This window comes from Dermacentor silvarum, chromosome 1, assembly GCF_013339745.2.
Source record: "Dermacentor silvarum isolate Dsil-2018 chromosome 1, BIME_Dsil_1.4, whole genome shotgun sequence".
Classification (NCBI taxonomy): domain Eukaryota; kingdom Metazoa; phylum Arthropoda; class Arachnida; order Ixodida; family Ixodidae; genus Dermacentor; species Dermacentor silvarum.
In genome coordinates, this window is record NC_051154.1 from 269,203,252 (window position 1) to 269,275,340 (window position 72,089).

At 46.8% G+C, this 72,089-nt stretch overlaps 1 protein-coding gene across 1 annotated transcript; it reads left to right on the forward strand.

The window, feature by feature from the left end:
• Positions 1 to 25,743: 25,743 nt before the first annotated feature.
• LOC119440247 (uncharacterized) lies at positions 25,744 to 26,532 on the forward strand. The gene has a single exon (XM_037705175.1). The coding sequence runs from the start codon at positions 25,744 to 25,746 to the stop codon at positions 26,530 to 26,532; it is 789 nt and encodes a 262-aa protein (XP_037561103.1).
• Positions 26,533 to 72,089: the final 45,557 nt, after the last annotated feature.

Below are 72,089 nucleotides of genomic sequence, written 5' to 3' on the forward strand. Positions count from 1 at the left end.
CTTGCACAAGTTCTACAATTCTACGCTCCAATATGCCATCACCAAGAGCTCGGCGCTTATCACGAATAAGCTAAAAAGCAACCTCGCCTTCAGAACGTATAGTCAGCGTCACAAGCTTTCGTACCCCGGAAGGTGAAAAAATATTTATACTTCTAAGCCTTAGTCACGCATCGTAGTATTCGGATTTACAGCGTATACTGGTCTAGAGTAAAGAAAACAAAAGTTTTGCATAGTTTTACTGGCTGCGGGGTAGCTGCGTTGAAAATGAACTTATTCGCAGAACCACGGCCACGTAAACTTTTGGCGGCGACTGTGCGATTGAACACCTGCATTTTCTTTATTCTGCACACAATTTTTTTAATGAATGGCCTTCCAACCAACGTCATGCAGTGCTTACACCTGGTTAATTTTCAGGACAGCAGACTCAGACATGACTTATTAAGTAGAAGAACTGAACTATTATGTAGCACGTCATTATTATCACCAATCAGGTGTAATAAATATGTAAACAAATAAAGGATAATAACATTGCCTATGAAATTTTACTAAAATCTCAGGACTACTTCAAAACTTCGCCTGTTCTTCTTGTGTACGTCCCTATACTTTCTAGCAAACTGAAAGGGAGAAATTCAAGGGTGAAATTGACATCTCTTGTGGCACCATGGCAGAAAAGGGAAGGTGTAGCTTAGTGGGCCCATATGAAAGGATCAGCTGCGATTGTGCTACTCACGCACAAGGAACGACACCTTTGTATTTTTTGTTACAGGCAGTAAAGTGATAAATGGTGTCCGTTGACGCTGGAGTGATCATGACAATACCACCGTACCGATATGGGTGATAAACGATTCTAATAAGGGAACATTTCTGCAAACCTCACGGTCCTTTCTCATGTTTCTTCAATTGTCCAAACACGTTAAATTTAGCGTAGGAGAAAATTCTTACAGAATTACTGAAGAATTGTACCAGTAATTATATCATGGTGCTGCGATCTGATTCAGCAATAGAGTTAGTTAAGAACAGAACAGCAGAATGCCATAGTAACTTTGGTGATTCTAGCCGAAAAAAATGTCTTCTTGCAACGCTTTGTGGGCATAACTCAAAAAGGGTGTGGTCTGTGATTGGAATAGTTCTCTATTTTTAGACGACAAACTACATTAACACGCCCTGGTGTCTTTTCGCATTATTTCCAATACTCCTCCGCGTACGTCGTGGTAAAAAGATATGAAGACCTTTAGTATTTCGGGAATTTCGTGAAGGTATATGGGCATGGTTCAAATGATAAGACACGTGCGCTGCATATTGAGGATAGAATGTTTATGTTTCGAGGTATTGGTTTGTACTAAGCAAAAAAGCTTGTGAAATAATTAGGAAAGCCTTCATTTGCACCGAAGATCCGGTACGCAAAAATTCTGCTTTGATATAATGCAAATATACTCAGTCAAATAGCTTCAACTGTATTCCTTTGTAAGAATACTACGTCTGGGGCTGCATCCAGCTGTTCTACTTCTGCGTCTTTTAATTGCACACACGGGAAGCTATTTATTTTTGTGGTACGTTTCAGGCTGAACAAAAGTCGCACAAACACGCCTTTCCATGACATAGCTGAATAGGCAAAAATATTTCTTAGTAATGTCTTCATAAATGTTTGCCTTAAGAAAGAAATCAACTTTGAAAACACAAAGTTGGGTTTATTGTCTAAAATACATTACACCTAAAGTGCAAAAGAAGTTTGGAAGCACGTTCGCATGTTCACGAAACCAGCCAGCTATTTTTTAGGAAGACGTTTGTACAGTAGAAAGAAACGAAACAAGAACCGCAACTAAATGACGATGATGATGATGATGTAGTAGCGGCCAGCCCCTTTGTAACGGGTGGACACACGCAATGTCCTGGCCTGGAGGGCTTAAACAAATAAATAGATAAATGAATAAAAAAAGGAGAAAGAAAAGAAAAGACAGAAAGGAAGGAAATGTGCACTTCGTAGGTCACTATGCAAACTAGAGTCACATCCGGCGCACACTGGTCCCCCACTCAGTCAATCGCTTTTTGGTGGCCACTACAGCGCAGGTCCGGCCGACGTTGCGTCCATTCGCGATGTGGTTTCCATCCTCTGCCTCGAGCAAGTGAAAACCGAGTGCCCGAGGGAGATCTGTGTCCTCTGCCGGAGCAGTCTGCAGGCCAGCGCATCGAAGGATACCTGCGTTTCGGAATACGCCATCTGGCGGGAAACCGCCAAACTAAGCAGCGACAAAGTGATAAAAAAAAATAGCGGCGCCGCTGGCTTCGAACCTGCGAGCTGCCAATCGTGGTATCAGCGATCCTAATCGGTGGTCGCGCAGAACGCTCGGCTATTGTTTTGAGTGTCGCCGGCGGCAAAAACTAGGTTTATATACGTACCACAATAAATTCTGCGACCTTGTTATGAAAACTGCGATTTTGGAACGACTTTTTTGCCATTTCAAGAGTTGCTGCTGCAACTAGCTGAAAGCCGAGTCACTGAAGCTGATAAATCCCCAATAATACGTCGATCGATACAATAGGCTCATCGCAAATTGCTTTTTACTGGCCAAAAAAGCCTCCAAAATTTGGCCTTTTCCATAGACTCCCATACTTCGAACTTCGCCCGCAATTTGGAACGGGTTTTCTGTCGTAAGTAATGGTACCGCTTGCATGAGATGTCGGGCTAAGCTCCTAGAGCCTATTTCCACGGTAATATTTTGAAACATGGCTTCTATGATTAGTTATTTGGGAAAAACGACGCTCTCCCATAGTAAATGCGCATGTTTTCATAGGCGGCCGCTAGAGGCGCTGCTCGGCGATGTCCCAGATTCCTGGTGACAGTGTCACCAGGAAGCTTTCTTTTGGGGTCCCGAGTCCAGTTATTGTGCGAAGAAATTGGTTGGTGTCCTGAATGTAAGATGGAATGGTCGGAACTATGTCCTTAATTATGAAGTCCAAGGCACTTGAAATTCCTTCGGTTACCGTGCCGTTGCTTGAGAAAATAGGGCGACCGGGGTGCTTAGTTTTGTGGATGTTAGGAAGCAAATAACAATGACCAGGGGCTGGCTGGATCGGCAGTATTGCTTTAAGCATATCTCTAGATAGTTTCCCCTCCTTATGCAGTGAATTTAATTCGCGGCATATTTCGGATTCGAACAATTTAGTGGGGTCCTCTGCGAGTTCCGTATGGAAGTCCTTATTTTCTAATTGTCGATATCCTCCTTTCACATGGTCGACCTTATCCAATATTACTATTGCACCATCCTTATCCGCAGGTTTATTTAGCGCATCTGATCGACGGCTCAGCGACTCCAACGACTTGCGCTCTTCGTACGACAAGTTTTGTCGCAAGGGTTTCACTTTTGAGCATGCCGTCATGATATCTTTTTGGACGGCGGATATATACATTTCCAAATATCTGTCCCTCTGATCTGGTGGCGACCAATTTGTTCCTGATGCTCCGGGGAATGCTCTTCGGCTGGGTTTATCATGAAAATATTCCCTTAAGCGAAGATTTCTTGCAAAATTATCCAAATCATGATAAAATTGAAACTCATTAAATTTACCGCTTGCCGGGCAGAATGTAAGGCCTTTAGCAAGAAGACTAATTTCGGAGGCCAAGGACAGGGCAGACGAAATGTTAACTACTGTCGTTTCTACGCCATTTTTTGTTAATACTTGTGATGGTCGCAGTTACATTCGCGCTGATGGAAATCGTCTGAGGTACGCCATCCCGCTCTAACTTCCTACGCTTGCGCTCTTTTGTCTCCTTTATTTTTTTATTTTCACACTCAACTAGGTCGTAGCCCTCTATTTCGCTGAGGTCTGACTGGCATTTTAGTGAGTGTTCAGCTTGTTCTAGTTCATGAGATTTGCGTTCACTGTGGTCAATAATGGTTTTCACGAGATTTAGCGACGCTTCATGAAGTGTTTTGTTCCACTGTAGCTGCTCATCCCGATCTAGTGGTGTCATTGCCGGATTTAGCTTGAGGCACAAGCCTTTTATTACCAAATTAGAGGCTGCATATGACTTAAGCGTCGTGCTGTGAAGATTTCTACCTCATGTATTCAAGCCGCATTGAACAAGTCCTGTGAGCACCAAATGAAAAATAGCCTCTTACAGCCGATAGAATGCCTTAATACAGCCCATGTTTCGTCATCACAGCTGTGTGTGAAACACACCTGTAAAAAAAATAATGCGCTCGAGAATAAAAATCGATAAGCAGGAAAAAGAGACCCTTTCACGTAATACCATATGTTCACAAGTTATGCCATAATCTTAAGAAAGTAGCCAACAGGCACCAAATCAACCTAGTGTTTTCCGCTCCTTGCAAACTCTCGAAGCTTTGTAATGCTATGAAAAATTGAAACATCCAGCAATGCACCACCAATCACGATAAAAAATTCACCAACTGCACCTCTGACGTCGTTTACGAGATACCGTTAAAATGCGGACGAGTACATAGGACAAACCGGGCAATGTTTTAATGAAGAGCTATAGGCAGCCTAGAAGCAATGTGAAAAACAGGTATGGTAGCAATTTATAGCAGCGCATCGCAACAAATGCACGTGTACCCCATTGTTCGGTGACAGTATACGTTTCTGAAGCGTACAAAGAGCAAAAAAGAAAGAGAAATAGTAGAAGCTTACTACATCACCAAAGCAGGAAATAAATGTGAAAGCGCAGCTTCACTCAGTCTAACAAAGACTGAGATAAGCACCTCCACTTGTAGGCAGTACGCATGCCTTTCAACCTTTTTTTGTTGGCGTTTATTTTTGACATTTTCTTTATCAAGCTGGTTGTTCCTTCAATAAAATTTCCTGTTGGCAGTACAGCGCTCGTCCTGTTGTGTTTGTTTTCGATTCTTGTCCTCTTTTTCGCGCTTCTTCAACTTTTACTCTGGCGTGACAGCGGACACGCATGACATTCTATTGAAAATCAGCGATGTATTCTTGAACCCATTGGTCGTAGAACCGAAGTACTCATGTACTGCTGGATTGTCGGAAGCGTGTAATTAGGCATGTTTCTGCTGCTTTGATTCACTGTTAGGCGCGGATAGATAGTCCGGCGTTTCGAGCGTGCGAGACAGCGGCCGGCGAAGTCGGATACGTCACGCTGGCCTCGCCAGGATTGCCGAAAATTTACTACCTGCTCAGTTAGACAGTTAAAGGTAGAACACCCGACTTCAAATCTGAAGGTCGTAAGTTCGAATCCTGCTCCATTCCACTACATTTTCAGGCATGGAGTGGTGCCTGACACCGGCAAAGAAAAAAATGCATATTGCCGAGAGCTAGTGGGGCTATACTAGTTCAGGTGCAACCAAACTAGGCAGGCCCACTAAGCTTCATCAAAGTCACTCCCTCACCAGAACAGGAATTGCCCTCCCTGGTGCAGTATTCGGCCACTACCTCCCTCATGACTCCGACAATTAACCCATGGCCCTCAGTTCCCAGTGGCTGCGGAGCACCTGACCAAGGCGGCGGTCAGACCTGCTACGTGGCAGAGGGTGCTAAGAATCTCTGGGTCAAGGCAGGCCGCCAATGGAAACTGAACCTGGCAACGTTCAACACGCGCACCCTCTCGAGTGAGGCTAGCTTAGCAGGACTATTTGAAGAATTATCAGGCATTTCCTGGGATATTATTGGCCTTAGTGAGGTTAGAAGAACTGGTGAGGCTTACACAGTACTGACTAACGGCCACGTCCTCAGCTACAGAGGTCTTCCAGATAAGAAAGAATCCGGGGTAGGATTTCTAGTGCATAACAACGTAGCGGGCAACATTGATGAATTCTACAGCATTAATGAAAGGGTAGCAGTCGTCGTAATAAAGCTGAATAGGAGGTACAAAATGAAGATAGTACAAGCCTATGCCCCAACCTCTAGTCACGATGATGAAGAAATAGAACAGTTTTATGAAGATGTTGAACTAGCAATGAGAAAGGTGCAAACTCAGTATACTTTAGTCATGGGCGACTTCAATGCAAAAGTGGGAAAAAAGCAGGTTGGTGAGCAAGCCATTGGCAACTACGGCATCGATTCTAGGAATGCAAGAGGAGAGATGTTAGTAGAATTCGCGGAAAGGAATAGGCTCCGAATAATGAATACCTTCTTCAGGAAGCGCAGCAACAGGAAGTGGACCTGGAAAAGCCCTAATGGAGAAACAAGGAATGAAATAGATTTCATACTCTCTGCCGATCCAAGCATAGTGCAGGATGTAGAAGTGTTAGGTAAGGTTAAGTGCAGTGACCATAGGTTAGTGAGGTCTAGGATTTCTCTCAATTTGAAGAGAGAGAGAGTGAAATTAGTCAAGAGGAAACAGGCCAACCTAGAGGCAGTAAGGGTAAAAGCAGACCAATTCAGGCTGGTGCTCGCAAACAAATATGCAGCTTTAGAACAGAAAGATGAAGATAACATAGAGCTAATGAATGAAACCGTAACTAGGTTGATCTCAGAAGCAGCAATTGAAGTGGGAGGTAGGGCACCAAGGCAACCAGTAGGTAAGCTCTCCCAAGAAACAAAGGACCTAATAAAGAAACGACAGAAGATGAAAGTGTCCAACTCAAGAGATCAGATAGAATTCGCTGAACTGTCAAAACTGATCCACAAGAAGAAAGTAAGGGATATTCGAAATTATAACGTGGGAAAAATTGAGGAAGCCGTAAAATATGGACGCAGCATGAAATCAGTAAGAAGAAAACTAGGCATAGGACAAGGCAAGATGTATGCACTGAAAGATAAGCATGGTAATATCATCAGCAATTTCGATGACATAGTAAAAGCAGTAGAAGAATTCTATACTGACCTATACAATAGCCTAAACAGCCAAGCTTCTTCCATCCGAAATAGTGATGAACCGGATACAGAAGCTCCTTCTATAACTAGCGATGAAGTTAGAAGGGCCTTGAAAGACATGACCAGGGGAAAAGCGCCTGGAGAAGATGGAATAACAGTAGATTTAATCAAAGATGGAGGAGATATCATGCTTGAAAAGCTTGCGGCCCTTTATACGCAATGCCTCACAACTTCAAGTGTACCAGAGAGCTGGAAGAACGCCAACATTATACTTATCCATAAGAAGGGAGACGTTAAAGAATTGAAGAATTACAGACCCATTAGCTTGCTTTCAGTATTGTATAAAATATTCACCAAGATAATTTCCAATAGAATCAGGACAACACTTGACTTCAGTCAACCAAGAGAACAGGCTGGCTTCAGGAAGGGATATTCTACGATGGACCATATCCATGCCATCAATCAGGTAATCGAGAAATCTGCGGAGTACAATCAACCTCTATATATGGCTTTCATAGATTATGAAAAGGCATTCGATTAAGTAGAGATATCAGCAGTCATAGAGGCATTGCGTAATCAAGGAGTGGAGGAGGCATACGTGAATATCTTGGCAAATATCTACAAGGATTCCACAGCTACCTTGGTTCTCCACAAGAAAAGTAGAAAGATACCTATCAAGAAAGGGGTCAGGCAAGGAGACACAATCTCTCCAATGCTATTCACTGCATGCTTAGAAGAAGTATTCAAGCTCTTAGACTGGGAAGGATTAGGAGTGAGGATCGATGGCGAATATCTCAGCAACCTTCGGTTTGCAGATGACATTGTCCTATTGAGCAACAATGGAGAGGAATTACAACAAATGATTGAGGACCTTCATCGAGAAAGTGCAAGAATTGGGTTGAAGATGAATATGCAGAAGACAAAGATAATGTTCAATAGCCTGGCAAGGGAACAAGAATTCAGGATCACCAGTCAGCCTCTAGAATCTGTTAAGGAATATGTTTATCTAGGTCAATTACTCACAGGGGACCCTGGTCATGAGAAAGAAATTTACAGAAGAATAAAATTGGGTTGGAGTGCATACGGCAGGCATTGCCAAATCCTGACTGGGAGCTTACCACTGTCGTTGAAAAGAAAAGTGTACAATCATTGCATTCTACCGGTGCTAACATACGGGGCAGAAACTTGGAGGTTAACGAAGAAGCTCGAGAACAAGTTAAGGACCGCACAAAGAGCAATGGAACGAAAAATCTTAGGAGTAACGTTAAGAGACAGGAAGAGAGCGGTGTGGATCAGAGAACAAACGGGGGTAGACGATATTCTAGTTGACATTAAGCGGAAGAAATGGAGCTGGGCAGGCCATGTAATGCGCAGGATGGATAACCGGTGGACCATTAGGGTTACAGAATGGATACCAAGAGAAGGGAAGCGCAGTCGAGGACGGCAGAAAGTCAGGTGGGATGATGAGGTTAGGAAATTCGCAGGCGCAAGTTGGAATACGCTAGCGCAAGACAGGGGTAATTGGAGATCGCAGGGAGAGGCCTTCGTCCTGCAGTGGACATAAATATAGGCTGATGATGAACGCGTTTAACATGGCCCGCACCAGCGCCAAGGTATATTTAAACCGGTAGCGTAGCTCACATAGAAGCCCACATGTCAAGAAAATAGCGGCTCGTTGCAACCGTCGCCTTCTACGTATCGGGGGACAACTAACAGCAAGCAAAAACTAAAAAGTAAAAGTGACGTCACACCTGGAAATGGTAGTGACGTCAAGATCTTAAGCTGCTTGTCGCGAATGTTTGAATTTCTTCAGCGTCCGGCAGTTCGACCGCTACGCCAGCAGTTCTTTTTATTTTTTAATTTTTTTGGCTGAGGCAAGCTTGCGACTCGCCTCAGCTGAAGCGCCAGCGTGTCATTAAACTATAGGAGTGACGTATGTCTTAATGTCATCATATTTAGGCTGTTATTGATGGCAATTGCTTCAGTAGGAGCCTTAGGAAGGTGAGCGAATAGGATGAAACTAAATGACAGTTCCACAGAGGTTACAAGAAAACTTCACTTTTATTCGTCTAGAATAATGCAACCAATATAACTGACCAATCAAAACTTGTTTCAATGGATGAGAAGTACTATGGCCAGCACACAGTCGTAATGTATAGCAACATATGTGAAACCTTTTCACAGAATCATTCGTGATTCCGTACGACACCATGTATTCATATACAACAGTTACCAGACAACACTGCCCCACATTATCATTTAGAAAACATATGACTTACTAATTTTGCTTCCCGTCGGAGCCTGTGTTACCGAAAGTGAACAACATTGTGCGACGTTTTTCGCGGAGCGTTCCGCATTTATTGTCACAACGAGACACAGCGCGTCGGATGCCGCAGCGTGAACTTGCAGGATAACAAAAAACCTGCACTCACACCTTTCACCAATGAATGCTGAGCGCTAGGTCACGCAAAATTTGAAGTAAAGCGTACGCCACACTTTGAACAAACGTGCAAGGAAATAAAATATATTGGATGAAACCGCCGCGTTCTAGTGAGCAACGCCATTCCGCACGACATAATAGTTGGTTTGCACAGTATTGCCAAGTCTTGCGCCAGAATCACTGGTTGCTAGGGGTCACCAAGAACGAACTAATAAATTGTGAAATAGAAACAAAATTAACATTTGTTGTTTTAGTACAGCAAACATATTTTAAACGGCATATTCTGATTAAAAATTTTCGAACATTTTTTTTCGCATAGGTTTCCTAGTTTCAGTGTGTGTCCCCCCCTCACCTAGTCGCACTTCAATCGTGCACCACTAACTGATATCTCTCCTAGGCAGCAGAACCAGGCTGGCCCCAGCACGGCAATATCACAGCAAACACAGAAACCGGCTGCGCTACCCGCGTCAGGAAGGGCCCAGTGCGGGCATGCCACTAAAGGGCCTATTACGGCCATCATGTGGCAGCGCCAATACAGGCAGATAGCCGGCGCTGCCGTTCATTCCCATTCTAGTGTCCCACCTTGCCCACTGACAGCGCCGGCTGTCAATAGCCGGCTGTGCCGCTTTTAGTCAATTTATTGTCCCGCATTACCCACTGGCATGACCATATTGGCAGATTGTGATGTATGTGGGCGATGTCGTTATTTCCTATGATTTTAAATTGCGCAAATATTGCACGGTAGCTCGATGGAACATGCCATGATCTACTATAAAGTCACCAAATAATGATACACAATTTCTTTATTGGTCTTAAAATAGGTTCATACAGATTGTCACTCGTATCCCCAATCCTGCGGGCCACCTACGAAAGCTTTGTTTATGACGCTACGGGGGGTTGAGGCTGGGTTCACAAAAGGGGCACTTGGAAGATGCTGAACGGGTTGAGCCGCTTCGACGTAACGCCGCCTTCTGCTATTAGCACATACGACGGCACCTGGCAGCCACATTCTTATCAAGCCTTGCGCTTGATTGATGTCGATCTCTGCATCTCTCAGGCACCATCTGCATACAATACATATACCTATATCATCCCAACACTGCCAGCAGGGCATAATATAAGCAAGATGCACAAAACTAAGAAATTAAATGCGTACCACCTGTTCCCACTCTGCATAGCCGCATGTTAAACATCTTGCTTTTCTTTCCATGCAGGCTGTATGGCAATTGAACTGCATGGCCCATGATGGCATTCATTATATTGAAGGCAACCTCCCACAGACATGATTCCTCCATTCAAAGAAGTTGTTGATGCTGAAATAAAGGAGCAGAAATACGCAGAAGTTAGGTAGGAAATTCCGCTGCATCAAAATATGCGATTTCTGTTTTAACTAGCCAATTATGATGAATTATGCCTTCATCACAAGACTTCTCGTAGGTGCTTGTGGGTAGCTGTACTTAGCCTTTGGCAATTCGTAAGCTTTTAGAACAGAGGCAGCATTATTTCATGATAAACACCTAAGCAAACTACAATACAACAGATTATAGTTTTGCAGGAAGTTCTGAACACCAGTCAGCTCGCAGAATGTACTTCCTGAGTAAGGAATTACGACAATCCAACTTTGGCCTTCTTGAGTGTACCAGCCGAAATGTGCCGTGCTGCGTGTTTTCAAACAGAGAGTGCGTTTCAGCTGACGCTGACGCGGTGCAGCACCGTCTACGTACGTAGTAAAAAGTGGCCGCACACTACCTCTGTAAAAAAAGAAACTACACGTATTAGAGAATGCACTTAGTTGCAACACTATACTTGAGAACAAAAATAAGAATATAAGACAATGGACCTTTTTCCAGTAAGCGACCCTCTAGCGGCCGCCACTTCAACTAACTTTGACTGGCCACGGCCGCCTGGATCGGCGCGCGCGGCGGGGTTGCTACGGCCGTCCCATTCGACGCGCGCCCCATTGAAAAAATTTAATTGAGGAAGTTGCCCCGCGCGCCGTAAGGCGGCGCTATGCTCCCACCCCTCTGTCATCCGCAATGTCATCCGCAATGTATGCGGATGACATTGTACTTATGGCTGACAGCAAGGAAGACTTGCAGAGATTAGTGGACATCTGTGGTAAAGAGGGAGATAGCTTAGGTTTGAAGTTTAGTAAAGAAAAATCGGCAGTCATGACTTTTAATGATAATCAGGACAGCGAGCATAGGATACAGGAGGTGACGCTGGAGGTGGTGGATAAGTACAAATATCTTGGAGTGTGGATAAACAATGGGGCTGAGTACCTAACGGAACATGAAAAATATGTGACGGCTAAAGGTAGCAGAAATGCAGCTGTGATGAAAAATAGGGCACTGTGGAATTACAATAGGTACGAAGTGGTGAGAGGGATTTGGAAAGGGGTGATGGTCCCTAGTTTGACTTTAGGCAATGCGGTCCTGTGCATGAGATCAGAGGTTCGAGCAAGGTTGGAAGCTAAGCAGCGAGGGGTAGGTAGACTGGCTCTGGGAGCACACGGAAATACACCAAATCAGGGGGTACAGGGTGACATGGGATGGACGTCATTCGAGGGCAGGGAAGCCAGCAGCAAGATAGAATTTGAGGAGCGATTGAGAGAAATGGCGGAAAAGCGGTGGGCAAGGAGAGTTTTCAGTTATTTGTACATGAGGAATGTTGATACAAAATGGAGGAAGCTGACCAGAAAACTGCCAATCAAATATTTGGACTGCAGGAGGGGTGCAAACCAGGAAACAGCGGTTAAGAAAAAGGTTAAGGAAACAGAGAGGGGTCTGTGGAAAACGGGGATGCAGACGAAATCAGCACTGGGAACATACCGACCTTTCATGCAAGAAATTGCCAAAGAAAATATCTACGATAATTCTAGGGGAAGCTCTTTGTTGTTTGAAGCCAGGACGGGAGTATTGCGGACTAAGATGTACCGAGTCAAGTACCAAGGTATAGACACGTTGTGCTGTGCGTGTGGAGAAGAAGAGGAAACGGCTGAACACCTCATACTTTTCTGTAAAGGGCTTAACCCTACAGTGCAAGACAACGTACGGGGCTGATTTTTTCAAAGCATTGGGGTTTAAGGACAGTGAAGGCAAAATAGACTTTAAGCGGGTATAAATAACCAAACAGAGGTTATCTGATTGGTGGATAAAATCAAGGCAGGGGTGAAATTTCACCCACCACAAAGTACAAATTATGTTAATAGTCATGGCTAGGTGGCGTATGCCACCGCCCGATTTAAAGGGTTCAGCCTCATCCATCCATCCATCCATCTGCTGACGGCGTCGCGGCCGTGGAGATGTTTGGAGAGATGCGCATTTGACATTGGCACGTGTTGAAGATGGGTTGATTGTTTGCCCAAAGTGGACTGACAGCTGCAAGAAACTGCACGATAATCAAGACACGTGGTGATAGATTCTTAAGCCGGCTTTACACAGCGAGGGTATTTCTTTGTAGCATAATACGATAGAAATGCAGCTAACGCATAGGCAGGGTGTTTACGCGACTTTGTGTGGCGCATTGTATGCGCCTTGAGACATGTATTCTGGCGAGTGAGTTGCCGCTGTGCCTAAGCGCTTCCCTTGACCACGCTTGTCATTCTTTTCTTGCGCTCGCTTTTCCCTTCAAAATGAAACGTATTTCATCATCGTGGTCACTGTATGGCTACGTAAGTTCTCGGGTCGAGCGCTGTGTTAACAGAAGTCTTCATATACAGACATCACGGTGGTAATAATAATTTTGCAGTACATTTTCTCCAGCCTGATGTACCGGCCGAATTAATTATTCGGGGCTCTTGCATGCGCGTCGCATTTACATTGTGAAGTTCCCGCGATACATCAGTGGTGCTGAAGCGGCTTTTCCTTCAAGCCTCGAACTACTATATGTTACTTGGAAGTGTTGCTGCTGAAGGCCCTGTGTAACTAGCATATATGCTTTCATATGCATTTCATATTGTTGTACCACATTGAATTGAGGCAAGTGATTTGTTTTTATAATCTCGCCTGAAATTATGCGTGTAATTTACTGTATTTCTCAGAAACATGCCGTACTGCTGAGTGCCGTGCTGCAAGTCGAGCACCAAGAAAAAGTTTGGTCTAAGCTTTCACGAATTTCCAGTGGAGGAAACTGGAGCAGTGGAACGTTAATTTGTCCTCACTTAGAGAGCTGCCCTCATTTTGCTTGCCAGGCAAACGAAGAGCATGCATCAGCGATTTCTTCATTAATTGCAAGCAAATTTATAAAGCCCCTACTCTCAAATATTGGCGCAGTCGTTACGGGCACAGTGGCTTACCGCAAAAAACTAATGAGTAAGCCACTGAGCCGAAAAGTTCTCCGGGTTTGAAGGAGTACTGCGAGTGCACATGCAAGCACTGTGTGTTTGCTATCGTAAACAAATTGTAGGTATATATTGTGAATGTGTTATGCTGGTAATTTCGCCATGAATACAAACATGGCATTCAATTATTTACTGATGGCTCAGAAAGTTGCTGAAAAATGTCTGTCCGTGGCTGTTGACTCAGGTAAGCAGCTTGATACTTCGTGCAGGAAGACGCGCGACGAGTTCGCTTATTTAAAACAATAAACAGCGCATTCGCATGTACAGATGCAAGACTGTCGCGACTTCAGCTCTCCATTTAAAAGTTCCGAGTCATATCTCTCGCGTTCCAAAGCGTATTTTGACAGTCAATTGGTCAAGCTGGGGAAAATGCAAGTCATACACAAAAGTTTGCGGGCTGCGGATTCGCAAAAAAAAAAAAAAAAAAAATCCTGGTTGCCTCGTCAGTCAGCTGGCATTCCTTCTAGCAGATAGAGCTCGAATGCCTTCTCTCGCGTGCAGGCTTTCCATTGGCATGCTGCGCTTGAGCACGCGGAAATAATTTTCCCGCAAAATTTTGCTTACGAGTGTACGCGTTTCGGGCAGCATCATCATATGACAGAGGCTGGAGTGCAAAGAAGAAAAAAAAATAGCGTCAAGGGACATCGGTGCTTTTGTGTGCCTTTTTGTTCGGCACAACTTCTCGCGGTTTCTTCTAAAGCAATATTTTCAATTTAGCGCGAATTTGTAGCGCAAATCGTCTCGCGCGCAGCCGTAGCAAGGGAGTTGAGGGGTGGGAGGTGCGCGCCGCGGTGCGGCGAAAGCAGCATCCACGCCCCTTTCCGCAATTACACCCTCTCCGTCCGAATGAGACGGCCGTAGCAACCCTGCCGCGCGCGTCGATCCAGGCGGCCGTTGACTGGCAAGACACATGCGCTCCCGCCGCTTGCCTCTACGCAGAGCATCGTAGCGTTTGACCAAGCATTCTCTCGCAATGGCCGTCCCAGCTTTTTATTATTTTTTTTTTTATTTTTGTCGCTTGTGTTGAAGTAGCTTCTCATCGTCCTGCTCTAGCACGCGCGTATTTGCTCGTGTGTAGTGATAACACAGTTTACATTTTCCGACGCGACGGCAACAGGCTGATGCGACGTGCAGGCCGTTTGTAACCAAGATTGGAGAGATGCACCAGCCTTTATTCTTCAACAGCTTGGTCAGTACTTTGATTCAACTGGCGAAGGCATGTGTGAGCGTCAAACGCGCTGCGGCAGGACTTTCTTCAGGATAAACTCGACCGTCGTTTGGAGTGGCTCGACTTGAAGGAGGCGGTCAACATACGCATGCACGCACGTGCTTGCCCTCAAGAGCGGGCATGCAAACAGCCCACCATGATGAAAAAACAACATGCAAAACTTCTGCACACGTACTGCGAGTGTACTGCAGGGCAAGTGTTGTTTTATCTCGAGATATCCATCGTATATGGCATGGTACTGGGGAATAAGTGGACGCAACACAGTACGAGGGGGAGTAAGCGGAAGGTAGGTAGACGCAACACGTTGTTTTGTCGGGCGCGTAAAGCTTCATTTGCCAGCAAAAATTAAGACTCGCGAGTTTTGTATAATGCGGCACCGCGGGTGTGTCGCGATTCTTCTTTTCGTTTGGCCCCACGTAACCGTACAGCTATTTCCGCCTGCATGCGGTAACACGTTCTTAAGCCAATGGGAAAATCCGTGCGGTATACATACCAGTAGATTAAAAGAATCTCCGTGACTTCCGAGTCAGTCGTTAGGCGAGAAGTGAAATAATCACAGCGCTAGTGTCATACTGTTACCAGAACGCAGGCTTGCCTTACTCAGCAAGAATCGCGTGATAACTCACTGATAACATGGGGTACTTTTTTTTTTTAATTTGACCGCGCGCTCCAATACAATACGTTAACCATTCCACGCCGGTTTGTGCAATCGACAGTACAGTAAGTGCCCGGCATGAGATTCGTCGCAAACGCTGCGCCTATCGCTCGAGCATTAGTTCACGTAGTCGTTTTCATCGACAAAAGTGCTAGCAGTCTTTCCCACGAACTGCTAAGTATTTCCTTTAACCAATATTCTCGTCCAAGAACACCAGAAAAATTATTGTTCAGCCTCTCAAACTCGGGAAATTGCCGCGGATCATACAAGGGTTCACGCACTCACTTCGCACACCTGCCCTGCGATAATGGCGACGCGGCGTGGAATGCAGCTGGGGCGAGGGTACGCGCGTGCGCATAGCTGAATTGGAAAAAAGGACCATTGTACTTACCTTGCGGTAATTGGGTTTATTTCGCAGTAAATGCAGTTTTCCGACGTTAGGCTATTTGTTCATGTTTCGCCCGATAGCAGTGTGGAACCAAGCTTGTAGTGGCGAAGGTCAAGCCGCTGGTACTGAACACGTTGCTGGACACGTTGATGCATGCTTCGCAAGCAAAACATGGTGCAAGCAATGTGGGTAACGACAGCTCGCAGGCAGAAGCGGAATGTGTACGGGTCCCTCGTCCTCCCAGAGACCGACAGTGACCACGTTTTTTTTTTTTTTTTTGGCAGCGGGCGAGGTCCGCGCAGGGAGCAACAAATTTGACAGGACATCATTCACGCTTCTTTGTGCACCCATCCGGTTCTGAGTAGCAGCCCAGGCTCGGCTGTGCGCATAATAGGCAGTGCATACCTTCGACACTGCAAAGTGAGGGGACGGAGAGAAAAAAGTGGTGAGAGTAAAACGCATTCTTACTGTTTTGACGTCACTTCGCCTGATAGTAGTGAAGAACGACACGCGCACGTTTTTTTTTATATTCTTTTATTTATTTTTTATTTTTGCAGAAGCTGCTCTGGCTGAACGAGCAGTAGCACTTGTGCTGATTTTATTATATATTATTGCTGAAATGTAAAACATAACAAATGGACCTGTAGAACAACTCAAAGTGATCAATGAATGTTTTCATAGTTGTTTTTTGCGCTCCTTATCCCAGGAGAACGGTAGAGCAAGACAACGTGTGCGCAAAGGGGTAGTCCGGCGCATAGAATCACTTGCTAAAATTCCCCCATGAATTTCTTGCTTCTAGTTAAATAATACAACATCCCCCTTAGGAAAAAAAATGAATAGACACAAAGCAGCGCCAGTCGTATCTAAGAAACCTCGCGACAATACCTTACGCGGTGCATAACATATAAGTGAAGCCCAAAAAGCGAGTGCAAGGATCTCGTTCAAGTTCGCCATATTAATTTACTTAATTACGTTAGTATACTGTCAAAGCCCGAAGGCTTTAAACATATAAGTGAAGCCCAAAAAGCGAGTGCAAGGATCTCGTTCAAGTTCGCCATATTAATTTACTTAATTACGTTAGTATAGTGTCAAAGCCCGAAGGCTTTACATAAAAAAAGCGGGCAGTTTTTTTTTTCTTCTTCTTTTCATAAGCAAGAAAGCTTCAAACGTGGCCGCTGCGAGAAGAAACGTAGGTGGGAGGTAGAAAAATATGTCCTTTAAGTAACGGGAGTAATAAAATAAATCCTAATAAACAAACTCAAGCGAGATTGCATACGGCGACAAGGTAAACCAAGCGATGATTTTATAGAAGACGCAATGGCTACACGTGAGTAATTGTATGTAACAACACACGGACGGCAAGGTTTTGGACACTTTCGAGAGCTTGCGATAAGGTATAGCAGTTGCTGGATTCCAGACAGAACTGGTGCACTTGAAGATTGACCCCACCATGGATTTATAAAATAAAAGCTTCCCATGAAGAAAATTTCGGAGTAAGAAACCAAACATGCGGTTGGCATTGGTAAATTGAAAACTGAACATACATATTCCAAAAATGTTCTGTGTGATGTGTATACCGAGATATCTACAAGAGGAAGAAGTTACCAGAGGTGTGTCGTTGAGGGTGTAAGTGGGAGTCTGAATTTATTAAGGAATAAGGAAGCTTATGTATGCCTCTTTGCAAAGTCACAACAAGGATAGGTTTATTGATCAGCTGATATAAGATGCAAACTTCAGCGAACAATTTATTCAAATCTGTGTTGCTCTCAGAAAAAGAGTTCACCTACTTGAGAAATGCATATATATTTTAGTAGTTTTTTTTTTCTTTATGCTTGTTTCAGTTTTTAATCAGAAATTAATTTAATTCAGTAGCTTACATTTTTATCCAGTAGCGTTCATTTTCTTTTTTTTTCCATTCTATTTTCCTGTATTCTCCTTTATCTTAGCTTCACTCTTTGTTCTCAGTCCTAGGTCGGTAACTTCTACTCTTTCAGCCAACGGTCAAGGTTCGGAATGGCGCGGCGGGCCACGAACATTCCTGTTCTTTTTTTCTTTTTCTTTATTTTCTTTTCCTTTCCAAGAATAAAGGTCTTTGTCTGTCTGTTCCCTTCCAACGGAGAGCGCCTTGCGTAGTCCTCTTGGTCGTCTAACCAAACCTTTATTCTTCACTCCCCCCTCCCACACCCGTCTATCTGTTGTGGTGTTGTCTCTGTTCTCCACCTTCCCCTTTCTCTTCACTGTAGATATATTGGGCGTCGTGAAAAATAAGCATTCAATTGTAAGTTAGGGTTGGGCTTGTCTCCCATTCTTGTCCCTTCTGTTTGCTGTTTTTTTTTTTTTTTTTTTTTAGAAATATGCACCAATAGCCCAGCAAAAACCTCTTCTTCAACATGGGGTCACTTCGTTTTTTCCTCAGTTCTTTCTTCAAGGAGGAATTTATGCTTACTGTGCCAGTTGGTCTGAACAACTCATCGGGCATCAAAAAAAAAAAAAACACGCATGACAGAGCTTTCCGGGAAAGGCACCTGAGATTATAATGAAGCTGGCCTACTACACGGTTCGATATGCTCTTTATGCAGAAAAATAATATAGGGAGCAGTCATCCAAAATGACTTGTATTGTACTAGCAATAAAATTTACAGCCGCTACAGAAGTTCAGCTAGCAACGGCATTACTGGATAGTGACGTACAGATGATTGCACCATAAAGTTATGCAGTATTTTGAAATTCACTACCCGCAACACTATTTAAACGACGCACATGTAAGCGCACATAATTTTTAATTATATACCCCCTTGAATTTGTTATTTCGCCTATCGAGGATGCACACGACCGATTTTCGCTTATGTATCATACGCGGTAGTTCCACGTTGTGCGCCGTATCTGCCCGATATAACAGCTTTAATCAAGAAAATATTGAGTACCGCGGCGACATTCCCATCATAAACTACATTACCACGCTGGTTATCACATGAAACTGCATGCTGCAGCACGCATACGCTGAGCGTTATCACGATGGCAGTAACAACCTCAACGCAAACTCCCTGAAGTTCGCTGCAGCACTTTACTGCAAACGTAGTACAAGCAATAGGATCGCGTTCTCTTCTCACAAACAACAAACCGATCCTCGCCTGGAAATAAAAAGAAAAAAATATTTCTCGAGCAAGATGTCGAGAACACAACTATTGCCGCTGTCACAGCTTTGCTATGCGAAAATTCGCAATCCATGCGGCTCTTCGGCGCCGCAAAGCTGCAGAACACAGCAAAATTAATTGCTGCAGAACGCAGCAAATATTTTACGATCAAGGACTATTTTTCAATCTATCATCATCAGCCTATATTTATGTCCACTGCAGAACGAAGGCCTCTCCTTGTGATCTCCAATTACCCCTGTCTTGCGCTAGCTGATTCCAGCTTGCGCCTGCATATTTCCTAACTTCATCACCCCACCTAGTTTTCTGCCGTCCACGACTGCGCGTCCCTTCTCTTGGTATCCATTCTATAACTCCAATGGTCCACCGGTTATCCATCCTACGCATTACATGGCCTGCCCAGCTCTATTTTTTTTCGTTTAATGTCAACTAGAATATCGGTTATCCCAGTTTGTTGTCTGATTCACACCCCTCTCTTCCTGTCTCTTAACGTTAGGCCTAACATGTTTCCTTCCATCGCTCTTTGTGCGGTCCTTAACTTGTTCTCGAGCTTATTTGTTCACCTCCAAATTTCTGCCCCATATGTTAGTACCGGTAGAATGCAATGATTGTACACTTTTCTTTGCAACGACAGCGGTAAGCTCACAGTCAGGATTTGGCAATGCCTGTCGTATGCACTCCAACCCAATTTTATTATTCTGTAAATTTCTCATAATCAGGGTCCCCTGTGAGTAATTGACCTAGATAAACGTACTCCTTTACAGATTCTAGAGGCTGACTGGTGATCCTGAATTTTTGTTCTCTTGCCAGACTATTTAACATTATCTTTGTCTTCTGCATGTTAATCTTCATCCCCACTCTTACACTTTCTCGGCTAAGGTCCTCAATCATCAGCTGTAATTCGTACCCATTGTTGCTGAATAGAATAATGACATCTGCAAACCGAATGTTGTTGAGATATTCGCTGTTGATCCTCACTCCTAAGCCTTTCCAGTCTAAGAGCTTGAATACTTCTTCTAAGCATGCAGTGAATAGCATTGGAGAGATTGTGTCTCCTTGCCTGACCCCTTTCTTGATAGGCATCTTTCTACTTTTATGTGGAGAACCAAGGTTACTGTGCAAACTTTGTAGATATTTGCCAAGATGTTCACGTATGCCTCCTGTACTCCTTGATTTTGCAGTGCCTCTATGACTGCAGGTATCTCTACTGAATCAAATGCTCTTTCATAATCTATGAAAGCCATATAGAGAGGTTGATTGTATTCTGCAGATTTCCCTATTACCTGATTGATGACATGGATATCATCCATCGCAGAATATCCCTTCCTGAAGCCAGCCTGTTCTCTTGATTGGCTGAAGTCAAGTGTTGCCCTGGTTATATCCGAAATTATCTTGGTGAATATTTTATACAATACTGAAAGAAAGCTAATGGGTCTATAATTCTGCAATTCTTTAACGTCTCTCTTCTTATGGATGAGTATAATGTTGGCGTTCGTCCAGCTTTCTGGTACACTTGAAGTCGTGAGGCATTGCGTATAAATTGCCGCAAGCTTTTCTAGCATGATATCTCCTCCATCTTTGATTAAATCGACTAGTATTTCATCTTCCCCGGCAGCTTTTCCCCTGGTCATATGTCTTTCAAGGCCTGTCTAACTTCATCGCTTGTTATAGAAGGGGCATCTGTATCCTGTTCATCACTACTTCGAAAGAAAGTAGCTTGGCTGCTCTGGGAACTGCACAGGTCAGTATAGAATTCTTCCGCTGCTTTTACTCTGTCATCGAAATTGCTGATGATATTACCCTGCTTATCCTTCACTGCATACATTTTGCCTTCTCCTATGCCAAGTTTTCTTCTCACTGATTTCATGCTGCGTCCATATTTTACTGCTTCCTCAATCTTTTCCACGTTATAATTTCGGATATCCCTTACTTTCTTCTTGTTGATCAGTTTCGACAGTTCAGCGAATTCTTTCCGATTTCTCGTGTTTGACCCTTTCATGTTTTGCCGTTTCTTTATTAGGTCCTGTGTTACTTGGGAGAGCTTACTTACTGATTGCCTTGGTGCCTTACTTCCCACTTCAACTGCTGCTTCTGAGATCAGCCTAGTTACGGTTTCATTAATTACCTCTATGTTGTCTTCATCTTCCTGCTCTAAAGCTGCATATTTGTTTGCGAGCACCAGACTGAATTAGGCTGCTTCTACCCTTACTGCGTCTAGGTTGGCCTGTTTCTTCTTGACTAATTTTATTCTTTCACTTTTCAAATTGAGAGAAATCCTAGACCTCACTAACCTATGGTCACTACACTTTATCCTACCTAACACTTCTACATCCTGCACTTTGCTGGGATCGGCAGAGAGTATGAAATCTATTTCATTCCTTGTTTCTCCATTAGGGCGTTTCCAGGTCCACTTCCTGTTCCTGCGCTTCCTGAAGAAGGTATCCATTATTTGGAGCACATTCCTTTCCGCTAACTCTACCAAAATCTATCTTCTAGTGTTCCTAGAATCGAAGCCGTAGTTGCCAACTGCTTTCTCACCAGCCTGCTTTTCCTCACTTTTGCATTGAAGTCGCTCATTACTACATTATACTGAGGTTTGCACGTTCCTCATTGCTAATTCAACATCTTCATAAAACTGTTCTACTTCTCCATCATCGTGACTGGAGGTTGGGGCGTAGGCTTCTACAACCTTCATTCTATACCTCCTATTAAGTTTTATTACGACGACTGCTACCTTCTTATTAATGTTGTATAATTCATCAATGTTGCCCGCTATGTCCTTACGGACTAGAAATCCTACCCCGAATCCACCTTTTGCATGTCCCGAGTACGCATGCGCTGTACCCTAGCGGCGAGCGCCGAAAACGTTTTGTACGGCGTCGGTGTTCGTGCAGCTGACGACGCACGCGTATGCAGCGTAGCCGTCGAGCACGCGAACTCTTTATTGTCGGCGCTGTGCCGGTCGACGACGCGGTATTTGCGCTGTATTTCGGTAGAAACTTCAGCTGTTCACAGCGATGTTCCGTTAATGTCCGGTACATCACAATATTGCCGACACGACACCGATGTCACGCCGGCACCAATGCTCGGCCGGCTGTAGTTGTGATACTGTGCCAGTGGGACGTCTATATTGTCGTACAAGTATATGACAAAGAAGGGACCGACGACGCGACCGACGACAGTGAGTGATCGTAGTGTGAACCAATGTGCTGATCGCCGTGCGAGCGGCCGCCGAGTGAGAACGTCGCACCGACAACGTGAATATCGCCGCAAATGCGCTCATGTATGTATTTATTGACGCTCAAATTGAGTCGAAACGTACTTCCGACGCTGATATGCACGATTTCCTGCCCTGTACAGCCCAACACATCAAGTTTGAGGTGGTGTCGATCTCGTTCAGGCAGCTTCATTAGGGCTAACACAGCCTACGAGTTCATCCGCTACCGGCGGACCTGAACTATAGGATAAGCAAGTACGACGAAGGAAACTGCTTATGTAGTTCGGTACAGACCTTACCGACTTGAAGTGAACCACTCTTAGCATAGTGCGATGCACACACGGGTTGGAAGCGGCGACACGGCGCAGTGTTAATACCGCGGTACAGGCACCATTCTTGAACGAAGGCTGTCGGTCGCAGTCGCCGGCGCTTCCATGAACGGAGTGCAACTACGGAGAGTGTATTTTTATGCTGCCAGATTTAGTAGTTACCGAAAACACAGTTTGCCTCTTATGCTAAACAGGCAACAAGTGATGGCCCTTTCGATACTGCATCGTAAGCAACAACACCGCTCGTTGCCACGCGAGTATACGGCAGGCGTCGGCATTTTCGCGTGCCAGTGCGGCTAGGTGGTCGTTGTCGCCGTTTTCGATGTGCCCGGGACGGTCATGCCTTCTCGTCTCCACGTGATCGCTTCTGATATGTGTATGAAAAGTGATCATATATACTTTGAACATTTCCTCATTATTTCGTGTGAGCGGTGCACGGTTTCTGCTGTACTTGAAGCGAACAGCGAGCGGTGGCCGTACGCGTGCGATGTAAACAAATGCGCCGTTCTTGCGTTGCATAAATACTCTGGGCGCAGTGTCGCCCCTTCAAAGAGCTATGGCCACTGTGGTCAAGACTCAGCTATAAAAGCAGTTTTTATCGTACGTTCAGTGCAGGTCTAACAGTGGCAAATGCGTGAACTCGGCTGCTACATGCGATACGGCTAACCTCCGCTGAGCGGAATCGACTCCAGCTTAAACACGATGTGGGCGGCTGGCGAGTGCTCACATTCGTGCTTTTCAACTTCCGAAGCATGTTTGGACTCATATTCGGTACGAATAAATATGAATAACAAGAATACAAGCGTAGGCGCTGTGTCAATCGCGTTACGGTGCGATGTATTCGTTTAGAGGCACATCGCACGGTGACTGGTTTTGTCGGCGTAGCTGCACGAAATCCCGTCATTATATTTCGACGACTTGCGGTTGTAAGTCACACCAGAGTCATTGCCGGCCTAGGCATCCTGTCCAACAAGCGGCCACTCGCAGAAAACGAAAATTACAACGACTGACAAATGCACAAACCCATTTCAGCTCGCTTCTTGCAGCGTGCCTCTGCGTCCCGCGGGGCCCCGACGCCGTACATATTGTTTCTCGCGGAGCCCGCTAAGGTGGCGCCACAGCGCAATGCAAAAGGCGGATTCTCTCTTATCAGGGAGACCTCTGTAGCAGAGGACGTGGCCGTTACTCAGTACTGTATAAGCCTCACAAGTTCTTCTAACCTCACTAAGGTCAATAATATCCCAGGCAATACCTGATAATTCTTCAAATAGCCCTGCTAAGCAAGCCTCAGTCGATAGGGTGCGCTTGTTGAACGTTGCCAGGTTCAGTTTCCAGTGGCGGCCTGTCCGGACCCAGATATTCTTAGCACCCTCTGCCGCGTCGCGTGTCTGACCGCCGCCTTGGTCAGGTGCTCCACAGCCGCTAGGGACTGAGGGCCATAGGTAAATTGTAGGAGTCATGAGGGAGGTAGTGGCCTAATACTGCACCAGGGAGGCCAGTTGCTGTTCTGGTGAAGGAGTGACTTTGTTGAAGCTTAGTGGGCCTTCTTAATTTGGTAACACCTGGACTAGTATAGCCCCACTAGCTCTCGGTTATATATATATTTTTTGACGGTCCAGGCGCCACTCCATGCCTGCAAATGTAGTGTATGTTAAAAAAATCGAGCAGAACACTACACGTCTATGCATACAACACCAAAATCCCCCAACTGAACTGCAGAATGACCCTAAATCATTGAGAATGGAAATGTCATATGTTCGTACTTTACATCCGTTATTAACGCACGTAATAGTGCCCCTGAGAGCCTCTTTGACTTGACGGATGTACTATCAGACTCGGTTTCATTTAGCGGTCAAAACTCTTGCGTGCGACTCACGCATTAAAGAAACAAAAACAAAAAACTTCCGCAAATTACGCGCGTTCAAGACTACAAGAAGATTCGCGCTTATTTATAAGTACTTCCACGCACTAAATGAACCTCAAATGCTGCCTTCTTCTAGACACACGTGCGAGACACGCACATCCTTGGACATACCCTTACATAATACGTCGAAGAGAAAAGAAATTTGTATAGTATGTATACCATTACTAAAAGCGATCCGCGCAGCCCGTTTCTAAGGCGCGGTACTCTCTGCGTGCGTGCGGGAACAACCATCTGGCGATTTCTAAAATCAGCTGAAAATAACCAGTATCTAACCTGATACAGCATCATTTTCAGAACTCACGAAATCCGAAAAGAAAATCTTAGTTTAACGGAAATTCACGTGAACTATCTACATATCTCTGCGAAAAAACCACTGACGCTATCCTCTATCGAGCGTTCAGCTGTCACGTTTTCCTGAAAGCAAACATCAAATTAACTAGAAAATTTATCTGTCTCTACCACCATCAGAAGAGACCAACACTGCCCTCTGCCTAACAGAACGTTCCTAAAACTCAAAGTTGTTCCAAAGTATCCTTAGAGAAAGGAATAATAATGAATGCAACTTACCAAACGTGTCTTGAAAGAAAAGCACTGCTGTGATACAAAACACTACTTGTCATGAACTCGCGCAGAAGCGTCGCTCATCAACTGGCGCAACTTGCGGGTGACCTTCCAAACTACATGTCCTTTCAAACTATAAACACAGAAATTTAAAACATAGTTAGGACTGATATTTTTAATGCATAGAGAGCGTTTCAATCAGTCGTGAAATTATTATACAAAGCCCGCACGGACACAGCTCTGCGGAGGCCTGTTGCGAGGTGGTGATGCGCCGTCTTTCGGCAACATGGCGTCGCCCGAGTCGGTTGTGTCGCCAAACGCTGTCTCGCCTTTGTGCCGTTCATCAAATGTGGGCGGTTTCCCCAAGCTGGCGAAGCACTTGCTTTAAACGTTTTTAAAGCGCTTCGCGTCGAGTGCGGGGACAATTCAAGTGTGAGTTCGCTCATCACGAGGACGGCAAAACTCACTCAGGTGAGCGAGCGAATGCTCTACCGGTGGACAACACAGACGGAGAAGGCGGGCAGAGTGCTGTCACCGAGAAGCGTTCTTGTGGAAAAGGCCGTGAGCGGGCGAAGAAGCTGGACGATTTTGACAACTGAACGTGTTGCGAAGGGTGGTGCACAGATTTTTCCAGAGAGGAGAATTTCCGACTATCGCCAAAGTGGTGCAGCGTTTCGACGAGGACGGCACGCTACCGAACGTGTCCACATGGACGATGCAGAGGATGCTGAAGAAGGTTGGCTTCCAGTACAAGAAACGCTGTCGAAATGCATTGCTCATGGAAGCGACGCACATTGTGGAGTGTCGCCGCCGGTACCTGCGCCAAATAGCGGAGATGCGACGCCAGTGTAGGCCAATTTTCTTCACCGGCGAAACGTGGGTCAACGCCGGCCACACGCGTAGTCGGGTGTGGATTGACGGCACCATCCAGTCTGCGCAAGAAGCACGTCGATCCGGACTGTCGACTGGTCTTCTAAACCCCAGTGGCAAAGGCGGCAGGCTTATTGTTACACCTTGCGGCAGCGAACGTGGTTTCGTTGAAGGCGCAGCGGAAGTTTTCCGAGTTAGGAAAAGCTCAGGCGACTACCACGAGGAAATGAACGGGGACCACTACGAAAAATGGTTCTCCCAAAAGCTGCTCCCACAACTACCACCAGGCAGAGTTCTAGTGAAGGATAGCGCGCCATATCATTCTGTGAAGCAGGAGAAAGTTCCGCGCATGAGTAGCCTCGAAAAGGACATACAGGCTTGGCTGTCTGCAAAAGGTGTTGCGTGGAGCAGCGACATGGTGAAGGCGGCGCTCATGAAGCTTGTCGACAACGTGAACACAGCCGGGGACTGCATCGCTGAAGCTGCTGGCCACGTCGTTGTGCACCTACCACCTTACCATAGCCAACTGAAGAGCTTATTTGGAGTGACGTCAAGGGCTTCGTGGCGAGTGCAAACAAGACGTTTAAGCTCCGAGACGTGGAGCCTCTGGTTTGGAAACGCATCATGCAAGTGACTGCTGAGAAGTGGAACAGTTATGTGGAGCATGTTCTCAATGAGGAAGATACGATGAGAAAACTGGACCACATCATCAACCATGTTGTTGACCATGGTCCAACTGTTGTAGTCAACCTGGAGGACAAAACAATGAGCAGTGCTAATTCGAGTTTTGATTAAGACGATGAGATGTGAAGCGCTCTAACGGGCTAATGCAACTCATTACATGTGTGCCGGGATAATTTAATACTGTCGCAGCGAGAGTACCGAACATGAGAACGAGAATACCCCAGCTGCTGGAAAATAAACTTTTTGATTGATGGATTGATTGATTTGCCCCGGCCTCTATTCGACACAGCTTTCTTTGGCCGTGGCCACACTGAAGTAAATATTTGTATATACACGTGTCAGAAACATTGAAAAAATATATATATATCTGACGTGGCAAGAGCTGATACGAACAGGTGGTGATAAATAGAAAAAGTCGGGCCAGTACCTTTGTGACGAACGTTTGAACTTCCAAAAACAAACAAAAGAAAGTGGAAAAGACACCAAGCGCCACCTGCTACAAAAAAAAGCTAAATACAATAGTACACCTTTTTCCCCACCGATGGAGCCACCTGTCAACTTCAAGGTGGTGACGGACGCGTAGGAACACAATTATGTAGTGCGCTCTATCATGATTGGCTTAGGGCGCCCCTACCTTCCACAGTGCTGTTAGGGTGGCTAGAATCCTACAAAAGTCCGCGACAATTTTGCGTATACTCGCTGGCTTCTTTCACGCTCGGAAAAACACATTTATGTAGCACGTATTAAGAAAAAGAAAGTTGTATCGGTACTTTATTAAGTTGCTCTACAATTTTCACATTGACACCTTTCATCTAATTATAATAATTGAGAAGTTGATAATTTATTTATACTAATTATGTATTTAAGCGGAATGCAAAAAATAATCGGAGCATCTACAAGCGACGGCAAACAACACTGCCTTGGTTCTGTCCAGCTACAGGGCATTAGGATATTTAAAAAAATTGTTGCATGATAGTTGGGAGACCCTGTAGATGATTGAACTGGGGTTCGAAGTGCAGCTCGCAGATCTTCGAAATCCTGCGACTCCTGTCTAAGGCCTTGTATGCACGGGGTACGGGCCGCTGCCACGTTTTATGTGCGTCATCGTCATCAGGCACCGAGAAAAGGGATCTTTTTTTCTGCTTTTCTAGCAGAAACATAGCCAGGTGTTGTGCAGCCCAGCGCAAAACAGTGCGTCGGTCGTTTCATGCTGCTTGACATGGCTTCTTACGGCATGGCAACGTGTAAAAATATTGTCACCACAAGGAGGCACAACTGCACAGCGTGAATGCGAACAGAAACGAGCCGTGGAGCTGAAAGAACCGAACAGAACCATGCAAACCAAGCGCACTCGCTAGCTCCGGCAGCAGCCAGACTACAGCGGAGGCATCTAAGCGTCGACGCGCACGCCACCAATCGGCATCATGAATCACAGCAACACGCGCCGCGCTCTCCGACGGCTGCGTTGCTCCCACCTCCCCTTCTAGCCACCGTATCCTAGTGCTAGTGCTACAGTGGCTAGAATAGTACTATAGTCGGGTACAACTTTAGAAGACAGGAGGAGGCCCCGCCCAGTTGACCGAAGCGCAGCAGCCAATTCCTCCGCGACTAAAGAAATAGTCCCACTCAAAAAATTGTGACTGCTTCTAAAACACGTATTTGTCGGTATAAATAAGATTTGTGTATCTTGACGAGTGGTTTGCTAAAACTCTCATGATGGAAATGCTACCGCACATGCCGGATCGCGAGAGAAAAATAACTCCGTGCCTTCTACAACGCTGTGCGTCGTCTGCTACAGAGCAAGATCGACGGCACCGCGCGTAGCAGTCGCTGGCTTAATAGCATAAGATTCATATATACTTTTTGTGTGTTTGCACAACCTTATTTTTTAATGTGTTGGGCTTATTTTTAATTAATATATTTTTTTTCGCGGTTGCGAACCTGCGATCTCGTGAGTTCGCGAACGATCGCGCGCGGCATTCCGTGCCAGTTTTCCGCCATGGAGCCCAGCGAGGTGACATCGGAACGCGATCCTTTGTTGCCGAACGAGCCTTGTGTCGCCTCGATGACCACACCACCAAGGAGCCTCGGCAAGAACAAGAGCGGCCACATCCTGAACAGCGATTCACGCAACATGATCTTCCACTGCTACACGTTTTGGCGTAACAGGCAGCCTGAACGCAGCGTGGAGGACACGAGCAACTTTGTCGCCGACATGCTTGGTGTAAGCGAAAGGACTGTGTTCAGGGTGAGGCAGGAAGTTAAAGCTTCGCATTTTTCGGGTGGCAAACTGACGACGCCCTCGCGAAAGCGCCCACGCAATGCGGAGAAGAGAAGACGCAGCGCGAACTTTGACAGCTTCACGTTGTGCGCGCTGAGGTCATGTGTGCACGATTTCTTTCGCCGCAACGAGATACCGACGGTCGAGAAGATAACTACCGAATTTCCCCATCACTAAGGCGGGGTACTGTGCGTCGCCTGCTTGCCGAGATCGGCTTCAAGCACGAAAAGAGAAGCCGCAACTCGCTGCTTATCGACCGGGATGACATCACCGATTGGCGGAATCGCTACTTCCGTGACGTGGAGTGCTACCGGGCGGAAGGCCGAAAGATCTTCTACCTGGACGAGACATGGGTGACGGCGGGACACACTCGGTGGATCGTGTGGACAGACACCGTGGTGCAGAAGCGCAGACGCCTGTTCGCTCGAGCAAATGGCCTGACGACGGGTCTAAAACAGCCTTCTGGGAAAGGTCAGCGCCTGATCGTGACGCACATCGGCAGCGAGGATGGTTTCGTCGACGGCTGCTTGGATATATTCCGAGGCCAAAAGACAGGCGACTACCACGAAGAAATGGACGGCAATCGCTTTGAGGGCTGGTTCAATGACGTTCTGCAGAAGTTGCCAGCTGGTAGCGTCATTGTTTTAGACAATGCACCTTACCATAGCCGGCGAGAAGAGAAATTGCCGACGACAGCCTGGAAGAAGGAAAAGATACAGGAGTGGCTCACAAGCAAGAACATCAACTACGGTGAAAGGATGATAAAGAAGCAGCTGCTTGAGCTGGTGGCATCTGTAAAGTCACGCTTTCTGAGCTACATCGTAGACAACACAGCTGTAAAGGCCGGTTGCATTGTACTCAGGCTCCCGCCGTACCACTGCGAATTTAATCCCATTGAGCTTGTGTGGGCCAAGGTCAAAAATGGCATCGCTGCGGACAACAGAGACTTCAAGCTGTCCACGGTCGACGTCATCTTGAGGGCGAAAATCAAGCAGGTAACGGCGGAAGACTGGAGAAAGAGCATTCAGCATGTGATGGACTTGGAGGCAAAGTTCAGACTTGACACGTCTGGGAGTGAGCACATTCAACCCATCATCATCCAGCTGGGTGAAGATGACACTGAAGAAAGCGACTCCGACTGCGAGCTGTCTGGCATTGAGCCACTCGACGAAGCATAAACGCTTCTTATTAACAAAAGAACAGCCCTTATTAGGGCTACCAAAATTTTGCCGGTGGGTTCGCAACAGCCAACCATCCATTCCGTGACCTCTCAAATAAATAAGCAGTTCCATTTATGGCATATTCCTTATAATAGAAGCTCAATTCTGATAAGCAACGTCCTGCACACATTGTGCTCGATTTAAGAAGTGGCATAGAAACACATTTAAATGCTGGCATATCTGAATGAAACACTATTGTTAACCCTGATTATCGTTGGCGGGCTCAAAATGCTCATTCGGGCAGCCATTCATGTGGTTGCATTGTTTATTTTGTTATCTGGCTCACACAAGTAATGCGGTTAAGAGAACAAATATAAAACATCATTAGCTTAGAGAGGCCCAAAATGCTCATTCAGGCAGCCACCGTCGAGTTTGACGTGCCCCATAGTGAAATAGCAGTAGTCAGAGCACGCTTGATGGTTCTGTTAGCAGTCTGCACTGTAAATCACAGTCATGTCATAGCAAGTGGTGGTGAAATAGCAGCAGACAACACCAAACTGCCACTGTCAGCAGCTTGAATGCCAAAGCACATTCATGTGGTTGCATTGTTTATTTTGTTATCTGGCTCACACAAGTAATGCGATTAAGAGAAAAAATATAAAACATCATTAGCTTAGAGAGGCCCAAAATGCTCATTCAGGCAGCCAACGTCGAGTTTGACGCGCCCCATAGTGAAATAGCAGTAGTCAGAGCACGCTTTATGGTTATGTTAGCAGTCTGCACTGGAAATCGCAGTCATGTCACTAGCAAGTGGTGGTGAAATAGCAGCAGACAACACCAAACTGCCACTGTCAGCAGCTTGAATGCCAAAGCACATTCATGTGGTTGCATTGTTTATTTTGTTATCTGGCTCACACAAGTAATGCGATTAAGAGAACAAATATAAAACATCATTAGCTTAGAGAGGCCCAAAATGCTCATTCAGGCAGCCACCGTCGAGTTTGACGTGCCCCATAGTGAAATAGCAGAAGTCAGAGCACGCTTTATGGTTATGTTAGCAGTCTGCACTGTAAATCACAGTCATGTCATAGCAAGTGGTGGTGAAATAGCAGCAGACAACACCAAACTGCCACTGTCAGCAGCTTGAATGCCAAAGCACATTCATGTGGTTGCATTGTTTATTTTGTTATCTGGCTCACACAAGTAATGCGATTAAGAGAAAAAATATAAAACATCATTAGCTTAGAGAGGCCCAAAATGCTCATTCAGGCAGCCAACGTCGAGTTTGACGCGCCCCATAGTGAAATAGCAGTAGTCAGAGCACGCTTTATGGTTATGTTAGCAGTCTGCACTGGAAATCGCAGTCATGTCATAGCAAGTGGTGGTGAAATAGCAGCAGACAACACCAAACTGCCACTGTCAGCAGCTTGAATGCCAAAGCACATTCATGTGGTTGCATTGTTTATTTTGTTATCTGGCTCACACAAGTAATGCGGTTAAGAGAACAAATATAAAACATCATTAGCTTAGAGAGGCCCAAAATGCTCATTCAGGCAGCCACCGTCGAGTTTGACGTGCCCCATAGTGAAATAGCAGTAGTCAGAGCACGCTTGATGGTTCTGTTAGCAGTCTGCACTGTAAATCACAGTCATGTCATAGCAAGTGGTGGTGAAATAGCAGCAGACAACACCAAACTGCCACTGTCAGCAGCTTGAATGCCAAAGCACATTCATGTGGTTGCATTGTTTATTTTGTTATCTGGCTCACACAAGTAATGCGATTAAGAGAAAAAATATAAAACATCATTAGCTTAGAGAGGCCCAAAATGCTCATTCAGGCAGCCACCGTCGAGTTTGACGTGCCCCATAGTGAAATAGCAGAAGTCAGAGCACGCTTTATGGTTATGTTAGCAGTCTGCACTGTAAATCACAGTCATGTCATAGCAAGTGGTGGTGAAATAGCAGCAGACAACACCAAACTGCCACTGTCAGCAGCTTGAATGCCAAAGCACATTCATGTGGTTGCATTGTTTATTTTGTTATCTGGCTCACACAAGTAATGCGATTAAGAGAAAAAATATAAAACATCATTAGCTTAGAGAGGCCCAAAATGCTCATTCAGGCAGCCAACGTCGAGTTTGACGCGCCCCATAGTGAAATAGCAGTAGTCAGAGCACGCTTTATGGTTATGTTAGCAGTCTGCACTGGAAATCGCAGTCATGTCATAGCAAGTGGTGGTGAAATAGCAGCAGACAACACCAAACTGCCACTGTCAGCAGCTTGAATGCCAAAGCACATTCATGTGGTTGCATTGTTTATTTTGTTATCTGGCTCACACAAGTAATGCGATTAAGAGAACAAATATAAAACATCATTAGCTTAGAGAGGCCCAAAATTCTCATTCAGGCAGCCACCGTCGAGTTTGACGTGCCCCATAGTGAAATAGCAGAAGTCAGAGCACGCTTTATGGTTATGTTAGCAGTCTGCACTGTAAATCACAGTCATGTCATAGCAAGTGGTGGTGAAATAGCAGCAGACAACACCAAACTGCCACTGTCAGCAGCTTGAATGCCAAAGCACATTCATGTGGTTGCATTGTTTATTTTGTTATCTGGCTCACACAAGTAATGCGCTTAAGAGAACAAATATAAAACATCATTAGCTTAGTGAGGCCCAAACTGCTCATTCAGGCAGCAACCGTCGAGTTTGACGCGCCCCATAGTGAAATTAGTCTGAGCACGCTTTATGGCTCCGTTAGCAGTCTGCACTGAAAATTGAAGTGTTGTCATAGCCAATTTTCAATTTATTAATCTGACTCGAGCAAGTAATGCGAATGAAGCACAATTATTAACGTGATGAACTTTGCTAGCATTTTTTTGTCATATTTACGTACCGGAAAAAAGTTGAACGTGTTTTAGTGAGTCACTTTGTTCATTACAAGCCGTAGGCAAAGTGACGGACAGATCCAGACAGTGATATTGGGGAATAAATGTTGAAAGTTGCAAAAGCTCTCACAGCACTGCTTCGCTCGACTCCATTCACTAGAAAACTGCATTTGTAATGATGAAAGCGTCATGACAGGAAATGATACCCCACTGCACAATGTTATATATGTGTACCACTACATGTGACGGGCAGCAAAACCATCTGTTTATAAAGACTGAATGCAACAACATAGCAAGGTGCTGTTTCACAATATGGCACCTTTTCAAGTGCACTTCTGGTAAGCTACCGTATGCACTGATGCATAAACACATTAACAGGGGAAAGAGACGAAGTAACTGTGCAAGCCACGTGATGCTTTTAACATTTTGTATCTGTCAATGTTTCTGTTGTCACAGCTGATAGAATTTCTTTAGTGCAAGTTGATTAATCACATTGCAGCAACAGCACAAGAAGCGAGGTCAGAATAGTAGGAGAAAACAAAGCAAGGTGGCAGACTGAGGAGGCAAGGTAGACAAGAGAGAATAGCTTTAATGACATCGAAGAGACCAGCCCTGCTATTCACAGGACTTGGTGCTTTGAATGAGACGAGTTAATGGAATTGTCGAAAGTCGTGGCTGCAGCATGCTTACAAGAACAAATGCAAAAATAAAAGGATAGAAATAGGAACAAATACATACACGCACGGAAGAACTCACATTTTCACACACATGAACACAAACGCGAGCGCGAAAACTAAGATCTAAAATACAAAAAAGGGCAAAATAACAAATATACACAAACACACAAGAAAACACGCACACACATTTAACGCAGACACGAGTAGAACTATTAGGAGTCAGTTCACAAGCAGCTGTGCCTACTTTGTCGTACTTCTTTTTAATGTACTATCGGCCAAGAAAGTAAACGGACCACGGGACCGGTGGTCGGAGCGGCTGCCTGGCCACAACGGGGCGCTGCTGTCTTGCTCCGCGCGCTTGGGTCGAGAGTGCCGTGGGTGACGTTTAGCTTCTCCCTCGCTCTCGCGCGGCGTTTTGTCACGCTTGATAAAATGTATAGTGCGTCGTCCAGTTGCTCTGTTGCTGGCGGTCGCGATGAAGGGGACCGCGCATAGCCGGTATTCAACCCATGGCGCTGTGGCGCAGTAGCCGACGGCCGCACGGAGGTGTTCAAAGTGCACGGCAAGCTTTGCCGGTGCGCCAAACACGTGACACCATCTAACCTCGCTAACTCGCTGCACGAAGGTGGGAAGGCAAGATTTTAAGCGCATCTCTCGTCGTCAGCACTTCCCTTCTGCTGGTTTTAAATTCCGTGTCCTTGTATTCTGGCTTAGTCTTGCCGTAGAGAAACCTGTAATCGCGTTCAGTTTTCAGTAATCTCCCTATTGGAATCTCCCTAACGATGTAGCGAGCGCACACGGAGCGAAAATCGGACGGCGCCGTCGCCGCGGGAGTCAAGCCGGGGGCAAGCCGACGTAGCTACGGCCACCATTACTGCGTCACTGATTGGTCACGTCGGCGTGCGGCAGCCGGAGAACGTCGCAAAAATGGATCTTGGATCCATTCTCTGCACGGCAAGGAAACCTTGACGGGCGCGAGCACAACCGACCGCGCACGTCAACCTGAGAACGTCAAATGGTGCACGGCAAGTCGCCGTGCCGCTAACGCGAACGTGCCTTTATCTCGCAGGCGTGAAAGAGCGCGTGTCAGCCGCCGCTGCGGCGCCTTGCGCAATGTTGCCTAAACTCGAGCAACAAGGGACGTAGGCGACAAACACTAGTATGAAAGGTAAGGTCAATATAGGCAAAAAGAAAACAAAGAAAAACAGAGCAGGTCTTCGTTCTTTCACAGTGCCGGGGTTTGATTCCCTGCGGCCGTCGGCTACTGTGCGTCAGCGCCATGGGTTGAATACCGCAGAGCAACTGGACGACGCACTAGACATTTTGTCAAGCGTGACAAGACACAGCGCGAGAGTGAGGGAGAAGCTTAACGTCACCCACGGCACTCTCGACCCAAGCGCGCGGAGCGAGACAGCAGCGCCCCGTTGTGGCCAGGCAGCCGCTCCGGCCGCCGGAGCCGTGGTCCGTTTACTTTCTTGGCCGATAGTACATATTGGCTCTGTTGCCTTCACTGTCATGGGAATTTTTTAGTAGCGACATATCACGACAAATCGCAAAGCTGTGTTGTGGGAAAGCAAGTCGAGCGCTGACAGCACAACTTATGCGCGATTGTGTCACAGCAGGCATTCTACAGCTGGCGCGTGCAGTGAGCGATGAGTTCTAAGCCACACAGCGACGCGAATTCATGCCAAGGTCCCTTGCAACGGCACCAGTGTATCAGTCATAATTTTAAATTAGCATTCAGGCTGACATTAAGGAAACAAACACTGCTTCCAAACACCTGACCGTTAACAATCCAATGACATTCGCTCAAGCAGCGCGTGTTAGTCAATGATTGTTAGCATTGGTGGAAAGCAATCAATCGACGGTGCTACACAACACTCGAACGACGCCGCTAGACGCTCGGCTATCTTATCACACTGCTGCCAACGATCGGTCGTTTGCACGCTGAGCTGGCAGCAACGAATCTTTGCGTTGGAGGTTGCTTTCACAAATCTTTTCTGTTGAGAAACTCGCAGGTTGGTTTCATCCGCGCACGCTTTTCTCATTTATCCTGATAATGGTTTTGCTCCATCACTTCACCACGTCCGACGAGAAACGCAGGGGCACAGTACACAAACACACCCGCCGCTCACAGTAGGTACCAGACTTTGGCGAACTCTCCTCGTCGTAACTTCACTTAGGAGCAAAACAAAACACCACGGAACAAACACGTACGATGTTTGTTTGCAGCGGTATGCCGCCGCGGGATCTTGTTTCCACACGAAGCGCAGCGCAGCGCCACCGATGTTCGCTGCAATCTTTCTTCGCCGGCTCAAGGCTCAGAACAAACGCACGCGGCACAAATTGTGCATCGTAAGCTCACAATAATATTTCCGGCATGACAGACCACCACAAACAATTCGAATTCACTCTGACGAAGGGAGACGCACAGAGCTGACGCGACTCGGCCCAGTTCGAAGCGAGGGCGGCCATGTTAGGCATGTTCTCCGTCGGCGGGGACACCGGCCGTCCGGCTCATGACGTCACCTGAAGTGCGCGCCTATTGGTGCCAGCTCGTGTGCATCCGCCTTTGAGGAGCAAATGCCGCTGTCTTCTAAAGTTGTATCCGACTATAGTGCTGTGAATAGCTTGTGAGATGAAGCCCGGCCGTGGATGAAGCTGCCTATGCAACTGTCGTGTCCGTGCGCAAAAACTCAACCAATCAGCGGGAGGCGCGCGCAGCTGGGTTACTTGCAGCACCACCAGATGGCGCTCTCATCCGCGGCCGTGCGGAACAAATATTCGGAACAAATATTCGGAATTAGATGAGACATGTGTATGCTGCAGTAAAGATCCAGAGACCACTCAGCACATCCTAATGGAATGCGACGGGATCCACCCAGCGAGAACCGTAGGTAACGTGCAACTCCCAGAAGCGCTTGGGTTTAAAGTGGAAGGAAACATAAACAGATCAGCCGTAGAGATCAGCAAGAGACGATTAGAGTACTGGTGGAAAAAAAGTAGGGAAAAGATGGATGCGACCTGATCTCTTAAAATCATAGGCAGCGGTACAAGGTAAATTTTTGAAAAAGAAAAATAATGATAGGTATACAAAAATGCAAGATAAAGAACATGTATAGTATACCTGATTAAATCAAGCAGGCTAGGTGACTATTTGTCGCCGCCCCGTTTCAAAGGGGATGCCAATAAATCATCATCATCATCATCAATACGTGCGAAGTCGGACACATTCTCTGGAGTGAGGCCGAGAGGAGCGGACGTGTCGACTGCGGGAGCCTTCTCAGCGCAGCAGGAGCAGCGTGCCAAAGGGATAAGTTGTTTATCTTATATTTCGCTCCTTGTTTTTCATGAGTGTTAGGTTAGCCGAGCAATATTTATCAAAGTATTTTTCATGCTTATCAGTTTCGCTTAGATATAAATAGGTAACGAATAATTGCAATTTTGCCACATCTACGCCTGATTAGTACTGGATGATAGTTGGTACTAGGGGGAATCCAAGCGTGCGTTGTTCTGAGTGCGAGCGTTCTCACGCGTTGGAAGAAACACGGTTTGAGTCAGCACGCGAAACGAACGTGGCAGATTTTACTGTAGGGTGTGTGTGCTAGGGTCGCGGCTAGACCGCATAAGCTAGCTAAGCGGCTTGGAAAGCTAGAAAAGGATCTTAAAAGCGAACAGAAGCAAAGGAAGGAAGTAGAAAAAAAAGTAAGCCAACGTAGAAATGCAGCTGACGGCCACTATTCCGCAAAGCAATTGTGAACGCATCGAGGCGAGCACCGCGAACGGAGCAGGCGCCGATGCGAGTGCAGCCAGTGCAGCTACGACAGCCGAAACCGCCACGCCGGAAAGCTGAGGCGGAAACGTCAGTGATGGTCACGAAAGGCCTACCACTGACGCAGCCGCGGGAGAAAAAAAGACAACAAAGGGCAAGGATAAGACAGGAGGGGAGGCCACCGTCACCTCAGGGGCTGCTTTCGGCGGCGAGGAGGAAGAAAAGCGTCGAGTTGTCTTTGTTGGGGATTCCAACATGCGCAAAGTAGAACCGGCGATAACCGGGGGCAAGTGCAGGCGAACGAGTCCTGGGCCGCTATTTTGTAGCGATGCCTTTCCGGTAATAATGCCTTTTCGCGCTTTGTCGGTGGTCGGATGCGACGGTCCGCTCGCGTTATCAACGGGATCAGCCGGCCGTGAGCGGTGGATGATAAGACTAGAGTAGAATAAGTTATAATGCCTCGCTACAAAATCGCGTTAGCCTGTTTCCAGGAAAACCGATTAGATAGGTGATAGCGAATGCCAAGGAACGCATGTGGTGGTGATGATATATTGGCATCTCCTTTGAAACAGAGCGGCGACAAATAGTCACCTACGCCGCTATTTTGTAGCGATGTCTTTAAAGTAATAATGCCTTTTCGCGTTTATCGCGCTTTGTCAGTGGTCAGAGCGACGGTCCGCTCACGATATCAACGTTGATAACGCGAGCGGACCGTCGCTCTGACCACTGACAAAGCGCGAAAAGGCATTATTACTTTAAAGGCATCGCTACAAAATACCGGCCCTAGCCAGCTTGATTTAGAAACTGCGACATTTTTTTATACATCTCATTATTCTTTTTCATTTTCAAAAATTTACCTTGTACCGCTACCTATGATTTTAAGAGATCAGGTCGTATCCATCTTTTCCCTGCCTTTTTTCCACCAGTACTCTAATCGTCTCTTGATATCTCTACGGCTGATCTGTTGGTTTCCTTCCACTTTAAACCCAAGTGCTTCTGGGAGTTGCACGTTACCTACGGTTCTCGCTGGGTGGATCCCGTCGCATTGCACTAGGATGTGCTGAGTGGTCTCTGGATCTTTACTGCAGCATACACATACCTTATCTAGTTCCGAATATTTGCTCCGGTATGTTTTGGTCCTTAGGCAACCGGCTCCAGCCTCAAATAGCAAGGCATTGCCTTTTGTGTTATCGTACAGATTTTCTCTTCTAATTTCTTCTCATTCTTGCAAATCTCCATTGTCCTTTTTGTTTCCATTTTTTGCATCCAATTCACGGTCTATTTCTCTCATTTTCTTTTTGATGACTCCTGGTTGTCTATTTACAGTGTCGATTATCCTGTTCTTGGTTGCCAAATTCCTTGACCTCATCCTCCATTCTGTGTGCACGCTTTTCATGTACAGATACTTGTGCACTTTAGCCACGAATTTATTTTCATCCATGTTCCTGAGCCTTTCTTTAAAACTAATTTTGCTCTGTGCTTCTCTGGCTTCAAGAGGCCCAACCCATGTCACCCTGCACTGCCTCATTTGTGGTATTACCGTGGGCTCCCAAAGCCAACCGGCCTACTGATCTTTGGTTAACTTCCAAACCCGACAAGATATCCGATTTTAAGCATAGAATGGCATTTGCGAATGTTAGCGCTGGCACCATTTCTCCTTTCCAGATTCCACGCGCTACATCATACTTATTGTGGCCCCACAGTGCTCTTTGTTTCATTATTACTGTATTCCGCTTCCCCTTTATTTTCATATTATCTTGGTGGTTGCTTGAGTAATGATTTCCTTCGTTTATGTGTACGCCGAGGTACTTATATTGCTTCACTATGGGTATTACTAGCTGTTGAAATGACACCACGAAGTTACTTGTCTCTTCATTAAAGATCACAATTCCTGATTTCTCTGTGCTAAACTTAAGGCCTAGATTTGTCGCTGCATTCCCACAGGTATTCGCAAGTATCTGTACATTTTTTTTATTGTCCGCTAGTAGCGCAATGTGCGGCACATAATGGAGAGACACATAGTGACGATAATGGGCGGATTGATTGATGTACTGCACGAACGAGGGGCAGGGATCACAAAGCAAATAACCAACGCGGTCACCGACCTGGGAAATGTTTCAAAGGAAGTGCAAACCGCGATGTGCACGGTGCCAGAGGTTGAAAGGCAGGGGTATGTAATTGAAGGGGCAGTTCTTGCAGTAAACAGGGAAATTTTTTACTCTAGCCAAAGCAATGAATTATACGTTCACTGACATCAACCGCGAAGGGCACCGCGCAGGCCGCGAAGACGCTTTTGTGCGTGACGGGATACATTTTATAGAAAGTGTAGCAACACCGGTTGGACGTCGATTCGTGCCGTGAGCTGTAGCTTCTTTAGGCGGGCCCCAGGCAATCACGAAGCAAGATTAAGTATTGAACGTAGCGAAACACAAGTAAAGGGCAGAATTAGACCACAAGGAGTTGGAAAAAGACGCACAAAGGATAAGAATAGAGGCGTTAGAATTTGCTACATTAACCTGCAAGGTGGTCGCAAGCAGGAAAAATGACTGGAAATTCAAACGCAGCTGAATGATGAAGCGATTAGCGTGTACGCCTTGACCGAAACGCATCTACGAGATTTGGAGTAGCCGCCTGTTGTTCACAATTTTGTATGTGAAGGGTGCAACAGAATGAACGGGTCAAGGAAAGGCAGAGGCGTAGACATACTAATTAGGCGAGGCCTGAAGTGGCAAAGGGTAAAAGAGACATGTAAGCAGCATGTATGGATTAGCGGCACATGGCAAGGCAAAAAGACGTGGCTGGGAGTAGCTTGCCTATGGGCAGGTAGTGATAGCAGGCGCGGATCCAGGGCGGATGTCCGGATATCCTGACCCCCTCCCCTCAGATTTCTGCATCGCCCCTCACGGACAGGGTGATGGCCCTGACGCCATCCCGCTGTTATAATATGGGCACCAACATTCTTCGAAAGTATTTTTCGCGAGTACCAGTGGTAGCAGCCATGTAGGAGTAAAGCTAGCTCGTTCACAAGCTTAGCTATTGCCCGTAGGGCTGTATCGTCGCGAAGTTGTCGTAGTTACTTTTTCTCGTGAACACTTCGACCTCCTGGCGCCGGCCGTGCCATACTCGTTCCGTCGGCGGCATCTTGCGAACGAGGGGACGTCCCTTTTGTCAAGCACGCCGATGTCCGCGCGAGCGCTTTCGCGTCTGATTAACTGAGTTCCCCCTCTGGATGTCATCGGTTGTCTGTTCCCGCTACCTGGAAAAGCCAGGCGTAGCGCGTTCACACCGCAGAAAAAGGGCTAAAAAAGCGGAGAAGCGTCGACAGCAGCAACGTGAATACAGACAACGCGAACACAGACAGCGAAAGCTGCACCGTTCAAAAACGGAGAATGCGTCGAAGGACCATGGGTCCGAGGGCGAACGTCACCGCCTGCAATCGCTCACGCAGGAGAAACTTCAGGAGGAATAAGGTTGATGATGATGATGATGATGATGATGATGATGATGATTTATTGGCATCCCCTTTGAAACGGGGTGGCGACAAATAGTCACCTAGCCTGCTTGATTTAATCAGGTATACTACACATGTTCTTTATCTCGCATTTTTGTATACCTTTTTCAAAAATTTAGCTTGTACCGCTGCCTATGATTTTAAGAGATCAGGTCGTATCGATCTTTTCCCTGTTTTTTTTCCACCAGTACTCTAATCGTCTCTTGCTGATCTCTACGGCTGATCTGTTTATGTTTCCTTCCACTTTAAACCCAAGCGCTTCTGGGAGTTGCACGTTACCTACGGTTCTCGCTGGGTGGATCCCGTCGCATTCCATTAGGATGTGCTGAGTGGTCTCTGGATCTTTACTGCAGCATACACATGTCTCATCTAGTTCCGAATATTTGTTCCGATATGTTTTCGTCCTTAGGCAACCGGCTCGAGCCTCAAATAGCAAGGCACTGCCCTTTGTGTTATCGTACAGATTTTCCCTTCTAATTTCTTTCTTCTCATTCTTGTAAATCTCCATTGTCCTTTTCGTTTCCATTCTTTGCATCCAATTCACGGTCTCTATTTCTCTCACTTTCTTTCTGATGACCCCTGGTTGTCTATTTACATTTTCGATTATCCTGTACTTGGTTGCCAACTTCCTTGACCTCTTCCTCCATTCTGTGTCCACGCTTTTCATGTAGAGATACTTGTGCACTTTAGCCGCCCATTTATTTTCATCCATGTTCCTGAGCCTTTCTTCAAAACTAATTTTGCTTTGTGCTTCTCTGACTTCAAAAGAGGCCCAACCCATGTCTCCATGCACTGCCTCATTTGTCGTATTACCGTGTGCTCCCAAAGCCAACCGGCCTACTGATCTTTGGTTAACTTCTAAACCCGCCAATATATCCGATTTTAAGCATATAATGGCATTTGCGAATGTTAGCGCTGGCACCATTACTCCTTTCCAGATTCCACGCACCACCTCATACTTATTGTGGCCCCACAGTGCTCTGTGTTTCATTAATGCTGCATTCCGCTTCCCCTTTATTTTCAGATTATCTTGGTGGTTGCTTGAGTAATTCTTTCCTTCGTTTATGTGTACGCCGAGGTACTTATATTGCTTCACTATCGGTATTACTTGCTGTTGAATATACACCACGAAGTTACTCGTGTGTTCATTAAAGATCATAATCCCTGATTTCTCTGTGCTAAACTTAAGGCCTAGATTTGTCGCTGCGTTCCCACAGATATTCGCAAGTATCTGTAAATCTTTTTTATTGTCCGCTAGTAGCACAATGTCGTCTGCGTACATCAATCCAGGGACCTTTTGTTGCACCATTTGTCCATTACGCATGTAGGATAAATCAAAACCTAATTCGCTGTTTTCCAGTCGTCTTTCTATGCCCTTGACGTAAAGCGTGAACAACAATGGTGACAGAGGGCATCCTTGCTTCAATCCTTGGTGAATTCCCACCATTTCATTTCCTTTTCGACCTTCCCATGCCACTTGTACTTGGTTGTCTCGATATATCTCCCTCAGCAGCTCCACGAAATCGTCATCTATGCCTTCGTATTGAAGAATATCCCACAACAATTCCCTGTCTACGTTGTCATAAGCTCCTTTAATATCTAGAAATGCTACCCATAAAGGTCTTTTCTGAGCTACTGAAATCTCTATGCACTGAGTTAGTACAAACATATTGTCTTCTAAGCGTCTGCCTGGCCTGAACCCATTCTGTAGTTCCCCCAATACACCGTTTTCCTCCACCCACTTCGACAGTTCTAATTTTATGGCTTGCATTGCCATTCTATATATCACCGACGTTACTGTAACTGGCCTGTACGAGCTCGTCTTATCCTTATCTCCTTTGCCTTTGTAGATGAGATTCATCTTGCTTTCACGCCATCCAACGGGAATATTCTTTGTTCTAATCACTTGCTCTATGGCATTAGTCAGCAGTGCCTTGCTTTTTGGACCGAGGTTTTTGATTAGCTGTATTGGGATTTCATCGGGTCCTGCTGCCGTGTTGTTAGGGACATTTTCTGCTGCCTTTTTCCAATAGAAGCTTTCTATGCTGAATTTTGATCTCTCAAGCCTCTCTGTTGTTGCTGGATCTGTTGTCTGAACTACACTTTTTCTCGTACCGAAGTTATGCCTGATAACGTCTGTGATGTACCGCAGCGCATCATCGCCTTCATAGATGTTACCGTCTTCATCCCTTATAGCCGTTTGCGAGTTTCTAGTTGGAGCTCCGAGTGCTTTTATATGGTTCCAGAATCTTTTTGGGGCGCCTTTGTCTCTTTTGTGAATGTTATGCACCCAACGTTCACTTGCGCATTTAATTTTCTCTTGCACGAGCTCACTCGCAACCCTTTTCTTTTCTCTGTATGTATTCCATCTAAGGAGCACCTCTTCTTCTTGTAATCCCAACTTTTTGGCTTCTCGATGAACCCTAGATGCCTCTTTACGCTCTTCTATAGCTTGTTTAATTCCCTTGTTCCACCACTTACGTGGTTTCCTCTTTCCAATCCAACAATTGTATTGCCGTGTCCGCCTTATTTCATGCTGCATAACCTCCACCAGTTCCTTATATTCCCAGACTGCTGTAGGAAAAGCCTCAATTTTCTTCTCTATGTTGTTTGCGATCTCTGTTATTTGCTCGTCATTCATTTTTAAAAACTCTGAGGCTATTGGTTCATGTTCTGCGCTGGTATCTCTCCCAAACTTTAATGCTAAACGTCTATGATCGCTTCCCAGGCAATTTTTTCCATTTTCGTCTATCATCATTTGTTCCAGTTGTTCGTAGACCATTTCTGAGACTAAGGCGTAGTCGATAAGGAGGAACGTCTTGCCGCGCCTCCTCCCGGCGGCAACATGCAACACATCAGCCCGCGCCCTCCTCTGAGCCCATATAGTTAGTGTACTGATTCGAGAGGAAAAGGTGGGTGAAAAAAAATGGGAACTCCATAGGCGCCGCCATGTTGCTACGACTCATTTTTGTAACACTAAAAATATTCAAACTATTTGCAAGAGCGAGTGATTACACGTAGGCACGGACAACGTTTGAAGTTAATTCCCTACATTTTTCAGAAAGATCGGATGGCTATTTAGAAAATTTTGATGTAAAATTAACGGTATTTAAAAGGCTGCGTCTGCAGGCGCCTTAACTAGACGGCGCTACCATACAGACGGAGGCTCGGGATCGCGTTGATTGCACGCCTCGTCTGAATCGCAACTCGTCGTCTGCGCCTGCACAGAGTAGCAGCATGGCTCTGCCCTTTCGGTTCCCGATTTCAATACATGGGCTTTTTTTCAATATATGGGGAGCTTTTCCTCTAGATTATGTTATATTAACTCTGTCTGAGCCCACTAAAAAACCTTCTAGTACACTGTAGCCGGGCCAAACTGAGACCACGCAGTCTTTTTTTTTTTTTAGTTTTATGTTGTCTCCTGTCAGAGTGCCCCAGTGTACAGTCTAATCTTGATCACCTTAAATTTACAGTAAATAGATCAACTTAATATGTCCCCCTGTCCTTCGCCGTTCGTCTGTCTGCAGTTCAATGCAGCGTAGCGACTGTGCGGACTGTTAAGCTGTCCACTTTTTTATTTTTAAGAGTTGAGCTTGTGTCCGACTTGTTTAAGAGTAACTCTCCCCGCACTCTTACAACTTATCTGTTCTTCGGGAGGAGTATGCAGCTTTCAGTTTCACAACAAGGTGGTTCCGCGACCGACCTGCTTAATGAAGATCTCTTGCTGAAGTGTTCATATATAAATAACAGCTAACAACTAAACTAAGAACTACGCATAGGCAACTTCTATAACTCTACCGCTCATTATGATAAGTTACACGTTGGCAATATCCAGTACAAGTACAGTACCATTCGTACGCCACAAGCTTTGCATTATAACTTCGCATTCTTTTATTGTCGTACATTAAGCATAGGAGGCTAAAACCCGCCGGATCTGTTTGTCTGTTCTCGCGGAACGGGTGAAGCCTCGAGCCGCGGCTGCGCAGGGGGGGAGCGTGACGTCAGCGGCCGACGCCAGCGTGCGCGCCTAGGATGCTGTCGCATGGTAAACAAAACTTAAAGAAACGGGAGCAGTTGCGCGCCTTGCGTAAAAGGATGACGTCCCGTGGGAAACAATACATGAAGCAAAAGACGCTGGCTCGCGCTTTCGGCTGCTACGCCACATCGTTCTTCTTGTAGGTGGCGTCGTGAGTCTTCAGACGCGGGGATTCGCATATCGTAAACAACCAGCGTAGTGGTTGGAGCGGAAGCGTTAGTCCTCCAAAGCAAACAAAGGTGTCTCAGCCGAACACAAAAAAGCTTCTTAAGGAAATCAAGTGTCCCAACAATATCCCAAAGACGAACCCGTGCTTACTCACCTATAACGAATCTGCAACAGATCATTCCAAATTTTATGACCAGAAACAACACAGACGTAGATATATTATCAGGCACAGCCGCCAAGCACATGGCTGCGTTGGGCACCGTCATTTTTCTGTAAGTTCGGAGAAACCGAATATGGCCCCAGCTTCGCTATAGGCGTTGCACTAGTCGTATAAGAGGCGGGTTTATCGTGAACAGAAACGGCGCATTTCGGTAAATAAAAAAAAAGATTACTATCATCATCATTGACAGAAGTTGACCCCCCCCCCCCCCCTAAGAAAAAACGTGGATCCGCCCCTGAGTGATAGTGCTATCTCTGCTGCAGAGAAAAGAATAAGGAATTGGTTAATTGCATTAGCAGCGATATTAATGAGTTCCACAAGTCGGGCCAGGTGATATTAGTGGGAGATATGAACGCGCACATGGACGATTCAGACGGATATACTACGGTTCTCTAGTGCTGGATCTGTGTGATGAACAGAACCTCATAGTAGTTAACAGGGAGAATAAGTGTCATGGACAAGGCGTTGCGCTGCTGAGCATGAGATCGCGTGATCGAATCCCAGCCGCGGCGGCCGCATTTCGATGTAGGCGAAATGCAAAAATGCCCGTGTGCTTGCGTTCTAGTACACGGTAAAGAACCCCAGGTGGTCAAAATTAATCCGGAGCCCTCCACTATGGTGTGCCTCATAATCAGAAATGGTTTTGGCACGTAAAACCCCAGAAAGAAGTGTCATGGACGGGTAACGTGACAATGCGGAAACAGGCAGTCACGTATCGACCACGCCTTAGTCTCAGAAATGGTCTACGAACAACTAGACCAAATGATAATAGACGAAAATGGAAAAATAACCTGGGTAGCGATCATAGACGTTTAGCATTAAAATTTGGGAGAGATACCAACGCAGAACACAAACCAATAGCCTCAAAATTTAAAAAAAAAATGAATGAAGATCAAATAACACACATCGCAAAACACATCAAGAAAATTTAGGCTTTTCCTGCAGCGGTATGGGAATATAAGGAACTGGTAGACGTTATGCAGCAGGAAATAAGGCAGACACTGCAAAACAGTTGTTGGATTGGAAAGAGGAAACCACGTAAGTGGTGGTACAAGGAAATAGAGCAAGCTATAGAAGAGCGTAAAGGGGCGTAGGGATCATCGACAAGCCAAAAAGTTACACGAAGAGGTGCTCCTTATAAGAAACACACACCGAGAGAAGAAAAGGATGGCGTGTGAGCTCTTGCAAGAGAAAATTAAATGCGCAAGTGAACGTTGGGTGCATAACATTCACAAAAGAGACAAAGGCGCCCCAGAAAGATTCAGGAACCATATAAAAGCACTCGAAGCTCCACTAAAAACTCGCAAACGGCTATAAGGGGTGAAGACGGTAACATCTACGAAGGAGACGATGCGCTGCGGTACATCACATACGTTATTAGGGATAACTTCGGCACGAGAAAAAGCGTAGTTGAGACAACAGGTCCAGCAACAACAGAGAGGCCTGAGATATCAAAATTTAGCATGGAAAGCTTTTATTGGAAAAAGGCCGCGGAAAATGTCCCTAATAACACGGCAGCAGGACCCGATGAAATCCCAATACTGCTAATCAAAAACCTTGGTCCAAAGAGCAAGGCACTGCTGACTAATGCCATAGAGCAAGCGATTAGAACGAACAAAAATTCCGGTTGGATGGCACGACAGCAAGATGGGGAACCTCATCTACAAAGGCAAAGGAGATAAGGATAAGGCGAGCTCGTACAAGCGAGTTACAGTAACGTCGGTGATATATAGAATATGGCAATGCAAGCCATAAAATTAGAACTGTCGAAGTGGGGTGGAGAAAAATGACGTACTGGGGCAACTACAGAATGGGTGCAGGCCAGGCAGACGCCTAGAGGATATGTTTGTGCAAACTCAGTGCTGATATAATCTCGACCGGGTGAGGTGGGTCGTCACCGCAAGAATCGGGAGACGGCGATGAATGCGGGCATCGTGATGATGAAAAATAGAAAAGATTGTATTCACTTCATTGGTACATGGTTTTGACTCTATCCGAGTCTCGAGAGGTTCTGATTAACACGGGGGCCAGGACGGCCTTAAATAACCTCTCGTGGTCTTGTGGTGGCCGATGTTTCCTTCGGTGAACTTGTGGAAGTGTCAGTCCTCTGTCGGGTGGTCAAGTTGACGACCTCCTCTCCCTCGGGTCCTCTTTCTTGGTAGCTCGCCTTTTTCGTCTGCTCAGGTGGTAGAGGTGTGACGCTTTCTCGGGGATGAAGGGTATTATCTCGTCACGGGAAAGGCGCTCGGGCTTGTTTCCCACATTTGAGAGGTAGTTTCCAGGAAGATCACAACCACCTCTTGGGGATGTAGATAATTGCCCCGACACGGGAACGTGCGCGGGTTTGGTTTCCCCCCATTGACGTGTCGAATTCCTTGCCGATCATAACAGTGCACAAAATATTTCTATAGCTGAGAATAGACCTTTATCAATAGAATTTTTAGATATTAAAGGAGCCTATGAGACGTATACAGGGAATTGTTATGGGATATTCTTAAAGGGCAACTCCGGCGATTTTTTGACCATGTCGAGCTAATAAAATATTTAGGTTCCCGAGACCCTCCCGTGACGCACCTGATAGGAGAATTGTTCCGCAAATTCGAAAATAATTTTAAATAAGCAAAAAAGCACAAAAACGAAACCGAAACCTGAGCAAGCAGCCGAGCGAACCTCTGCGTGTGACGTCACGAATGTATCCCCGGCGGAGAAGGCGCGCAACGCATGCCAGTCTCGCCCGCGGGGAGAACGAAACCGGCGAAGAGCAGACGCTCAGCTTATTCGTGACCGCGCCGGACCTTCGGGGACCTTCGGGTGACATTGCATGTAAACTGCACCACCTATTCGGATCTATCAAACAGTGGCAGTTATGATTCAGAAGAATTCAATAGCCACGAATCGCCGTCCTCCACCACTAGAGCCAGCACCCATGCGCAACATATCGCGCTGCGACATGAAGACCAAGGGTAGCCCTAACCACTGATATACGTGCTGCTTGCTATTTTAGGTGTTTTACCCCTCTCAGGGAACCGTTTCGCATGCTCACTGTAAGATGTGGAGCACGACTTTCCGCATTTGTATCCCACAAGAACGCCGCTGACAGTCCAAAGCACCGAACGGTGCATTTGTTTACATCGGCAGGTACAGCGACCACTCGTACGTCGTTCGCTTGAGATAGCCGCTCATCGGTGACATCAATAAATGTCAGAACATATCAAAACACGTAGATTTTGTGCATGTAAGCACCGTCAGCCAGTGGCGTAGCCAAGGGGGGGGTTCAGGGGGTTCAAACCCCCCCCCCCGAAATTTTTTGCACCCCCCCCCCCCCCCCCACTAACCCACCCTTTTCTCTCGTCGCTTCGCGCTGACATATTGCAAGAAACCGGTGCTACTTTCACACTTTCATTCCTGGGCGCTTCCGTTTGGGTTGGTAATTTACAGCGAATCATGTCTGCATATGGAAAAAAACTGTCACGGTGTTTGTCAAGGCCTTGACACTCTGTGAGGTTTTGGGCGCGAATGTGGCGTCCGCATTCTGAAAAAACAAATGCGCAACAAATGCGCAATAAATGAAGCAACAAATGCGGCAGCCGCATTTTAGATGAAGGCGAAAATGCTCGAGGCCCGTTTACTTAGATTTAGGTGCACGTTAAAGTACCCAGGTGGTCGAAATTTCCGGTATACATTTCCGCCGCTTCCCTTCAGGTGCCGGTTAGGCCGCGTTCGCGTAGGAACTTGGTCTCGAAGCTGTCGGAAGCGGCAAAATGTTGCAAAAATCCGCCCGCCTAAGCGGCAAAACAGGCAGAAAAACAGGCGGCGAGCCAAATTGGTCTCGGACCGATTTTTTCGCCATGGCGAAGCGGAAACGCGGCGGAAAGTCGTTCTGCTCGACCGGAAGCTACACTAGCATGTAAACTTCCGGTCGTAACATTGAACATGGCACCAAAAGTGTAGGCTGTAATTCTGATCGACGCGATCAAGAACCACCCCTTCCTCTACGACAAGAGTGGCACTCAAACGTACTGTCAGCAATACTCGCGATAGTATTCAACGTCGCGCGACAGGAGGTGCGGCAACGAAGCCTTGGCGTGACCCAACTTCTTACACTTTTGCAAAGCCAGGCGAACCCACCACTGCCGTTTCCGAGGTTTTCTTGTCTTCCGTTTATTCATTATCGATTTCTAGAAAACAAGTAGGTAGAAGTATAAAAGCCATTTCTTCTTCCACGTCCATGGAAGACAATAGTTAGGCAGATTCCTCGTTGGCGCTCCATAATTCTCCTCGCACGTGCACGGTATGTTGCAGAAGTCGCAGGGTGCTTTTCTCGTCGCGACGATAGATTGGGAGCGTAGGTCTCACGTAGGACGCGCAGGCTTCGGCGAGCCTCAACACAAGGGCCAGCCCGGGTTTTAGCTTTGGTGTTCCCGTTGCCGCTTTCGTGTCCTGGAGGCGCCGAAAATAATACGAAATGATGAAATGTTATTACAACTTGTAAATAAAAGCTATTAAAGAAATATAATCACGCCTATAGGCAGCAACCTGTGACACAGCGCTACCGCGCCCGTGTGAGGAGAATTACAGAACGCCAACGAGGAACTTACCGAAGGTCGCAGATGACACGCGAACTTGCACAAGATGATCACTTTTGATGACGGGTGGGTCAGTGAATGAACATACCGCTCGAAATAATGCGATAATGAGCGCCACCACGCCGACAAACGTACGCAGACTAGATGGATGTGGACGAAAGCGGCAGCGGCGGTAGCAAAACAAATGTGAACAACTTGGACATGCGCGGAAAAGATTTTCCGGCCGCTTTGGCCTTTCCGCCCGCTTGCCGCTTCCCAAGTGTGAACGTAGCCAGTCTGCGCGCGAAACGTCTCTTGTATGCGATTGCGCCCCTACGGAAGGCTGGTTGTTACTGTTGTGTTGTTGAATCCCAAACCAGCAATTGCGCAAGGCTGGTAGTTGCTGTTGTGTTGTGGAATCCCAAACCAGCAATGTACACACGAAGGGGTTGATGCCAGCAGTGAAATTCCATCGACTCGCAACAGAATGAACGAAACAGACAGCCGACAAGCATGGATTACTGCTGTGCGCAGTACAGCGTAAGTAAACTGTTGTTGCAGGCGCTGACAGTTCTCGTCGGAGTTCACGCGTCCTGAGAAATTGATTATGTGCACTATGCACTGAACAAGACCGGAGTTCATTCCTGCATCATTAGTACACCAATCAGTCGAGATTCTGTGAGGTACAAGGCCACTTCCTCTTTGCACCGGCCTAAGTGAAGCAGAAATGACTCGCACGCACTACTTAAAATGCGTACACATGCCATAACTATGCAGTGCGGTGAAATATTCTGTACAATTCTGAATCTGTTGACGTAAAGGCAAATGACGGCTGCACGCTCGCACACAGCGGAAGACACAGCGGCCCATGCACTTGCCGCAGGAAATGCAAGGCGACGAAAGCTTCGTAAAAAAAAAGCATTACTCGTTTTTGCGCGTATTTAAGTTTTCTAACGCAAAGACGCAGCGAAAAAGCTATTGCTATGGGAGTAGGTATAGCCTGGTAACGCGTGCATTTTCACATGTATAGCCGTCCTTGACCTGTCAAACGCACTTCGCCCCGACGAGGACGACGCCATCTACGCTTAACGGAGATTAACAATTAATGATGTCTTCTCCGATCGGGCGGGTCGTCTCAATGATGCGTTTTCGAAGACTGGTCCATTCAGTGGCGCGATGAGAGACGGTTGCTCCAAACGCCCACTGTACCTGTCGTACTTACTGTATTTTACAGAGCTTACATTACTTTTTACTTAATTTCTTCACAAGCACACAGTGCCACACACACACGCGAGGGGGGGGGGGGGGAGGGGGGGGGGTCCCATGGCTTTGATATACATGCATAGAGTGTGCTTAAACTACCGATACTTATTATCGATCACGTCACGTAGTGGAAAGCAGACGCTTGCCCCCCCCCCCCCCCCCCCCGGTCGGGCCGATGAACCCCCCCCCCGAAAAAAATTTCTGGCTACGCCCCTGCCGTCAGCATAACAATGGGTAATAATACACCCGTGGATTTGCGTAGTCACATTTCATTTAGGGAAGCGCCGGCGAGTGCGACTGGCCGCATTCGAGAACGGCAACGTATACGGATGTTGATTGCGCGTCGTGTTGTCGCTTTTAGCTTTTTGCGTGTGCACTGTACGAAATGAGGAATGGTTTATTTCAAATCCGTATGGTCAAAACTGAACTACAGAAGCAGCTTTCCTCATCCTAATAGCTTAATTAGCTTCATATCAGTGGGTCTGGTCCGCCAGCAGCAGACGCACGAACTTGGCCACTGTGATAGGCTTAACCTCGGCTGAACGCGATCGGCATCGGCTCAAACTGTGTTTGCGGATGGCGAGGGCTGAAGTTCGTGCAGCCAACAACGCAACACCGCTTGCCACCCCGCATCACTTGCCCGTCCACAGGGAATGCAACTTCTCGCGACAGCAACATCTCACGCCAAGCGCTCGCTCACGATCGTCGACTCCTGCACGCTCTCGTCGCTGTCGTCTGCATGATCCCGGCATGCTCTGCTTGGACCATTCCTGACGTCATACACAATGTGGCCTATAACTGAGGAGGGGGTAAGGTAGGGTGCTCGAGGCAATAAATTAAATTCATTTGTAAAAAATCTGTGCAACTCTCAAGCCTGCTTTTTTTAGGGCATGACGGAGGTATTCAGAGGAACAGACCCAGCGAATTTCATTGACATCCGTTGACATCGAAAAATCGCCGGAGTTGCCCTTTAAGCACGAAGGGCATAGATGATTTCGTGGAGCTTCTGACGGAGATATATAGAGACAACCGAGTACAAGTTGTATGGGAAGGTCGAGAAGGTAATAAGGTGATGGGAATTCACCAAGCACTGAAGCAAGGATGTCCTCTGTCTCCATTATTGTTCACGCTTTATGTTAATGGCATAAAAAAGACGACTGGAAAACAGTCGTAATCGGACATCCTTGTTTTACCGAAGAGCTAATAGAAACTGGTTCAGGAGAGATGGCCAATTATTTACTAAGCGAGTGGAACGAGTGAAGCAAAGTCTAACGCCTTTAAGCACAACTGAGCCAATATTGTCAAACGTTGATTATAAAATAGATGTATTTGCGAGAGTTTTATCTAACATATAGCAATTTGCGATGTCAATTCTCAGTGGTTCCCATCAGACTTGCGGAATTAGGGGCCGATCCATTCAAACCAACATACATATCGGCCGTACACTTGTTCAATACTGTTACGATACCACTGAACAGCTTGCAATGATGCTTCAGGTAGCCTTGTTTAATCTTTTGATCGTGTCAGTCATTCCTATTTATTTTCTCTTCTGGAACACGCCTATGACAACTCCACCCGACATTACAGGGAATAATATAGCCTCTTAAGGGTACAGTAGCGCCTCTAGCTGCTCTGATAGGCTGACGCCACGCTTTTCAGTGCTTGAGTTTATCGATAAATCAGCATTGTAAGTCTGCTGCTAGAAAAGAACGAGTTATGTGTTTAATTTTAGCTCGGGAAGCTTGAAATCGGCATTTTCCACCCTTTTCATCCTGTTGAAGGGAACGGTTGCAGAGTTGTCACAGACCCCGTGAACGAGGCGCAGACACCGGAGCCAATTCCAAAGCCGATTTATCAGCTTCCGAAAATAATCCGACGAAAGCAAGGAAAATTAGGAATGGGCCCTCTGGTGCGCCAGCGAACGCCGGTTGCTGTCAAAAGACCGAGTCAGAGCCTAGAGTTGTCAAAACACAACAAAATATATTCTTCACACAAGGCAGTTACACACACACGTGCATACTTAGGCTAGACACACCACAATACAATTCAGATGGGTATTAACAAACACAAGAAAATAATTCACGACAAGCAATAAGAGTTCAACACGTAAATTTCCAAATGAATAAGAACACTAAGTGTCCAATTGTATTCACCGTGCTGGTCCTGGAGTCAGACGATCTCGGCGTATCTCAGGGCAAATCTCGAAGAAGGAACTTCTTCCGGAAATGCAGACGCTCGATGAACTCGTTGACTAGCTTGCCGGGGAATCCTCTTCTTCCCCAGACGCTCGGTCTTCACGTTACATCACTTCACCGGTGCGGTCTGGGGCGCGATCTTGTACGCGTTCCAAAATGGAACGGAGGCGTTCCGTTCCATTTTGGAACGCGTACAAGATCGCGCCCCTGAACTCCTCTGATGATTCTCGCACGGCGGTTATATAGCTGCCACAGGCGTTCTCGAACTTTCCTATCGGAGTCGTGATCTCGTAGCATGGTCAAAGCCTGGGAAGCTTCTATTCTTTTCTGGTACCTTCGACCGCCGCTGTCTGAGTGTTGGAAGGGGGGGGGGGGGGTGATGACTCATGCTGTTGGCGCACGCTCACGCCATAGTTATCTCTCTCGACTCGCCGGGTGAGAAGGTGTCTCGGCGGGCGCGTGTGCTCTCTCTCTCTCCAGTTAACGTCGCTTCGTCGATGCTGTTCTGGACGTCTAGGCGCCGTTGTTCGCGTTGCTGTTTGAGGTGTATGCGCTCTCCCCCTCTGCTGAAGTTGCCGCGGGGCCGGCGTGTTCTTTTGCGGGATTGCGTGACACGCGGCGCGCGCTTGGATTACGCGCTCTTTTGTGACAAGAGAAGAGCTTAAGAGACGGCTAGCGTAATTGGTCAATGCTCGTTGCTTGACCAGCGAAATACAATGGGATGAATAAGTGCCAGCGGTGGGCGCCCGTCGCAGTTACGGCGCCGGGATTAGGCAGAGGCGCGGCTCATAACACTGCCGAGTATACCCGACACGCGGAGGGGCGATTAGAGCCGGCTGGCACTGAGCAAACGTAGGAGGTGCGTGACGGCGCCATTAGCACCCAATAGTACACAAAGCTGACCTCAAGAAGAGTGAATATCGGTGTTTCGTCACGTACATCGCGTGCGGTCGTCCTGACAGCAAAAGCTAAGAGGTCCCTGACTGCCGCTGGCTCCTGATGTGCGCGTGCCGGGCGTGTCATCGCACAGAACGCATGAACAGAGTACCCATTATTCACCGCTTGCACCTTTCTCATTGCAACCGTTTTGACAACCCGTTTCGGAGACCGTTGCCAATTTACCGTCGTGCAAAGCTTCTCTGAGCAAACATTTACTGAACAGAGCCAAAAGTGTCGGTTGACAGCTTTCATTGACAAATGACCCGTAGCTACTACGCTATCGGTTTTTCATATAGGTATGAGCGGAGAAGGGGTCACAGCAAAGGTCAATCGCTTCGGCTTGCAGGCGCTACCTGTTTATTAGCATTTTATTGTGCCCATTGTGGCGGGCTCTGTGGCTTTGCGCGGGAGTATGTTTGCTATGCATTTCTCACCCTCCCCTCTTTGTGCATTGTTTGTTTGTATGTTGTTTTTAGGAAAGGAGAAAACACCGTAAACTGTGGTAGAGGAAAGGGAGCTTGGAAGAAGCGTAATACTGGAAATGCCGGCGAACCCCTCGCAATACGATCCTAGTACAGGATTAATGATTGGTGCGCCGGAGGACCACTCTCCAAGCCACTCGGTGGCGATTGGGCTGTAAATATTTGGGGCGGGGCACCGAAGGGTAGAAAACGTGGCCCCGTTGCCCCGACCAAGCGTTCTGGAAAAAGTACGGTGCTATGCACCATCGGCTCGGCCGATATAGGGTCGCCCTATGCGTTCCAGTCCCGCCTTGTATTTGTATTTGCAATTCCATGTAAATAGTTGTAAATAGAAAGTGCTTTTCAATGGTCATCTGTCTCTACTTCCATCTACCAGAAGCATCCAGCGAAGCCGTCGCCACTATCCTTAGAGGCAGTATCCCTCACTTCAGTGGCGTAGCCAAGGGGGGGGTTGGGGGGGTTCAAACCCCCCCCGAAATTTTTTGCACCCCCCCCCCCCCACTAACCCACCCTTTGCTCTCGTCGCTTCGCGCTGACATATTTCAAGAAACCGGTGCTACTTTCACACTTTCATTCCTGGGCGCTTCCGTTTGGGTTGGTAATTTACAGGGAATCATGTCTGCATACGGAAAAAAACTGTCACGGTGTTTGTCAAGGCCTTGACACTCTGTGAGGTTTTGGGCGCGAATGTGGCGGCCGCATTCTGAAACAACAAATGCGCAACAAATGAAGCAACAAATGCGGCAGCCGCATTTTAGATGAAGGCGAAAATGCTCGAGGCCCGTTTACTTAGATTTAGGTGCACGTTAAAGTCCCCAGGTGGTAGAAATTTCCGGTATACATTTCCGCCGCTTCCCTTCAGGTGCCGGTTAGGCCGCGTTCGCGTAGGAACTTGGTCTCGAAGCTGGCGGAAGCGGCAAAATCTTGCAAAAATCCGCCCGCCTAGGCGGCAAAACAGGCAGAAAAACAGGCAGAAAAACAGGCGGCGAGCCCAATTGGTCTCGGACCGATTTTTTCGCCATGGCGAAGCGGAAACGTGGCGGAAAGTCGTTCTGCTCGACCGGAAGCTACACTAGCATGTAAACTTCCGGTCGTAACATTGAACATGGCACCAAAAGTGTAGGCTGCAATGCTGATCGACGCGATCAAGAACCACCCCTTGCTCTACGACAAGAGAAGCACTAAAACGTACTGTCAGCAATACTCGCGATAGTATTCAACTTCGCGCGACCGGAGGTGCGGCAACGAAGCCAACGGAGTCGCGTGACCCAACTTCTCGCGCTTTTGCAAAGCCAGGCGAACCCACCACCGCCATTTCCGAGGTTTTCTTGTCTTCCGTTTATTCATTGTCCATTTCTAGAAAACAAGTAGGTAGAAGTATAAAAGCCATTTCTTCTTCCACTTCCATGACAGACAATAGTTAGGCAGATTCATCGTTGGCGCTCCATAATTCTCCTCGCACGTGTACGGTATGTTGCAGAAGTCGCGGGGTGCTTTTCTCGTCGCGACGATAGATTGGGAGCGTAGGTCTCACGTATAGGACGCGCAGGCTTCGGCGAGCCTCAACACAAAGGGCCAGCCCGGGTTTTAGCTTTGGTGTTCCCGTTGCCACTTTCGTGTCCTGGAGGCGCCGAAAATAATACGAAATGATGAAATGTTATTACAACTTGTAAATAAAGCTATTAAAGAAATATAATCACGCCTAGGCAGCAACCTGTGACACAGCGCTACCGCGCCCGTGTGAGGAGAATTACAGAACGCCAACGAGGAATTCACCGAAGGTCGCAGATGACACGCGAAATTGCGCAAGATGATCACTTTTGATGACGGGTGGGTCAGTGAATGAACATACCGCTCCAAATAATGCGATAATGAGCGCCACCACGCCGACAAACGTACGCAGACTAGATGGATGTGGACGAAAGCGGCAGCGGCGGCCGCGGTGGTAGCAAAACAAATGTGAACTTGGACATGCGCGGAAAAGATTTTCCGGCCGCTTTGGCCTTTCCGGCCGCTTTGGCCTCTCCACCCGCTTGCCGCTTCCCAAGTGTGAACGTAGCCATAGTCTGCAGCGCAAAACGTCTCTCGTTTGCGATTGCGCCCCTACGGAAGGCTGGTAGTTACTGTTGTGTTGCTGAATCTCAAACCAGCAATTACGAAAGGCTGGTAGTTGCTGTTGTGTTGTGGAATCCCAAACCAGCAATGTACACACCAAAGGGTTGATGCCAGCAGTGAAATTCCACCGACTCGCAACAGAATGCACGAAACAGACAGCCGACAAGCATGGATTACATGTGCGCAGTACAGCGTAAGTAAACTCTTGTTGCAGGCGCTGACAGTTCTCGTCGGAGTTCACGCGTCCTGAGAAATTGATTATGTGCACTATGCACTGAACAAGACCGGAGTTCATTCCTGCATCACTAGTACACCAATCAGTCGAGATTCTGTGAGGTACAACGCCGCTTCCTGTTCGCACCGGCCTAAGTGAAGCAGAAATGACTCGCACGCACTACTTAAAATGCGTACACATGCCATAACTATGCAGTGCGGTGAAATATTCAAATATTCTGTACAATTCTGAATCTGTTGACGTAAATGCAAATGACGGCTGCACGCTCGCACACAGCGGAAGACACAGCGGCCCATGCACTTGCCGCAGGAAATGCAAGGCGACGAAAGCTTCGTAAAAAAAGCATTACTAGTTTTTGCGCGTATTTCAGTTTTCTAGCGCAAAGACGCAGCAAACAAGCTATTGCTATGGGAGTAGGTATGTACCCTGCATGGTCACACGTGCATTTTCACGTGTATAGCCGTCCTTGACTTGTGAAACGCACTTCGCCCCGACGAGGACGACACCATCTACGCTTAACGGAGATTAACAATTAATGATGTCTTCTCCGATCGGGCGGGTCGTCTCAATGATGCGTTTTCGAAGACTGGTCCATTCAGTGGCGCGATGAGAGACGGTTGCTCCAAACGCCCACTGTACCTGTCGTACTTACTGTATTTTACTGAGCTTTTTACTTAATTTCTTCACAAGCACACAGTGCTAGAGCACTGCACGGGCCGATTTTTTCAGCCCGGGCCCGGCCCGGGCCCGTTATTACGTTGGGTGGCCCGCCCGAGCCCGATCAAAACTTTTATGGCGAGACCCGGGCCCGGCCCGGGCCCGGAAATAATCTACGTTACCCGCCCGGCCCGGCCCGCCACCCCTTTACCTTGGGCCCGAGGCCGGCCCGAGCCCGACTCTAAACCGGCCCGAACCCAGCCCGAGACCGAAAAATAATGTTTTTCAGAGTTGAGTCGCCCGAGAATAACTCACTGCACGTTACATGCACACGACCAGAAAGCCCGAGCCCGGCCCGGGCCCGGGTCAAAAAGCACACGCCGTGCCCGAGCCCAGCCCGAGCCCGTGAAAAAACAGTTCTACCCGGCCCGGCCCGGCCCACGGGCCCGGGCTTTCGGATAAGCCCGAGCCCGTGCAGTGCTCTAGCACACACACACGCGAGGGGGGAGGGGGGGGGGTCCCATGTCTTTGATATACATACATAGAGGGTGCTTAAACTACGGATATTTATTATCGATCACGTCACGTAGAGGAAAGCAGACGCTTGCCCCCCCCCCCCCCCCCCCCCGGTCGGGCCGATGAACCCCCCCCGAAAAAAATTTCTGGCTACGCCCCTGCTTTCGTATGAGGGAGCAGGGCGACGAAAGCTTCGAAAGAAAAAAGAGCCTTACGCGTTTTTGCGCGTATTTAGGTTTTCTAGCGCAAAGACGCAGCGAACAAGCTATTTCTATGGGAGTAGGTATAGCCTGGTCACACGTGCATTTTCACGCGTATAGCCGTCCTTGACTTGTGAAACGCACTTCGCCCCGACGAGGACGACGCCATCTACGCGTAACGGAGATCAACGATTAACGATGTCTTCTCCGATCGGGCGGGTCGTCTCAATGATGCGTTTTCGAGACTGGTCTACTGAATGTCTTTGATATACATGTATAGAGTGTGCTGAAACTACCGACATTTATTATCGATCACGTGACCTAGAGGAAACCAGAAGCTTACCCCCCCCCCCCCCCCCCCCCCCCCCCCCCCGGTCGGGCCGGTGAACCCCCCCCGAAAAAAATTTCTGGCTACGCCCCTGCCTCACTTGGATGACCGTCTCTGGCGGTGCGTCTCGGACGCCCAAGTGGGGAAGCAACATCCGTACCCTGGAGAGCGAGGGAGAAGAACCTCGACTTTACTAGCATCAAGGTGAAACAATTAATGCTACACGCTGGCAGTAAGGTGTGAAAGGCCAGAAAAAGAGGACAAAGTATACCTGTGTCCTTCCACTTTACGACCGGGACGCGCCACCTCCACAATAAATGTTGTATTCTAAGCGGTAGAAGATTGCTTCGCCATGCACCTGCGAATGTTTATTCGAACCGACACTACCTGAAACAGCGCAAGACTTACAGCACATGATATTGCGCAGGCCCCGATGCTAAACCAGCAGGAGCATGCGCCTGAAGAACTGATTGGCTAACGCGCTATGATTTGCTCGTGCTAGACAGCTGATCTATAAAATAACACCGTGCCGAAACTACTTAAATAAAAGCAGTGGTAAAAAGCAAGCGGCAGGGTAGTAAATAAAAGTAAAAGTTATGGCTTTCGATTTCACTATAGAGGACGTGACATCCATAGCCTATACTCCGACCACATGTGGTGCTCGAACAATGACTTGGCGCAAACTGCTGGGAAATGGATATTTAGGCTTTTTACTTGCCTGAAATGTTAGTCCCCGAGCACCATTAAATTCTGCAAAGTGTAGGTTTCGTACAAAAGACCATTTTAGCATCCTGAAATTAATGAAAGGGTGCAGTAAGAATGTTTTGCTAACGAATGCCCCTTTTTTCAAAATTTTCAGGAAAAGTAAGAGTGCCAAACGGGTGTTTCGACATACAATCCACCTTCGAGGGTGTAATATTCCTGAGTGGGCACGACGAGAGTAGCGGAGGCTGGTCGTGCTCCTGTATCTGCACGGCTTTCCATGGATTTACTTTATTCCACTTTCCAACGGCATGTAGTGTGTACTAAAAAAAGCTGCGTGCTCGTGAGGTAACCCTCGCATAATGGGCACTTTGACACGACATACGTCCGAAAAAAGGACAATCGTAAAAAAACTATATTTAGTGCGCCAATGCGCATGTTTATACTGAAAAAAATATATAAATCAGATAACTTTTAACTTTTCACATTAGATATAACAAATCATACTCATCATCAGCGCAAATGTATGTCCACTGCAGTACGAAGGCCTCTCCCTGCGATATGCAATTACCCCTATCTTGCGCTCGCTGATTTTAACTTGCGCCTGCAAATTTCCTAACTTCATCAGCGCACCCAGTTTTCTGCCGTCCTCGACTGCACTTCCCTTCTCTTGGTACCCATTCCTTAAATCTAATGGTCCACCGGTTATCCATCCTACGCATTACATGGCCTGCCCAGCTCCATTTTTTTCTCTTAATTACCATTAGAATAGCGGCTATCCCAGTTTGCTCGCCGATCCACACTGTTCTCTTCCTGTCTCTTAACGTTAGGCCTAACATGTTTCGTTCCATTGCTCTTTGTGTGGTCCTTAACTTGTTCTCGAGCTTCTTCGTTAACATCCAAGTTTCTGCCTCTTATGTTAGCACCAGTAGAATGCAATGATTATACACTTTTCTTTTCAACGACAATGCTAAGCTCCCAGTCAGGATTTGGCAATGCGGCAGGCATTCTCCAACCACTCCAAGTATGCACTCCAACTCAATTTTATTCTTCTGTAAATTTCCTTCTCATGATCAGGGTCCCCTCTGATTAATTGACCTAGATAAACGTACTCTTTCACAGACTCTATAGGCTGACTGGTGATCCTTAATTCTTGTTCCCTTAACGGGGCAACGTTTTCTACCCTTCGGTGCCCCGCCCCAAATATTTACAGCCCAATCGCCACCGAGTGGCTTGGAGAGTGGTCCTCCGGCGCACCAATCATTAATCCTGTACTAGGATCGTATTGCGAGGGGTTCGCCGGCATTTCCAGTATTACGCTTGTTCCAAGCTCCCTTTCCTCTACCACAGTTTACGGTGTTTTCTCCTTTCCTAAAAACAACATACAAACAAACAATGCACAAAGAGGGGAGGGTTACAAATGCATAGCAAACATACTCCCGCGCAAAGCCACAGAGCCCGCCACAATGGGCACAATAAAATGCTAATAAACAGGTAGCGCCTGCAAGCCGAAGCAACATTACCTTTGTTTTCTGCATATTAATCTTCAACTTCACTCTTACACTTTCTCGGTTACGGACCTCAATCATTTGTTATAATTCATCCCCATTGTGGCTGTGTACGACAGTGTCATCTGCAAACCGAAGCTTGCTGAGATATTCGCCGTTGGTCCTCACTACAAGGCCTTCCGAGTCTAATAGCCGGAATACTTCTAGAGAGAGACTTTTTAATGACAGGATGGTGGAAAGGTCGGCCTGAGTAAAGTGCCGCTGGCCTGCTACTCCACGCTGGGGAAGGGGTTTGGGGGAATAACAGGGATAAGATGTGAAGAGGAAGGGGGTGGTGGTACGGTGAAGATGGTGAGGACTGCACATCATACTGTTGCTGTGCATCGCGTACGTGCACACTTCTCAGAACAGCAGTCATATTCGCGGGCAGGGGTAGAGGTTACTGCAGTGTAGCTAGAAGACTGTCTATAGCTTGCATAATTTTTGCATCTGTTAGCGCCACTCGGGTATTTAAACCAAACAGTAGCAGCTGCAGGGCGTCCATTATTTGTCGCAGCATCACTTTGATGACAGCCCAACGGTGATTTTTCTGTGCACTGTCCTTCTTCGCGCGGGCAGTCTAAGGCCCGTGTGCGTGTCGGTAAGCCTGGTCATACATGCGATTCCGGGCTTGAGAGGCTCACTTGAAGCAATGGCTCGGAGGAATCTATCGATGCCGATTGAACTAACTTCTTCCGTACCTGCGGAATCGGAGCCAGAGAGCTCTCGTTTGCACCTACAGCTTGTCCACGTCGACGACGCGATCGTCTCTTGCGTTGCTGCACTGACGCTGCTGCCTCTTTGTGAGACATACTTGTCTTGCTCATTGTCACAAAAGAGCGCGTAATCCAAGCGCGCGCCGAGTGTCGCGCAAGCCAGCGAAAGAACACGCCGGCCCCACGGCAACTTCAACAGAGGGGGAGAGCGCATACGCCTCAAGCAACAACGCTAACAACGGCGCCGACACGTCTGGAAGAGACTCGACGGAGCGACGTTAACCAGAGAGAGAGAGAGAGAGGACACGCGCGCGCCGAGACACCTTCTCACCCAGCGAGTCCAGAGAGAGATAACTATGGACGCGCGCGCCAACAGCATGAGTCATCATCAGCCCCCCCCCCCCCCCCCCCTCTACAACACTCAGACGGCGGTCGAAGGTACGAGAAAAGACGCGAAGCTTCCCAAGCTTTGGCCATGCTACGAGATCACGACACCGATAAGAATGTTCGAGAACGCCTGTGGAAGCTATATAACCGCCGTGCGAGAATCGTTTAGGAGAATTCAGGAGTTCGAGAGTTCAGTCCGCACCGGTGAAGTGATGTAACGTGAAGCCGAGCGTCTGCGGAAAAAGGCGATTCCCCGGCAAGCTAGTCGACGAGTTCATCGAGCGTCTGCATTTCCGGAAGAAGTTCTTTCTTCGAGATTTGCTCGAGCTACGCCGAGATCGTCTGACTCAAAGACCAACCAACACGGTGAATACGATTGGACACTTAGTGTTCCTTTTCATTTTGTACTTTACGTGTTGGACTCTTAGTGCTTGTCGTGAATTATTTTATTGTTTGCTAATACCCATCTGATTTGTATTGTGTTGTGTCTAGCCTAAGTGTGCAAGTGTGTGTGTGAACTGCCTTGTGTGAAGAATATATTTTGTTGTGTTTTGACAACTGTTTGGACAGCAACCGGCGTTCGCTGGCGCACCAGAGGGCCCACTCTTAATTGACCTTGCTTTCGTGGGATTATTTTCGGAAGCTGATAAGTCGGCTTTGGAATTTGGTCCGGCGTCTGCGCCTCGTTCACCGGGGTCTGTGACACTCATTTGGTTCAGTATTTTTATCTCCTTTTTCTGTTTAGGGCAATCCTTGTAATTGGCATCGTGGGGTCCACCGCAATTCAAGCACTTCATTTCTTTTAGCGTGCATGAAGATATGTCATGGCTGCCGCCACAGCAGAGGCATGCCGTCTTGCCTGTGCAGACAGCGCTGACATGGCCTAGCTTTAGGCACTTGTGACATTGTATTGGTCGGGGCACATAAGGACGCACTGGGTGTCTCACGTAGTCCAGTTTGACATCGTCAGGTAGCGTGTCTCCCTCGAAAAGAAGCTTGACGCTCGTCGAGCGACCGAAACGATGAAAGTCGAGGACCTTCACTGTTGAAGACAGAAGCCTTTGGAACTCCTCGTCGCTGATGTCAATCACGACATCGAAAATAACGCCTGCCCTGTGTGACCACTGTGCACATTGAACGACCGGACTTCTATGTGTCCTAGTATGCGCACCGTTTTCAATTTTTCTAGGGCGGCTTGCGTCGCTAGTTCTACTGTGACTACGTTTTTATTGGTGTTAAAACGCACTTCGTTAATTGCTTTCGGAGTCACATTACCAAGGTAGGTGTTTAGAATCTGTGTGTACGGTATTTAAATTCTTAGACGCGTCGAGATGTACAAAAGCAATCCTATAAGTCGGAGTATAGGCGGTACATTTGGGCCCTGCTCACCCACTTGGTTGTCCTACGGTATTTCCTCTTCAGTCGTTTGTCCTCCACGATGGTGTAGTCGTTGTCGGAGTCCATTGGATGACTGTTAGAGAAACAGGAACCGGACATCTCCATGTCGATGGGGCGATCCTTACTATATCACTAGGGGACAGAGTGCTAGAGCAATGCTGGACGTAATTAAGCGATGGCGTGCCGTCTGTCATCGCCTCAGATGGCGTCTCGTCCAATAAGCACAATTAAGTCTCCACTGGGAAAAATCTATCGCAGCAAGGCAAGAAGCTACGCTTGCTCAGTTCACTTCGTCTTCCTCCTAAGCATGCATGTCTTCTTAGCATGCAGTGAATAGCATAAGAGAGATTTTGTCCTTGCCTGACCCCTTTCTTGATAGGTAACGTTCTACTTGTGGAGAACAAGGGTAGGTGTGGTATCTTTGTAGATATTTTCCAAGGTAGTCGTGTATGCCTCCTGTACTCCTTGATTACGCAATGCCTCTATGACTGCTGGTATCTCTACTGAATCAAATGCCTTTTCATAACCTATGAAAGCCATATAGAGAGGTGCTGATTGTACTCCGCAGATTTCTCGATTACCTGATTGATGACATGGATGTGATCCATTGTAGAATATCCCTTCCCGAAGCCAGCTTGTCCCCTTGGTTGATTGAAGTCAAGTGTTGCCCTGATTCTTTTGGAAACTAACTTGGGGAATATTTTGTACAGTACTGAAAGCAGGCTAGTAGGCCTATATTTTTCAATGCTCTAACGTCTCCCTTCTTATGGATTAGTATAATGTTTGCATTCTTCCGTAACATGGAACGCATGGCTATAAAAAAATACAACAAATCAATTACATCCATGGTTCGATGTTTCTGGTGTAACCCCGAAAAAAAGAACACAGGGAAAGGTACGTCACCCCCCCCCCCCCCCCCGTAATTCGCTATTAACTGAAAGGGGTCAGTGAAAATTGCCTGAAATTCCCGCACATTTAGGAACGCAATTGGGGGCGCGCGGATGGGACATTAAGTAGTCATTAGAAAAATCGGAGGACACCTAGGAGCTTCTTATGAGTTGTGAATGCGAGTAATGTACCATAGCGGTACATGCTGCCCAAACCAGTAAGCAGCAGCCAGCGGTGCCAACGCCGCATGCCACCGACGTCCTGCGCGACGATAGACCGAGGTAGAAGCAGTGGCCACCAAGGCCACTGGCGCGGTGAGGGTGAGTGGGGGGTGAGAAAGAGATAAGATCAAGCCGGCTTCTGACAGCGAGGGTGACGTGGTGTCGCGGCGATGGCCTCTACCTTCACGCAACACCTGTTGCGCCAGCACGGCAGCACGTGCTATTAGCGGCGAGAATTTGGAATGGCGCCCTCTACGAGTGACGTCACGGCCAGGACGGCGCTCGCTCGGCTGCTGCGCGCGCTCGTTCCCTTCGTGCATGCTTGTGGTATTAGTGGCTCGAGCCGTACCAATTGACGGATGTGCCGGATTCTTTTTACTGTCATGCCTGAGCGGCAGTTTTTTCAAAACCGCGAGTCGTGAAAATTTGCGGCGTGAATATCGCAAGCTATGTAGCATTGAAGGGGTCTACTGGTTTTGCAATGCGTATATGCGCAGTGTCTGTCCATAAACTTTGCGGAAAAATGAATGTCTGCAATTTCAACACACGAAGTTGTGTATGATTCTCCGCAAAACACTTAATATTATTGTCTTAGTGTTTATCTATGAGAGACATTGCATTTTACAAGGAAGAAAAATCTTGGTATTGGTATTTGATTTCAATATTATAAACGCATGTTAGAATAAAACTGCACAGCAAATCTTCTATGATGATTCTTATTACTATGGTGATTTGTTCTAGTCAAATATGGCTACATTATTATTGCGTAAAAGGAAGAGTTAGGCGCGCATTTTGCATGAAAACGTTTAATACTTTCACCATTCTCTGAAACAGGCACCCAGAAAATGCATTGCTCATGGCTGTTAATTAACACGACGGCGCATCACGTATAGTATGTATATACTTCACGAATACCATAACAGCAATCACCTGAAAGAACAGTTTCGTGGTTAAGATCGAGAGCCTATCAATTGCGCGCGAGAAAATGTTTCATAGTGACCCTCAGTTGCCTTTATCGACATCATGGCACAGCCCTTACACAACTAAATCTACCGACTGTGGTTATGGCGAGGCACGCATTATTCGCGAAACCCATCAATTCACTACAACTTCGAATTGAAACCATGAAGCAGTTCTTTAAGTGCCAATTGCAATGCCTAAGGTATACACTCGAGGCTATATAGCGCAGCGTAGGCTGCGCTGAAGAGGAACATTCAAACGCCTTGTTCCTCTCCATGTTTCGATCCTGCGTTGTTTAACTACACCGAACTGAGAACTATTCGCTTCGTGAGTACATAAAAGAGAACCTCCCATACCCGCCTCATAGAGAAGACACCACAAGCCTCAAATGAATTCACTTGATTTTTGACCTCCACAGGGGAATAATGATATCTTGAATAAGCCCCATACTGCTAATGAATGAGGCTTTGGCTTCTTTCTAGCTGCAGCCATACGGTCCCAAAGGCATATTTCACTAAAGAATTTGTGCCGAGCGTCCTGTGCCAGTTCGCCAAACAGATTCGTGATGTCTGTTCCTCAAGAAACAAGCAGCAGTAAATTGCACAAGTGAGTTGAACGTGTAGCACGGAACAGTGAATAAATATTGGTAAATTCCTTTGCGTATTCTGCAAATAACTGTAAGCCTCAATTAGCTTCACTTCAATTTAACGCCACTTAAAATTAACCGCTGAAGAATGTCCTAATTTTCAATAGCAGTTGAAGAAAAAAGTGGTGCTGGTTGAATCTGAACTAGTGTCAGGTCCTCGTGTTACTGCCGAGCGTTTCTGTGAACAAATGAAAAATTGGATATTATACCATGGAGCTACCCGTCATAAGCAAACACGTTTTAATGGGTTAAAATCAAGGTGTAGCAGTCATATGTAGCAGACATAGTGGCATGCTCGTTGCACCACTGCAGGTATGGTATCCTAACTGGATCCTTGTGTGCTATGTTTATGCGTTTATGCTTTTATTAGCCACGTGCTATTTATGGCTTTTTATTAGTCTCTCAATATGCAAAGTCTAGATCCGCGCATTAAAAGCACGCAATGGACTGGTCTGAGCTCCTTCGGCTGGCACTGCAGTGTTGCCCTTGAGAAATAAATTGTCGTCTAGGAAATAAGCTGTTTGAATAAGTTTGCGCGAATGAAGACGTAAAAATGTATTTGAGACGACCGTCATAAGTATACAAGCACAGGGAACGACAGCCAACGCCAACAAACGGAAACACTGCAGAAGGCGCCCGGAAAGCGCCCGAACGGCAGCAGACGACAGGCGCGAGTCCGTGCCCTGACGTCACGCAAGCGGCGCTCGCAGCGCCCCTGTAGGTCGTTCTCGGGGCTAATACCTTTCGCCCGCTCTGCTCCGTCGAGGCGCGCTCGTGACGTGGCATCGCAGACAATGGGAATTTAGATGCCGTTTCATTGCATGACACTACAGAGGCAGGATTTTTCGCTTAATGGGCCACAATTTTTCAGAGTAGCGCAAAGGTGCCACCTCCGGGAGCAACAGGGAGCGGCAGCTTCCATACGGTTTACAAGCCGTCGCTGCCGTCGCTTTCACAGCGTCCAGTTTGGCTTTCGTTTAAGTTTATGGCATGGTTGTTTGCCACATTTTAAGGCGAAAGCCTTAGAACTGTTTCGAGGTCGCGTTGTCAGGTACAGAAAGTCACGTGGCCTCTTTAATCTACCTTAATCCTCCTTCATCCACCCTAATCCTCATTTAAAGGGCCCCTAAACCACCCACAGGTCAAAATTTAGTTGTGGTGTTGCACTTGCGCACGAGTCTACAACGAACACATAGCCGCAAGAACCCCGCAGGGGCGTCTGCGTCAGCAGGCGTTTGGTGTGTGGCGACATCACGGACCCGAGCACATGGGGGTTGGATCCTCCTGCGTTTTACCATACGTGGCTTAGGCGTATCCGGGGAACGGGGGATCCTGGGGGTTGAGCCAAAGCCGGGTGTTTGGACCTTCATGGCCCCTCGGCGGAGGCAACACACCTCTTTGGCCTCCGCTTCACATAGACGGCACCCCCGGACTGACCCACCCGGGGGAAAAGGTAGTTGCCTTTTCCTGTCCCCCTCTCCAATCTGCGTCTTTCTCTCTTCCTTTCAATCTTTCCTGTCTTCTCTTTTCTATTTACTTCCGACTTTGCGGGCAGCGAGGGTTAACCTTGTGTGGTGCAACCAACCTTGGCTGTACATATTTGGTTATAGCGGCAACGTACAGTTGGCGTCTTCATGACTTGTTTCCTATACGTCCTGCGGCGTCCCCTTGTTGGGCTCCATGGTGGGCGGCTGGCGTTTCTGCTGAAATTTAGGTACACCTATGGATCGTGCTTTCCCCAAACTCCCTGATCGCCCCCAGAAATGGGGGCGCACCGAAGAGGTTTTCAAGTTTTTTGGCCACCAAATAGAGAATTTCCCGCGCTACCATGTAGTACACAGTGAAAGACCAGAGAAGACTGAGGATGATCTCACCGTTCCTCCTTTCCAAATGTATGGCAGAAGCTATAGGCCCAGGCTACAAAGCAACTAAGTTGGCCAGCGGTGACCTCCTCTTGGAACTCCGCGATAAAAAAACAGTATGAAAAGCTGCCTAAACTAGTCTCTTCGGACAAATCCCAGTTACGGTCACCCCTCACAGTACCATGAACACCATCCGTGGTGTAATCTCAGACGCGGCCTCCTCCTTAAAGAATTTGTCGAGGGATGAAATACATGAATAATAACTGTATTGCCAATGCCATTGTATATTAGATGCTGCAAATGAATTATTGAACGCTACGCACTGTCAAGTAAAATATGTATTTTTAATAAAAGAATATATTCGTATGTCCTAAAAATTGTGGCAGAAATAACTGATATCAATGCTGCCGCGTTTTTTTGTCTATTTAATAAGTAAAAAAAAATATCACACGAACTTTAGGACTATATCAGTTCGAAACCAGCAACGCAGTGCATGCAACTGATATGAAAAACCTAAAGGCCATGAAAAGAACAAGTTGAGGTCAAATGTTTTGATGAATCTTTGTCATTCAAGAACCTTGTTTACATTTTTTTCACATATGCAACGGCCAGGAAAAAACCTCAATGACGCGGTCCCTCGTTGCAATAGATTGCGCAGGAGCAGCTGTTACCGGTCGTGTATTGTAATTACGCCGAGATTGCACTCGCAACAGAGAGCACAAATAAAAAATAGGAGTTCTGCAACATATACACTAAAATTCGAAGATAGAATGGAATATACAAATGCGAAGATACAACTCGCTAAAGCAAAAAAAAAAGAGACGCTGGAAACAAAGTTCACTGCTTGTATACACAAAACCTCGCAACAAGATATTTAAATACACGTATAATTCTCCAATAAATCTACGTATTTAAGCAAACGTCGCTGTATATAATGCGTCAAACAAGACAAATAAACATGTTGCGCAGTCACAGATAGTAAACTTTGCGCACAGAAATACAGATGATCTAGGCAAGAACAAAACTATGATCGCAGAAATCGGGATATGTACTTTGGGCCATGCGGCGGTCGCGACAGCGCCATGTGGGTAGAATAATAGAGGAATAATCCAGAAATCAGTACGAAAATGTGTAATTGAACTGCCTGCACAGGGTAACAATTATTCTGTACACAAAATTAAAGGAGGCTATTGCTTCGTTTCAAAAAAGAAATAAAAGCAGGTAGCCAAAAAGGAAAGAAAAGGACAAACGAAAGCCACAGATGATGCGGTAAGTTGAACTACCTACACTCTAAAAACTAGGAAGAGTATCGCAAGAGTGAAGGGGCCGATTTACTCTTCAAGGCATTGTTTTACTCTCGCAAAATGTTGGAGAGAGTGAAATGCAGTGTTCACTCTATCCGCATCCAGAGAGTGACATGGTATTTCTACTCCGCCCATCTGAGAGAGAGTAGAATGCCCGTTCCACTCTCGCGGCAACAGAGAGCAAAACGTAGCATATACTGCTGCTTAAACTGCATGAGGCTGGTCGGGAACATGGCGATGTATCGCTCACGCAGGCAGAGCAAAGAGCGCATGATGCGCGTTTTCTTGTAAGAGAAGAGGCATCCAGCGCGCAAACTGGTGCGGTGATCAGCGCACTACTTTTTGTTTCGGAGTCGCCCCGCCGCGCGCCCGCACAACATCGCGGAACAGCACAGCGCCGGAGAAAGGCGATCCGTTCAGTGGGCAGGCCCGGGCAGGCGGCGCGCGCCAAGGCTATCCAAGAAAACTCTTGTGACAGCCACGTTTCACCGCCGCGAAAAGAGGACAGTCGTTCATCGTTCGTTGGATTGAACAACAAATACTCCACGGTAAGTGATTTCTAACTTACGTGGCACATTCTGCGTATATGACATGCTATCGCCAGGCAGTGATCGCGAAGTTAGGCCTGGTAAGCCGCCGCGATTGCCAACGGACTAGATATGCTTGCTGCGTCATTCGATGTCAATAGAAAAAGCCAGTCGTCAGGATGACTGCATGTGATTTTATCACTTGCCGCAATCCGTAAGAGCTTTCAAAATCGCAGACGCTGAGTGAAGCACGGTGTGTTCAATAGTAAGTGAGGCGCGGCGTCGCATAGAAAGGTTTCTTCACCAGCCCATGATTCCGTGCCAATGCCGAGCGTGCTTAGCGTGTGTTTTATGTGTTTGAATTTATTCAGTTCTGCAGTCTACGGTGTGCGGATCGCTGTTTAACTAAGGAGTTACATAGCAAAATGAGTCAGCTTGTTGGCGGCGTGCTTTCGTTATATTAAGGCGCGCGCTTGACAGTGTGTTTCGCCCATGGGTAATCTGCGGCCAGTGAAGTTACGTGCAGCGCTAGCGCCTGTTAGGAAGTTGCCGCAGGCATACAGCTGCACGTTGCGTGAGGTCAGTTTGGCGCGTAATGTTAAACTGCCTGAATACGCATTGGGAATTGTTGCTTTGGGCTGAATAAGACACCTTTTTTGCCAATGTAAGAAATGGTGTGAATTTATGTCTGATTTTGTGTCTCGTGTTGCGGTTTCCGAGCACGTGCGAATGTGAACAGGCGCGTTGTGTATGGACTGGTCAAGCGGCGAGTTATGCACTGGAATCGGATACATTGTACAATGGCTACTGTTGAAGGATTTCAGTGGCAGGGACGTTCTACATTATTGCTATTGGCTCGGTCTCCGCGTTTATTGTTTTCGATATGCCTGTGCATTTGCAAGTATGAGTTGACACTTAAAAGTTATGTAGTATGAATGGCTAAATCAACCTTCCTCTGTGGGATCCAAGTGTAAGCTGTGCATTTTGCTATTGCAGGGCAGATTGAAATGTATTTACCATCTTGTTATTTTTCGTGGGGAAATGAAGTATCAAAGTAAAATGTTACCTTGCAGTTTACTAGTCGTTTGTCATGCACAAACTATAAGTTGGTCTAATAAACTAATAACGTTGGTCTAACTGAAGCTTTTACATGCCTTCAAGAATGTAAAATGCTTGATTTCAAACTGCAGCAAGAGTCGAGTCCGTCAAAAATGAACCCCACTGCGTACCTCATAAATGGAAATAATTTCATGCATTTAGAAAGCTTATATACAGGCCGCAGTGAACTGTTTCTTGTCATTCTTGAAATGTGGGTAAGCTTGCCATAACAGGCCTTGCTACCCCTTCTTATATTCACACCCAGTAATATCCATGGAACTAGATGACCATATTGTCATGCCTACTGCAAATATGATCTTCAAATTATGGCTTGAGCAGTGTCATAACCAGAGGGGGGGGGCACAGTGGGCACGCGCCAAGGATGTGTCACAAGCGGTATTTGTGACACATCTGAATTCGTCATACAGCTTTGCACTCTTTGCTTTTTGGCAGGTTACATAAAAACTACATGCTTCACTGTTCAGTTAAATGACTGCCGATTTGAGCACTTCATATCGTAATCAACTTCAAATGCTGCAGAAGCAGAGAGTAAAGAATTCGGTCTCATAAGTTTGACGGGTTTCTTTAAAGTTGGTTTACCTCCTTTTCATGTCATGTCCCGTCATTCTTCTAGCACCACATTTTCGTTATTATTGGCCACTTGTGTATGCCGAGTGCAGTCTTTATACTTTTCTTAACTCCACTAGCTATGTTCCCTTTACTTTGGCGGCTGATTTCTTTTGCTTTAGATAAGGCAAAGAGCCCAAATTCTCTTCAGGAATTATGTTTGTTCATAACGTCAGAAATGAGATGCAGACAATACCCTCACTGCTCTCTCCCCTAGAGGAGGGGATGCGTTTACGAAGTGTGCTAACAATGACCGATATTTTATTTTTCAAAATTTTTGTAACACTGGTGCTGGACTGAGGCCTAACGGCCAGTTTTCTTTTTTCTTTTCTTAAGTGAAAAAATTGAAATTGGTTTGGAAGTTGACTATTGCAGTCATTTACATGTTTCACTTGCATTGCAGTACAAATACTTAATCCT

Excerpts from the sequence above, each read along its gene's own strand:
- LOC119440247 (XM_037705175.1), top strand. The coding sequence starts at position 25,744 with ATGCAGAGGATGCTGAAGAAGGTTGGCTTCCAGTACAAGAAACGCTGT.